General features: G+C 52.9%; 1 protein-coding gene across 3 annotated transcripts; it reads right to left on the reverse strand.

The window, feature by feature from the left end:
* Positions 1 to 2333: 2333 nt before the first annotated feature.
* VIPR2 (vasoactive intestinal peptide receptor 2) lies at positions 2334 to 60510 on the reverse strand. 3 transcript variants are annotated; one of them, XM_072763295.1, is made up of 13 exons: positions 60314 to 60510; positions 57427 to 57526; positions 39555 to 39662; positions 33499 to 33596; positions 17685 to 17782; positions 13464 to 13605; positions 9877 to 9994; positions 9033 to 9093; positions 7679 to 7748; positions 7047 to 7138; positions 3940 to 4069; positions 3826 to 3867; positions 2334 to 3150 (listed from the first exon to the last, which is right to left on the reverse strand). In XM_072763295.1, the coding sequence occupies exons 1-13, from the start codon at positions 60374 to 60376 to the stop codon at positions 2977 to 2979; spliced, it is 1296 nt and encodes a 431-aa protein (XP_072619396.1). In that variant the 5' UTR covers positions 60377 to 60510; the 3' UTR covers positions 2334 to 2976. The 3 variants fall into 3 exon arrangements, with proteins under 3 accessions (XP_072619396.1, XP_025849506.1, XP_072619397.1); XM_025993721.2 differs by having other exon boundaries at positions 9877 to 10027; positions 60314 to 60509; XM_072763296.1 differs by lacking the exon at positions 39555 to 39662 and having other exon boundaries at positions 9877 to 10027.
* Positions 60511 to 70680: the final 10170 nt, after the last annotated feature.

Below are 70680 nucleotides of genomic sequence, written 5' to 3' on the forward strand. Positions count from 1 at the left end.
TTGGTCTGTTCTGTGATTAGACTCCACTGGTTTATCTGTCCTCATTGTTTCTTCAGTTCTGGGCATCGAGCATAAGCAGCAGCTCAGGGCCCGGGGTTCACAGCACCACCTGCCCCTCAGGTCTGCACAGCCCTGGCTGGGTGGACGAGCAAGGACGTCACCTGCCAGCCACTGTGCCGCTCCCCTTCCCTGTGAAACCTTGAGAGGATGGGGGAGGAAGCATCTTTGTTTCCATCCTCCAAGGGACACTTCCTGTAAAGGACGCCCTCAATCCTTTGTGAGGTGCCCTCAGGGTGCCTGGCCCTGTGACGCAAATCACGGCCCCTGCTGAGCCTTGTCCCCGTTTCCCAGGAGTAAAGAATTCAGTTTGTACGGTTTGTACGATCGATCGCAGCAGGATCTGTATTCCAGGGCGTGGGGGACGGGCACCTGACGGCAGTTGGTGGGACAGGCTGAGGCCCGGGTTTCCAGCAGAACCAACCAGGGGTCCTCACATTCCTTGTGCCCCGAAGCCGGCATATCCGGGGAGATAGGGGACATGTCAATGGGGCTGGGGCCAGGGTGGGGGTGCAGCCGGGGCAGGAGGGGGCTGCCATGGCCCGGGGAGGATGGTGGGTACCTGCACCCAGCATTCTGTGGGAACACCGGGCAGATGCATAGGCGAGCATTGGTTGTAGGGGACAGATGGGGTTGACAGCTATCCCCGGGCTGTGGACGACGTGTAGTGTGGATGTGAAGCACGTGTGTTCATGGGTGACATGGGTGAGGGGGTTACAGCCTTGGCCTACCTGGGGAGGCAGCTGAAGGGCTTCTGCACAACACGACCCAATTCCCACGGAGAAGGGGGGTTGGGGGGGCCTGTGTGAACATGGAGGAAAATCCTGGGAATCACCTCCAGGAGGCAGGGCTGGTGGAGGCCGTGTTCAGATCGCTCACGGCCACGCTGGCCTATAGCACCACTGGCCTGTAGCACGGAGCTTCCACAACGCCCCTGATGATTCCTGGGATCTGAAAACCTGAAAGCGAGCCATGTAGCAACTGCCTCTCCTGCCAAGAGTGGGGAGGCACACTGTTCCCTGAGACGCGGGGGCTGTGTCTTCAGGCACCTCCCCTGCCCGGGCCTTCCCTTGCCTTCTGACACACCGCCAGCACCCAGAGGCTGTCGCCCCTTCCCTCCCCTCCCTCTGCACCCCTCTCACGGGCCCCGGGCCTCCTGAGAACCTAACTGGGTTGGCCTGCTGCATCTGTCCCACGGGGAGTGTTCAGGGGAGTGCCCAGGGCCCTGGGAATGGGTTTTACCCACCCAGGGCACACAGGTGCAGGGTGGACTGCACACGTGCACCAGGAAGCAGGTTCTCCGGTCCCGTGGCCATGGTTGGCTGTGTGCAGGGCACCCACCTCGGACAGCCGGGGTGCCCTGTGGCGAGGTGGCTGCTTTCTGGGGCCTGGAAGGAACCACATGCTGTCCCCCTGTGCACCCCCCCCCCAAAACGGGCCTTAAGTGTGCAGGGTGCTCGCTCCTCTGCAGGTGACAGGTGATGGCCTTCAGGCAACATGAGTCAGTGTATCCACAGCTGAAGCCTTAAGGCCTGGAGATTTGCAGGCTGGGTAAGTGCCCCAGCCGACAGATGGGCAAGCAGCTTTCCTGATATGAGGACACGGTGGCCCGAGGACCCTCTGTGCACATTACCTGGCCAAGGGCACACACATGGACTCTCACTGGCCACCGTGCTCCTGTCCCAGGCCAGACTGACCTCAGCTGGCTGGTTGCTCAATGTGGGGGTGGGGCGCGGCCAACAGGGAGCACAGGCTGGGTCCCTGTGATCCTGGGCCTGGTGCTGCAAGTGCCCCACGGATCATGATGTGGGGGCCCTGGAACACACACTGCGGCTCCACTGGCCCCATGTGTCCCAGCGTCCGTCCCACAGAGCTGAAGAGGAAGTGGCGAGGCATGTGCCCCAGCCGGCCCTGCGGCCAGGACTCCATCTGTCCCACCCTTCCTGTGGAAGGCTGCAGGGCCTGAGTTGGTGGCTTCCACGCGGCCCCTGCCCACCCCCTTGTGCTGGTGTCCCGGCCACCCCCTCGGCAGCCAGCCTCTGGAGGCCTTGGGCTTGGGAGCACCAGCACCATGCACAGGGTGGAGGGGCTGGATGGTGTCTGGGCAGAAGGCCCAACTGTCACACATTGCAGGGCCGGGCCCGGGCCATTGGTGGGCTCACCGTCTTTGCCACCCGCTGCTCCCCTGGGGCTGCTCGGCGCCCCCAGACCCACTCCCCAGGTCTGCTGGCTTCAGGGGAGCCGGGATCGAGGATGCTGCCAAAGTGGGACAGAAGTGCCCAACACACTTGCAGTTTGTTAAGATGATTCTCCATTTAAACAGAAATGACTTTAAGATGATTTTCATCACAAGGAGACTAGGTTTCTGCTCCCCCCAGAAACTGCCTGGTGTCTCAGTCACCCCGATGACCTGGCCCTAGAACCTGTCCCTAGGTCACCCCTCTTGGGGGAGGGGCCCTTATGACATATACCCTGCTGGCCAGCCAGACACCCTCTTTGTCTGTCCTGGGAGTAAACAGGGGGAGGGCACCCTGGGGCCAGGGGACACGTGGGGACACCCACAGGGGCGGGTCTTGTTCAGTGTTGTGTCCTGCAGGTGACAGGGCTGCCCCAGTCACCTGCCCAGGGGCTGGGGGCGAGGGCCAGCACTGGGGTCACACAGACAGAAGGCCCAGCCCCAACCCAGCACTGGCAGCAGGACTAGAAACCCCGTTTCCTTCCATGGTGGCAGGATCCAGGTTCTGGGCCCATGTTGCTCCTCTCAAGCCCCCTGTTCTCTGTGGGAATGGGCCCATCAACCTGGGCAAAGCCAGCCAGCCACAGTGTGACCCCGGTTCCATCGAGGCACACATAGAGACCAGCGCTAGCACGTCACGGCTAACATGCCCCCGGGGAGTCCGTCTGTGAGGCGGTGGCATGCTAGATGACCGAGGTCTCTGTGTGCAAGAAGGACAGGGCGCGGGAGCCCCGGGGATGCTGCAGGGCACTTTCGGAGCCGTTCCTGGAGACGGAAGAGCTGTGCAGCCGGGAGTCCTGGCCGCAGGGCCGGCTGGGGCACATGCCTCGCCACTTCCTTTTCAGCTCACTCTGCACCTGGGGTGAGGGCAAGGCCACAAGGAAGCGGGGTCAGGCGAACATGGGAGCTTGGGAGCACGAGCTCCCCCCGAGAGAAGCACCCATGCTGGGTGGGCGCTGACGGGCCTCTGGCCGTCTCCTCCCCTCTGGAGAATCTGTGGGCACAGAGGGTGCTGCTCAGCTTGCTCCAGGAGGAGAGGTAACACAGCAGCAGGACTGGGGGTCTCTCTGGGTCAGGTGGGGAATCGGTTCTAGGTCGCCCACTCGAAGTGGTGAGGGGGGCAGGCTCAGGAAGGGCCTGGACCCAGTGAGCGCACATGCACAGCTGCACAAAAGCAGGTGTCATAAGACTGAGGGGCCCCTGCACATGCGACCTGATGAGCTGTGGAGGGGAGCCCGGGGAGCCTGGGGAGAAGGGTCCCATCCATTCGTCCGCCTTCCCCTCGGGTCTGTGTGGCCCGGTGTCCGGGGTCAAGGGGCAAGACAGTGACCAGCCAGGGTGGTGGGTCCTTCTCAGCCACCCAGCTGGGGAGCTTGCAGGGGCCGGCCTGTGGGAGGGCCAGTGTGGATGGTGCCGGAAGGGACGGCATGGGGCTGCCCCAGCGGGAGACCCGAGCCCCCAGTGGGTGGATGGGGGCACGTGAGGGCATCCCCCATAGGCCAACGGTCCCCAAGCCCTGACCGAGCACTTACTTCGCTGTTGAGAAAGCAGTACAGGATGGCCACCACCAGGCCCTGCAAGACAGGGGGCGGGGGTCAGGGCCGCGCACCCACTGGGGCAAGAAGGACAGCCCTGTTCACACGTACCTGAAAAGATCCAATGCACAATTCAAACAGGATCTGGTATTTGGAGGAGATGCCGATAGGAAACACAGCAAATACCATGTAGTGAACTCCGAACAGTGGGATAAGCAACAGCGTGGACTTGGTTAGCCTCCTGCCACAAAGGGAAAGTGGTAAGCCTATAGGGTTGGGGCTGCACGCTGGCCCAGGGCCACCCCGGGCTGAGCCTGTTTCTCACAAGTTTGAGTAACCCACCCCAACTATGCGCAGAATATGCCACCTACGCAGCCACCCCCTTGCAAGACATCCCGACAAGGCCAACCAACAGCCACCGTGGTTGAAAGTCTTGGGGGTCTTACTGCCCCGAGTGGAGCATCCTGGGTTTTAACTGTCGGGACAGAGGCACGTTTCACTTTCAGGTCAAAGTTGCAGAGCAGCAGAGGTGCAGCCCTCGAACACGGGCTGTGGGCAGGGCCGGTGACCCAGCCTCTGGGCTGTGGGTTCTGTGGAGCTGTGTCACCTGGAGTCACTACCCACCCCGGTCACAATGCAGATCTGCTTGCGGCCTCAGAGGCTTGAAGGTGAACCGCAGAGCCCATGCCCTCCTGCAGCGGCACTCGCCGTGCCATGGCCCATCCCCACCCCACCAGTGGACAGTCTCCCTTCTCTAAGCCAGGGCTCCTTAGGGTGTCTCCAGCCTCTGCTGCAGCAGGACCCCTGGAGGTCACCGTGGATGACCCCTGTGCCGCCCATCCTTGTGCACAGACTCCGTGGGGTTTCCCATGACGCTGCAGCCACTGTCTGGGAACCCCACTTTGGGAACCAATGCTCTGAGCCGGGGACTCTCACTGCTGTGCGTTAGACGCATCATCCAGGGAGCCTGCAAGACTCCCCTGGGCAGCCTGTGTCTACAGTCCCGTTATCAGGTCAGTATGGCAGGAGTGGCTGGGTGGACCTAATATCCTCCTGGGTGACCCCACCCCTGCAACATGCTCTGCGTCGGGAGCACTGGGGCCCCTGGGGGGTTGTCAAGAATGAGGATGTTGGCCCCAGGCCAGTTCAGGCCACTCGGTGATGTGGGTGCACGCTGAGCCCCCAAATGAGCATCCAGTTGCCTCCAGTGACCCAGTGGCCTCATCTTGAGGGACCAAGTGAGGGGGCTATCTCCCCACCTTCTCTGGTTAGTTGATAGTCATGAGTTTCTTTACGTATTTTTGAGGTACCTGCCCCAAACCTAGCACTCAGAGCCTGGGATGTAAGTTCTAGAAATGTGTCCATTTCTCCTGATTTCTGCCCCACCTAAACAGCACATCCTGTGACACTCACAAAAACTGGGAAGTCTGCCTCAGGCCATCTGCACAAAGCCTGGAGGCTTGGCCGTTCTGCAGCAGAGCATGAGCTGCCCCCTAACAGAGCTGAATGCTCACCCTGATGAGGTGGCTGCATTTCACGTCTGGGCTCAGCATTAGCCTGTGGGCAGGGGGTGGGCTGTGCAGGGTGCTGAGCCCTTTGGCTCAGGGTGAGACGGGGGTCTTGGCCTGACTTCCTACATACGCCTGGAGGTGGCTACCCTGCTTGCCTCCAGAGAAGGGTTCCTGCTTGGGGTTGTTACTGTTACAGGTACAGAGAAGACACCAAGGTGCCACCAGAGGCAGCGTCGCAGGCATGCCCGGATTTTTGTCATCCTGGAAAAAGAACAGACCCTATCTTCCCTACTTAATCTTGTTTCTAAAATAAAAGCATGTAGGGGATCCCTGGGTGGCGCAGCGGTTTAGCGCCTGCCTTTGGCCCAGGGCGCGATCCTGGAGACCCGGGATCGAATCCCACATTGGGCTCCTGGTGCATGGAGCCTACTTCTCCCTCTGCCTGTGTCTCTGCCTCTGTCTCTCTCTCTCTGTGACTATCATAAATAAAAATAAAATAAAATAAAATAAAATAAAATAAAATAAAAGCATGTATGTAGAAGATCTACATAACGAACACTCCCAAGGAAAAGGTCTGCACAGAAGCTAAGCGACACCAGCCAAACATCAAAACTTGAGTTCGACAAGCCCCTAAGCAGCTGCCCCTGGGCCGCAGGCATGAGCGGGTCCGGGCGCCAGCAGGAGCGCTGCTCAGATGGGGCAACACCACTCTGTCCATGGTAGACCCACACGCCTTCCTTCCTGCAGGGCTGACCTCCATGCACCCCATGAATAGACGGGGCAGAGGAAGGACGCCATGGGCTTTATGCTCCAGGGGGCACCGGCAGGAGGGTCTGGGCCCCACACCGACAGCTGCCGGTGCCAAACGTCTCCTCCTAACTTAGAGCTGGTTATTATGGATGAGGACAGTGAGGCGCGGAGTGGTCAGGTCGCACCCCAGGCCTCCTGCTGCTGCGTGAACCCAGCACCAGTCCTGTGCACAGATGGCGCCAGGTCCACCCTGGCTGTCCCAGGAGGTAGGGGAAGGACACCCCTGAGTGCGGCCACCACGGCACAGTCAGGTCACCCGCCCAAGTTACCCAGCTCCAGGCAGCCCGGATTCCACACCTGGTCTGTCTGAACCTGCGGCTCCAATAGGCTGGACCAACCACCCCACGCTAAGCTGGTTCTACTTTATAACAAAGTTGTGAGCTTCACTCTCTCTTTATAAATTCTCAGCCATAATTCACAGAATCTTTAAGTTCTTTTACAGGGTCTTCAGGGCCCATAAAGTAGCTGGATGATGGTGGGCATGTTCTCTTTCCCACCGGGCAGGTATGATGATAACTATCCTCCTGTACTCGTTCAGCCCAAACCTGCCCATTATTATCAAGTACAAAGCCGGGCGTTAGATGCCATGTGGTCCGATGGGGGAGAAAGAATAATGTATAAAATACAAATAATGTGTGGCCAAGGAGAAAAGGTCAGATTACAAAGCAGGGAAGTGAGCCAAATGCTTCAGTCACTAAGCTCTCTAGAGGATCTGCCACTGAAATGCAGGGGGTTTGGCTGGAAGGATTCCCCACAGGGAGATATAGCCGCATTCCCGTGAAAGCAGTCCTGCGTTTGGGTGTCTGCTGGGTGCGCAGACCCTCATCCACCCTTACTCTGGACTTCTAGGCCGCGGGGGCCAGTGAGGGCAGCTCCCCGATCCGCACACATACTCACTTGTACTGTGACTGGTCGTTGCCACTGACATCTGGAGATGTCAACTTCTGTAGTAAGATCCGTATGATACTAACGAAGAGGACAAAATTGACCTGCACGAACAGACGGCGTGTTTTTGTGCGACCTCCCCTGCAGGGGCAGGTGCGGCGGGGGGTCTGGAGCTCAGCATCCCTGAGTTGTGTCTCCTCGCCTTGGACAGAGTCCAGGCACCCCTGCAACAGGAGCTCGGGCCCTGCCCACCTGGGTCTGCCCAAGGGTGGGAGCTGGCGGGGTCTCCTGACCACGGCACATGTCCCATGACCTCAGGTGCAGACACAGGTGTCAGTGAAGTTTCAGATGAGAGATGGACGAGTGATAACATGACTCAATGTAACTTTGTATCTGGGGCCTGCAAGCCCCCTGCAGGTGTCTGCGGCAGGGAGCACACCTCTGTCCCCTCCCTCTCGCTCCCGGGCCTTCCTCCCAGAGGGGAGAATGAAGGATGAAAGGGGCGGGCCACTGCCTGCGGTTCTTCTCTGGGAAGACGAAGACGGCACAACGGGGTAACCCTACTGAGTGCAGGGAGGCAGGCTCCCTCTGTCCCCAAGCGCGCAACGCTGTGGAGGGCTGTGCCTCGATCCGGGATTACTCACTATGATGGATGTCAGAATCGGTGCTCGTATGACCCACCAGGGAACACTGTGATCGTTGGTGTCCCAGCAGCTATGGGAAAGAGAGAAGGAATGTCCCGTCGTCACCCAGATCTGTCCATCAGCCGGGGGCAGCGAGGATGTGCACTGCCTGTGGCCTCATCTGGATGCGGAGCCTCTGAACGCAGCTGGCTCCTCGCAGTGCACACGCACCCCCTGGGTGTGTCAATAGACGCCACCCGGAGGCCCATGCGCACTCACACACCCAGATGCCATCCCTCCCCAGCCGGGGACCCTGCTTCACTTCATCCTTCCCGACAGGGACAGGACCTAGTGAGGGACAAGTGAGCATGAGCAGAGCTCCAGGAAGTGGGGGAAGGGCAAGGCCGGCCCCAGCAGCCCCACACCTTGCAAGGAGGAGTGGCTCGTGCTCGCTCTGGCCACCTTCGAAAAATGGGAGTTTATCTCCTGAAAATGACTCTTTTTTCACCCCAGGATAGTTTGTGTCTGTATCTTTAAGGTTTAAAATGCCTTTGGACGACACAAGGCAGGCCCAGCGACGGGCGTCCCGGGTCCAGCATCCGGGCAGCACTGTCCGCATCATTCACTCCACCTCCCCGCTCCAACCCCAGCATGGGCGCAGACCAACCCTGGCCTCTGGGTCCTACTGCTTGTGGCAGCAGGAGGCAGGGTGGCAGGGAGTTGGGTCAGGCCAGCTGGCCCTTGGCCAACCTGGCAGGTACTACAGCGAGTGGGCTTGTGGGCTGAGGCCAGAGGGGTGCCACAGGGTCACAGCGCACAGAAACACCCTGTGTCGCCCTCAGTTACATAAGTCACCGCATCCAGGGTGTCGCTAGGGGTGGGCGAGAGCCCGAACGGGGCAGGGCACTCGTGGTGGGAAAATGTGCCCGAGGGGCGGGGGCCCAGCTCACTGCAGACAGAAAACAGACCCGGTCTGTGCCAGGTTAGAGAACTGCTTCAGCGGCTGTGCTCTCCCGCATTGCTCCCGTCGCCTCTCCCCGCGGGGCACGTGCACCCTGCTTGGCTCCCTCCAGGGACCAGCTCCCCACTGGGGATGCTGTGCCCCTCTCTTTAGCCCCATCCCAGCTCTGCTGCAGGACGTGGTGCTGTTTCTGTCCTGCGCGTGTGGATCCTCTCCTAATATTCCTGCCCCCAACTGTCGTGAGGCTGGGGTCTTCTTGTGGGAGTGATGTCCACGTGCCACCCTGTAACCGTGTGCTTGGTGGCAGCTGCCAGTGCACATCCTCCTTGTGGGCATGGAGCAGGCTTCTCTCCCGTTCACTCGCTGACACCAGCTGCAGGGCTGGGTGCTCGCCCTCACCTCACAGGCACTCACCCTGTGTCTTCCAGGGCAATCCTGGCGGCTGTCCACGCGCCAATGCACACGGTGGGGATGCCTGCAGGGAGACAGCGGGTCACCCCCAGCCCCATGCTTGCTGGCAGGACGCAGCTGCACCCCCTCCCCCGGGCAGCAGGGGTGGGCTGTCTGATGGAGGGTTAGGCGGACACGCCTCATAAACATGCGGGACTCTGCTCAAGCCTCACACGGCAGTGAGGATAAACTGTGTGTGGAAAGCTGGAACCTCACAGGCCTGCACTGCACACATCTCCGCACACTGTATGCGTTGTTCCTGGAGTGTGGGGGCAGGGCAAGGACGGTGGGGTGTCCTACACTGCAGATGGGGGCCCTCTGCTTACACCCCCACCCTGCCCTTCAGGGTTCTGCCAAGGGGCAGGTACTAGGACCTCTCCATGGAAGGCCGCCTGCCCTCCCCTTCTGCCCCTTGCCCCTAACCCCCTGCCCTCCCCTCCTGCCTCTCCTGCCCCTGGGCCCTCCTCTCCTGCCCCTCCTGCCCTCCCTTACTCCCCTCCTCCTGCCCCTCCTGCTCCCCCTCCTACCCCTCCTGCCCTCCCCTCCTGCTCCCCCTCCTGCCCCTCAGCCTTCTCAACACAGGGCGGCCCCAGGACTGGATGCGTGGGGCACAGACTCCTGCTCCTACAGTAGGGGGGCGTCTCCCACAGGAAGCTCGGGTCCTGGGAAAGCACCTCCTCTCGTCACCCGGAGGGCATCCTGCAGGGGTGGCCCAGGGCATCTGTGAGCTGAGGGGTTGGCACTTACAGGGTGAGGGGCGGTGGGGTGGTGGATGGGGCGGCGGGCACAGCTGTGGACCGGTTCTTACCCCATCCGATCAGGAGGTAGGCCACAAGGCGACGGCCGGGGGAGAAGATGGCCACGAGGAGGGTGCGCAGGTGCAGCCCCTCCACCAGCAGCCAGTGGAAGTTCGCCACGATGCAGTACTGGAAAAACACCAGGCTCAGCTTGCAGCCCACCTGCAGGTCACAGAGCACACACGGCCGCTCGGGTAGAACCGCCACGCGTGCCTGCATGCTGAGCATGGAGCTGAGGAAGCGTGACAGCTCAGAGCCCCGGGGACACTGATGTGGCCCCGGCCAGACGCACCAGCCGCCCTTGGCAGGATGTGGCGGGATGTGGCAGGAAGCCCACCACCGGGCGCCCCGCCCCGTTCATCCCCACGTCCCTCGTGGGTCCTGCCCCCGCCCCCCAGGAGACAAAGATCAGTGTAGGACGGGAGCAGTGGCAGCCCGTGAGTGGCCAGGCGTCCCAGGAGAGTCCCCACAGGAGAGCCCACCTGGCACATGACACACACATATCTAACCTTCTCAGACCTTCTTCAGACGTACCAGGTACGTCAGCCTCTGGAACAAAAGTGAAATTGAGGCTTCTAACCCGTAAGTTGTGTCCACGTGTTGAAAAGATCCTCGCTTCTCCTCCCCCACAGCTTTGCCGCCCTCCCTTGAAGGAGACCCACGTGCGAGTGGATAGAGGCACCTTGGTACCCGGGGACGCGTTTTCACGTTTACGCGTGGGTATGTCCGTACAGGCGTGGAAACACAGACACGCGTGCCTATCTCTAGCCACATACTAGGTGGGCACACTTCTCTGTTGTGGGTTTGATGACACACAGCTGAATGTGCCCTGTGGCTGTGCTCGTGCTTACGGGGACTCACAGCAGCCCAAGCCCACCACCCGCTTGCCACCCCCCCACCGCCGCCGCCCCACCAGGTGCCAGGTTCCTGCTTCTCAGGTGGGCAAGGCTAAGCTCATCCTTCGAGTGCTGCACCGTCACTGTGACTGAGGCCAAGTGCCAGGTGCCCGCGGGCCAGCGGTGGAGCAGGAGCCACTCCAGCGAGCGTCAGGGCCTGGGCACCACTCAATTATGGGAACGGCCCGCAGTGTGGCTGTGACCCATTGGCTGCTCATTGTCGGGGAGGGAGGGCTCTGTGCCACCTGATGGGGACACTCTGAGGGGCTGTGGTCCGTGCCTCTGAGGCCGGTGTGGTGTCGACTGCCCTGACCCCTCTGAAAACCACACAGCAAGGTTCACTGCGGTTCTAACATATACACGCCCTTCGATCCAACGTCATCATGTGTGAGCTCCACCCAACAGAAACAAGAACAGAGAGAGGGTCCATGTGCAGGATATTGGTGGGGCCCAGTGCTGCCAGGACGGTCAGTAAGCTGTGTCATGTCCACGCGCCAGACGACTGCCACCCTTCATCCCGACACAACAGCTGGCTCGGGGCTTGCACCCTGGCTGAGTGAGGATGCATGGCACACGGAACGCCTGGTTATGGTGACTGCATCTTCTTGGTACAGCCATGGAAACACCAACCGTGTGCATGTCCACAGCCACTCACAGCCTCTGGGATGTGAGCACAGGATGTCTGGGCCAGGGTGGGCCCTCTGCCAACCTCCCCGTCGGGGCCACAGCCTGCGGGACTATCCCCAGGGCCGCTACCTCCACCGTCTGGGAACTTCCCACCCCGATGCAGCTGCAGTCAGGTCACCAGCCCCGCCTTGGCTGGTGCCCTGCTGACAGTGGCCTCCAGGCAGCCGCCTGGCCTCTCATTTTTCTGGACCAGAACATGCTTTTCCAGGAGTCAGAAAGAAGCAGTGCAGAGGACAAGGATGCCAGTGTGTAGACGGCTGGCAGAGCCAGGGAGCTGGAGGTCTGCTGCCCCGTCTGCTTTATGACCTGGCACGAGACTGTGGCTCCGGGACCCGCTCCCTGAAAGGAACAGGAGGGGCTCTGCCCCCACCTCTGGGCTATCCTCTGTGGGAACTGGTAAGACGCCCAGGCCCTCAGCATCAGGGGTCTCCCTGGTCCCTGGAACACACTTGGTGTCTGCGGGGCTAAGGGGCCCTTGTGCACGTGCAGGCCTGGCACCCGCGCCTTCTCCACACAGACTTGGGCACGGCCTCATGTGTGACCTGAGTCCACAGCTGAGCCCTGGAGAGCATGGGGCCCCCACCACATCATGCAAGCCCCAGGCCAGCAGTCCTCCCGGGCCTGGATCCAGACACGGACGATTGAAGCCAGGCGGGCTATGCTCCCACATGTCCACGAGGGCCTCTGTGCATGCATACATCCTTGTGGCTGTGTGGGCACATGTCTGCACACATGCACATGTGGACCCCAGTGATTACATGTGCACACGTGCCGATGGGCTCTCTCTCACTCTGCCTCTTCCCAACCATCTGCCGCTCTGACTGACACCACAGGGCAGTGCGCCCAGGACCCTCCAGGATATGTAGATGCTCAGCCTCCAGCCTCAGTCTCTGCCTCTTGTCTCCCCAGCCCCTGGGGCAGCCGGCTGTAGCCAGGTCAGAGCTTGGCTGTTTAGACCCTCCAGCTCCGACTGCAGAGCTCACAGTGGCCACTGTGTATTTCCCGAACTCAGGCTCTCAGGGGTGTCTTGGGAAGCTTGCAGGCAGGTTCTGAGAACCCCCAGTGACCCTGCATGCCATGTGTGCTGGTCCCAGCAGGTCACTGCCCGTGTCCCAGTCCCTGGATCGCCAGGAGGAGACACACTGAGCCCAGAGCTCACTTCCCGATCGGTGGGAAGTGGGGGTCAGTGGGAGGTGGCAAGAAGCCTTCTCTCAAAAGGGGAAAGACTCTGTCGAGTTCTTGGCTCCTCCAAATGTCTTGAGAAGCAGGCCCTTGAACCTACTGACCAGCGTCCTGGCTCCTTATGAAAAGAGAAGCACCTCAAAGGTTGCGGTCTGATCAAGAGCCCAAATGACTGGAGCCCAAACGCTTGCCCAAGGTCCTGAGGACACTGCAGCTGTTTGCTGAGGCTCAGGAGGACTCAATTGAGTGACCTGCCTATTGGACAGGCGCGACAAGTGCTGTCCTACGTGGACTAAGCATAGGAGGCCCATGAATGCTAAAGACACAGCCAGAGTGACAAACATCTACAGAAATAATCAGCTGGGTTTTCCTCCCATCATAGAGCTGGGCTGCAGGGGCTCACTCATGGCACAGGTGATTCACACCCAGCCATCTCTGGAAGCATCTATTGCTCATAAGCTGGGAGATCTGGGGTGAAAACAGCATTGTGCATCTCCATCAATGTCAGGATTTTTCAGCCCAGACCAGGCACTGATCACTCAGGGCAATGCCCTCAGGTTGTGCTGGCCCTCCCTGGGACTCAATGCTCATGGCCCACGACCTCCAGTCCCTGGAGGCACCGGTGTTCCCACCCCCATCTCACCTGAGTCCCAGCCTCTGACCCCTCTGCTTCTCCGGCCTGGCTCCTTGCCTTTAACCCTATGCACTGGCCAGGGTGTGAGGTGGGCACACAGACTGAGGGCCAGGGCAGTAAGGACGGGGGTCGTGGGGCTGCAGGTCACACATGCCACCCTGCCCTCAGAGAGAAGACCTGCTCACAGGGACAGCCTTACCCAGGAGGATGGCTGGTCAGGGCAATGCAGTGTGCCCGAGCTGGAGTACAGAACGTCGTCCTTGACCAACACTGAGATGGCTCGGAGGATGAAGGAGAGGAACAGATTCAGGTGGATATAGTTCCGGGTGCAATGCAGCTTCCTGTGGTGGAGAGAGAAGGGATGAGGGGTGGGGATGGGAATGCGGGGTGGGGTGCGGGGGGACGGGGGGAGGAATAAGTAGACTCAGGTTTTGTGAACACTGCAGTAATTGGCTCCAGCCCTTCTCCTGTGTTTAGGGAACCTACTATCCCCACTGCACATAGGGGTTTGCGGTTTGCACAGTGACTAGTTTGCAGGTGACCACCCCCCACCGCCGTGTTCCTACGTCCTTGGGTGGGAGTCTGGGACTGGGATTTCAGACATTGTCCAAAGTGTCTACAGTTACATTATTTGTGATTTCAATAATAAAGTACCAGGTTTGCCAGGAACAGGAGTAAATGATAAAATGCAATAAAAATAAAAACCCAGGGAATAGAAAGAGATTCAGATATTGACATTTTAAGACACCGACTCTTATTCAGATTAATATATTCAAAAAATTGGTGAAGAGGCAGAGAATTTTACTGAAGAATGGAATTGACTACAAAAATCGAATGGAAAGTTGAAAACTCAAAAAGAACCCTAAAATTAGCCATCAAAGTGGCCACCTCTGACATTAGATCCGGTAAAAAAGGGTATCACAAAACAGAAAATACATGGGTAGGCTGAGCATAGATGAGGGGAGAGAAGCCGACTCATGGAACGTATAGAAAAGAGCAGGAAATACATGGGGATGGAGTGATGCTTAGCGGTGAGCACGGCATGGGAGAGCAGAGATGCAAGAGGGATAATCGGGTCCTTAGAGACTGAGCTGAAAATGTCTAGAAGCAAATAGACTCTAATCAGAGACTGAAGGAGCACCACAACCCCCCAAGAAGGACAAACGGAAAGGAAACCACGCTAAGTGCCCAATGCTGAAAACCAAACGGATTCTAGCTTCCAAGCTTGTGGGGGGAAAAAAGCCCCTGTCCTTCAATGAAACGGTGGTGACACGGGCCGCTGACTCCCAAAGAGAAAAATGCCCTTCATTTTTAGTGTGATGAAACATGAAACTGCCAACAGAGACTTCCATATTTTTCAAAACATCCTCAAATGAGGAGAAATTAAGAGAATTTCAGGCGACTGAAAACCACAAGACTTCATTGCCAGCAGGCCCGGGCTGGGGGAGATCCTGCAAGGGGTCTTCAGGCAGCAGGAGGGCCCCGACGGAGACCCGGGGATGGGGAAGGCTCGGGAACGTCAGCACATGGCACTTCTGGGTACCCTCTGCCGCAAATGACAGCTATCACTCCTGGTGGCCTTAAAAGAGGTGTAGGACTAAAATACAAAACAGCAACATCGGGAGCATGAGGGGGACCGGGAGGGGGTAAAGGGGCCATCGGAGGTTAAGCCTACAATACAAGGACGTGCCACAATTTTGGGCTGACACCTATGAGCAGAACAGAATGCAGGAGTGACCACATGAAAGGGGGAAATGGGAATAACGAGGAACCATGAGAGCTGTGCGACAGCCCGCCCCATGCCCCAGGCGCAGGCCTCGGAGGCGGCTCTGGCCCCATGCTGGCATTCCCGCTGCAGTTCAGGGGGGTGGGGGTGAAGGGGGGATGGGGGGCCGGGGTGGGGGGGTGGCTGCACCCACCCACGCCTCCAGCCACCTCTTCTCTCCTCCCGGCTTTGTCCTTAGTCTCCTGCCCATGTCTTGCTCCGAGTGGGGTTGGGGTCTGTCACCGTCCCCCGGACCTGGGCGCGACTCCTTTCAGGGAGCAAGCCATCACAGCAGGAGTGTTTACTGTTTCTCAGCCGTGCCCACATCACTTGTTGCTCATCATGAAGCCTCCCTTCCAAGTACGCCGGATGATGGGTGGCTGTTCAGAGGAACCATGCAGAACGTGCGCCTCCATGGAGGCTAGACTAGAACCCAGCTCCCACAGGCTGGGAATCTGAGTTCCGCGCGTCCCACACAAAACTAGGCCATGTGGTTGTTACTCACGTCCACGCTGGGGTCTGGACCTGGCCTAAGGGACAAGCTGCTCTGCGTCTGTGTGAAGTAAGAACGTGGTCACCGACTGCTCTCTTAGCCACGGGACCTTATGGGCATTAAGTGTCCGTGACTGGAAAGGATTGCTTCCTGGGTGGAGTACCCCGGATCACGGATGGGGCTTGGTCTTGGACACAGCAGCACGCTGACACATGGAGGTGGGAAGGCAGGTGCCTCCGTGGCCATGATGCAGGCAGACCCAAGGCCTGCACACCAGCCCTGTGCACTTTTTTCACTTCTTTCCAGTGACCATTACACACGGAACAGAGCAGAACGACACCCAAGCAAACGTGTCATTTCGTAGCCAAGTGCCACCGGTAGGTGACGAACGATGTCCATGTATGGAAGATCGGTTGGTACTCATGAAATCACTCGAGCTGCTCTTACAAACCAAAACCCACATTGGCCATGGTTCCAAAATGCCATTGGTCTTGCTCATTAAATACTCTGTGCATCCAATTCTGGGAAAAACTGCCGATGCCAAGAATATGGATGGTTCGTATGGGAGAACTGTAGTAATAAGTTGAATGTTTTCTAGTTGAAGATACCCTGTGTCTTGGGGCCCCTGGGTGGCTCAGTGGGTGAGCATCTGCCCTTTGTTCAAGTCATGACCCCGGGGTCCTGGGATCAGGTTCCCTGAAGAAAGCCTACCTCTCTTCAGGGAACCCTACCCTCTGCCTATGTCTCTGCCTCTCTCTGTGTGTGTCTCTCACGAATAAATAAAATCTTAAAAAAAAAAAAAAGATACCATGTTCCAGCTTACCTCCCTAAATTTTTTTTATCCTCAACAGTTTGAAGATTTAAAAATACATAGAAAAATACAGAAGATACTAGAATGTGTATCACTGTTGCACTAGAGTTTCTGTTCTTTTGAGACCTAGAACCTGATGGACTGTCCCCACATCCCCATGTCCCTCAAAGAGCAGTTCTGCTTTATGGGGACTGCCCCTCTCTTCCTGAGGTTTCCCTCCTGATGGAGCAGAGCTGCCTGGAAACACTCAGTGGGTCTTCAGCCCCTTCAGTCTTTACTTGCTTATGTCCCAGTATGGATCTCCTGACAGGTTATCTGTTAGTTTCTAAAACATTTCCTTTTGTTACATCATTGATTTTACCTGGTTACTGGCCACTATTTGAAATATATCTGTGTCAAGAGAAATAAGATCCATGGAGATCTAATCCCTGTTAAAGTAAGAGGAACACCATCCAGTTTACTGAGTGCTGGAGATTTAGTCCTGATTGTACTGACTGGCTCTTCCCAGACAGAAGCTTCTTTTCTGAAACTGGAGCCTCTCCCTCTGCCTCTGCCCAACCAGCTATGCACGGTGCATGTCATCAGTCACCAAAAACATGGCCCTCTGGTTCAGGTGGGTGGGAACTTGAACCTCAGATCAGGAGGAAAACTGGCAAAATCCAGAGCACATGCAACATGCCATGGAACATCCTTACAGCCACACTGTGCGGACCACGAAGGGAAGTGACTGTCCAGATCCCACCATGACTGGGTACAGGAACCCCCGCCGTCTGACTCCTGCCTTCGGAGTCTTCAACACTTTATAGTGTCTCTCAACACCATTGGAGCTGAGGCCCAGAACGTAGGCTTTCTGAAGGGAAGAGCCTCTGTTTGTACAAGGGATTTGCATAAGGGCTTAAGGGTTTAGTAAATAAAGGTCAAGTTGAAGGCTTACCCAAAGTCAGTATTATCTCTTTATTTATCTATCATCTATCAATTTATTTATTTATTTATTTTTAAAATATTTTATTTATTTATTCATGAGATACACAGAGAAAGGGAGACAGAGGCAGAGACACAGGCAGAGGGAGAAGCAGGCTCCATGCAGGGAGCCCGACGTGGGACTCCAGGATCATGCCCTGGGTGGAGGGCGGCACTAAACCGCTGAGCCACCTGGGCTGCCTGGTATTATCTCTTTATGTAAGAAATGCAGAGTCTTTAAATAAAAATATGAATATCAGCATCATATTTCACACTGGCTGCCCCAAGGGAGGTCTGCTGGCCTCACACGGAGAGGGAGGTTGACTGGCCCATGGGGCTCAAAGGCAGTATCCGGTCACAGACACCAGAATCACTCATTCCTGACACTTACCTGAAGACGCAAAGAATTACGCTTCCCGTTGTAAGGGAGACCAGGGAGGCACTGTAGCCCAGAGTGTAAATGGCCTTCACCAGGATGTAGAAGGTGATCTAGAAAGGAAACAAAACAGCCGTGAGCCTCGGCGGCCGCCGCTATCACCCAGCTCCCAGCCCGCCCAAGTGCCTCCCTCACCCAGGCACACAGCCAGCGTCGGCCCACCTCTGTCCTGAGCCCTCGTCTCATTAAATGCCCACCTTTCTCCTTAGAATTCGTTGTGAATGACTTTGTCTACAGCAGGGAGAGGGATGACCCGTGGGATCCCCAAATCTGCTGTCTGATCAGGATCCTGCTGTGGAAACCGGGGTGCCTCGGGGGGCTTCCCATGATGGAGCCCCAGGAAACAAGACCACTGGTAGGGCAAGCGAGTGTGTCCCAGCCTCCTAGGGCCTGAGAGGAGCAGCCACCCAGGAGACATGCTGCACACGCCGCATTCCTCTCAGCCTGTTCACACCAGCTTAGTGCAAACCCTAGAGAGCGGGTGGTGCCCACGGGGAGGCACCAGGCTGACCCCCCACTCCAGGGTCACTGAGCAAATGTGGGTCCAGGCTGTGGTAGGAGGAGCGGCCTGATGAGCCCTTGCTCCTGTGGCCTTGTGGGGTGCAGCAGCCGCAGCGGGTCAGCGGGTCCCTGTGGGCAGATCCATACCCACCGTCCACCCCAGAGTTGTTCTTTTCCATCAAGGTCATGCCCTTTCGAGGAGAGGGCTCCTTCACCTATTATCCTCAGTATTGCAGGCTTACTGTGGTGATGACATATTTCAGAAGCAAACTACAAAATGTGGGGAAAAAATGAGTTAATATTTAACGAGAAAATGAAGTTCATTGGCTAACCTCTCAAGTAGTTCCGGCATCAAGGTGAGCAAGAAGCTCCAACGGGCAAGCTCATGTACTAATCTGATTTTAGAAGGTTTTCCTTGTGAGCCCCGCGAGGCACACCAGGATCCCCATTTTAGACGTTAAAGAGGCCGCACCTGCGCTGTCATTCTTTTTAGCTCAAGAGGAGAGGAGTTGGCATCTGGCATTCTGAAAATGTCCTTGAAAACTCTGATTTTGAGTCTGTCCATTTTCTGTGCTCTGCTCCGAGTGAGGGATTACAAATAGGACCGGAGCATCCTGAGCGGCGTTTCAGCATCTCGTCTTGTGATCAGAGCTCATGTTAAATAACTGGAAAATGCAGTATTTCAAAACTATCAAAAGGATAGCAGACAATCTGCATGTGACGTGCACGTATCACACAACACCTAATACGTGCACACATGGAATAGATCCCATACGTGTAATAACCACAGCATCTATGGAATGCCTCCAGCAGTCGCCAGCCGAGGACAGCCGAGCCAGCCCCAGGAGACCCCAGACACCCTCACAGGGCACCTGATGGGCAGCCGAGTGGTTCCAGGGTTCCTGCACGTGGACGCTCATGACTCGTATCACTGCGCAGCCACGTTATTTGTTGTCAAGCTCTGGCCTCACTGTGTGTCTCGTCCCTCTGCCTGATTGTACCACCGCGTCCATCAGTCCCGTTGTGCTCCCTCGTGTTTATTTGTGTCCACCTTCAGCCTTTCTCCAGTCACAGTTCTTTTTCTGGTTTAATTTTTTCTGCCGGCGGCACGTTCCCTGGACAGATTTAATGAGGGCCTGTGACTGTGGATCCTGTCGGTCTTTCTGGAATGTCTGTTTCCCTTGGGTTTCTGAGTGGACGGTCCTCTTCTCCGCCTTCCCTCCTGCTCTGTGTGAGCCCAGCCCAAGGTCCCCGGTCTCTGGCATTAGTGGCCTCACCACATGGTCTGGCCCTGGGTTCCTCTAGTTAAGTGGGACAGTCAGGCTCTCCAAACTGGGGACCGGAGCCTCCCTCGGGCTGTGACCCCTGCGTCCTCTCCTCTCAGGACTGCTGTCAGAGTGACCGCCTGCCCGCCAGAGCCGTGCGGTCTCCCACTGTCAGCCCCCTGCGGCATCGGTGCTGCGTGTTCAATGGCCACTCTCCCCACTGAGAACCCCGTAACCTGCCGTACCCACGTTGGATTTCCCTGTGTAATGAATCTCCCTGAGTTTCATTTTTAGGCCTATTTTTCCCCAGTTAAGTTTTGGTTAGAGCATCTTGTTTCGGGTTTACATTTTTAATTTCTACTTTTTTTTTTTTAATATTTCAAATGCACTTATTTGCATCCTACACCTGCCTCCATTACCAGAAGTTTTGAGGATGTAACCTGTCATCTGCTGACTTTCACTCAGAGTGGCTTTTCCTTTGTGTGGTTTGTGCATTTGGATACAAGCCTGTCCTTGGAGTTGAGCTACAGGAGTCTGTAAGGTCTTGGCAAGGACGCTTCCTTCCTGGGACGCCTGTGCTCGCTCCTGCCAGCTTCCCTGCTGCTTCCAGCTCAGGACGCTCCCTGTGGCCGTCCCCACTCAGGGATGCTGCGCCACGCAGAGACATGAGTGCGAAACCCCACTTGCAGGAGGGAACGCCTGAGGTGACACATTTGTAGATTTTCCTCTGGGAAAGCGAGGGTGGATGAGAGGACATCCCCTGTCCCCTCCAGGGTCAGGCTTCTGGTGCAGCCCTCACGTCCAGCCCTTGCTGCCACCCATGCCGGCGGGCTGCTCACCCCATCTCTTCACGACGATCCAGCCATGATCTGGCTGCCCCTGCTGCCTGGAACCTGGTTCTCAGCTCTTTTATCGAGATTCTTTACTTTCTTAGAATCCCAGCCGTGGGTGTTAAAGCAACACTGTTACACCATATTTAGTATTTTTGAATACTGGGGATTTTTTTACCTTCAATTTCTTATAGATTTTTATTTCTGGCTGAACACATTTGGTATTACTGGTTAGTTTAATTTATTCTGCTCCACACATTTACTGACAACACTGAGCACAGTGCCTTGGGAGCTGGGGACCTGCACCCACGGGAGGGAACTCAATGTTTTCACCCCCAGACTGTCCCAGGAGAAAATGCACAAGCTGGAAATTGAAATCAGTAAGAATTAAAACATTTTTTCTACATTCACTAAAAAAAAATGAGAGAGAGAGAGAGAGAGAGAAGAATATCCACATTTCGATTTATATTACTCTGCTTAAAGCTGGTTTAGATTTTATGTATCTTACGTTTTCAGTCATTTAAGAAAGCTTAATTTGGTTCCTTGCAAATTGCCTCCATTAAGGCCGTTGCAAAGCAGAGCAGAGTCCAGCGAGAGCTGGACCTTCTGTGAGAGGCAGCCCTGGGAAAACATCACCAGGACAGAACGCATGACGTCCGCATGACGGCAACTGGGAACGCCAGGACCAACCACAGCCACATAGTTCCATACAGGGTGGAGCAGAGGGGAAACTTTCTCACAGCCAGCTTTTAAGAGAAGGAGGCAAATTGCAAGAAAACAATCTGGGGTCTGTGCAGGAGGAAGGAGGAGGGACACCTTCTGGGGATTTTCTGTGCACATCTCATCTCCCACACAGCACCACCTATGTGGACAGAGCTGAAAAATAAGAATTTCTGTTTAGGAGGTGAGCCCTGTGGAGCTGTGTTTTTCCCTGAGGCGAGTGTAAATCTATTTTCATTCCAAGTGGCTAAAGCCAGCTCGTGGCTCCGAGTACTGCAGAGGGTCTACCCAGGGGCCCCTGCCCCAGACTGCCTGCCCCTCTGAGGTCTCCAGCCTCACACCCCTTCCAGAGGGCCCATCCCCATTTGGGGCCTTCAAAGGAAATGCTCGGTTCTGCGTGTCCCCGGGATCCCTGGCCCCGAGGACTGTACTCCACTGTGCATGATCTCCAGCTGCTCTCAGATTGATCTCCAGACCCCTACTCACACCCACCTGGACCCAAGGACTGGGCTCCCCCTTGGGAGCCACAAAGGGAGTTCAGCCGATAAGGAGGAAACCATGAATGTTAGAAAGATTGTTCCCAAGAGGACAGAGGGAAAGCTTTGCCCTTTTACTCCAAATCCAGATGAGACAGATGAACACAGTCCTGGGAGCTGGTAAACTGAATTCACTGTATATAAAAAAATAGCAGCAAAAGCACAGTTGTATTGCCCACCACATCACAGGGATCAGATATTTGTGGGATGAATGAATGAATGATGGCAATTGGCAGAGAAGAGAGCACAGGTAAGTAGAACAGACACGCATAATCAGACGGATATAAAATCCTGTCCCTCATGGGACATGGTATGTATGATTATAAATTGAAAAGAGCAATGAAAGTAATGACTATCCAATATTTTTCTTGCATACACTTCTAAAGAATAAAATTAGAGCTAGAAAAGCAGTCATGCATCTGAAAAATGTAACATGGGAGCGTTTCATAACAAGTGTGTCAAGATTATCATCAGAGGCATAATCACAGCTTCAAATGCCTTTGTTCATAAATACGAAGATAAAGCATCAACTACAGAAGCCAGAAAAATAACAGAACGAGCCAAATAAAGCAAGAAGGGAATAGTGCTGGCAGCACCAGGTGGAATCAGGAGGCAGGCTCCCCAGGAGACAACGGGGCCACAAGTCTGAGGTTTTTTTTTGACATCAGTATGAAATGCCCAGAACAGTGAGTACTCTGCAAATGCTTGAGGACATGAGCACCTTGGGAGGCGATCAGATTAACGACAAGCTTCAGGGCGGTTTTCTTTCGTGCAGGCCAATAGAAGAGATACTTTGCCAAGTATCAGAAGGAGAAAAATAATGAGAAACAAATATCTAAATTGTATTTCACACCCACACTCACATGGTTTAATCAAAGCACTAAAGTCTGTGCTAACAAAGTCAACATTTTAAGGAAATGGATAATATTCGGGGAGTGTAAAAATGATCACAACAGCTTTGAGGAAAACCTAAAAGTATCAATAACCAGGGAGGAAGATTTTAATGAGCTGGTGAGATGTGATCCATAAAAGTGGCACTGGATCCAGCCGCTCAGACAGGTGAGTTCTTTCCATCTTATCTGAGGCAACTTGTTCCTGGACATAATCATCCCAGAGTAGAATAAGCAAAGAGAAAGCACGACATTCATGAAACCACAGTGAGTCTGGTAGCAAAGCTGGACAATAAACTAAAACAAACAAAAATCATAGAGGAAACAGCTCAAGTAACCATGATCCCCTTTGCTCCCGCAGCCATGGCCACCGCGCTCCCGGTCCAGCCACCCACCTGGCCCTGGGGGGTATCCACCTCCACTGGGGATGGACACGAGCTCCCACCGCGGCCTCTCGCCCCTTCCTGGTCCCCAGCATCACTCTCCCTGTCCCTTTCATCCTTCCCCATGTTTTGGTGGGTTTCCATCTTGGCTCAGGCTCTGCATACTCTCTACCGGGTCTCAGCCACCGCACACGCTGCTGACTCAGGAATCAGAACCCCCAATAGCTCCAGGTGTTCCGTCCCCTGGCCTTCTAGAACTTTCTACATGTGCATGTCTAGGCATCTCGCGCTCAGCCCGCTTGAAACCCAGTGCATAAGACACCCCTTTATCAGCGGCCCTTGGCCTTACGTCGGCCTCCTACAGCCCCTCTCCAACTCCTGACCATCATGTACTGAATGTCACCACACAGGAGTTCAGGGTCACCTTCGTGTGCCGTCGGCCACACACCATCAAGCAGTCAGTTAGTGAGCCCCACTGTGCAGGGGAGGGTCTGTCCTCCTCTGAGCTTGCTTCTTCCCCACCCAGGAGGCACGTGCCCTCTATGCTCTGTCCATTCCACAGTGGCTCCTGCGCCAGTGGCTGCTGGGCCTGCACACAGCTGAGGATACCAGGTGCCCAGCAGCCACGATATTAGGATCCACACTGGGGCTCTCCCAGTGTGACCCCTAGACCGCAGAACCGCAGTAACAGTGTCAAGTGCAAACTCTCAGACCCCACCTGTGCCTGCCTGGCCTAGAACCAGGAGCCTGCCGTGATTCTGACACAAATCGTTCCAGAACCTCTCTGGTCTACAATGCAGACAGGGTCAAAGTGGCTGGTGAAAATCCTTCCTAGGTCCCTCTGCTGTAATGAGGCACCTGCTGGCTGCTCCCCACCCCTGACCCTCCTGTAACAAGGCGGTTGCATCGCTCGCGCCCTCACTGCTGTCCACATGCTGTGTCTCTGCATCTCCGACTTTACTCCCCTGCCCACCACTCAGCGTTTTCGTCAGGGGGTCCTCCTTTGGGGAGTCGCCCCCACAGGCTCTGTCCCGTTGTCAGCTGGTCACACCCAGTCACACCATGTTGGCTGCAGCTCCAGGAGCACACACGTGCCTCAACCCCTTCTGCTCCCCTGAGGGCTTCTGGGAACCGGGATCATGAAGCTCCACGGTTCTCAACTGTCTCCTCACTATGTTGTCTGATCTTCAAACTGAGGTGGATAAGGAGGCCAGTGTGATGACCTAGCCCAGCAGCCCCAGGGGGAGCAGAAGCAGGACAGCACCACCAGGGCAGGAGGACCTAGGTTGGACCCCAGCACTGGGTCAGGCCTCTATCCTCTGTCTGTAAAGCAGGAAAGACAATGGCAACGCCACTCCCTTTGTTGTAAGGACCTGTACTTAGTGCCTAAGCAGGAAGCTGGATAGCAGAAGGACCTGGGGTCTCATGGAGCATCGGGGCTGAAGCCGCGATGAATGGGGACCTCGTTAAAACTGGCAGGGAGACAGGAGTGAAGTGACTGAGCCTGGGGACGCGGTCCCTCTGATGCAGCTGCACCCTGCTTGCATGGTGCACACGGACTTCTCCCAGGACAAGGTACTGATCTCCCAGGTCCTGGTTCTTGCACCTCTTCCAGAGGTTCCTAAGGTTACAGAGGGCTCAGGTATGGACGGCACCTCTGCTCCTGAGTGTGACTCACACGGCGTCTCTGTGGGAAAACAGCCTCTAAGTTATTAAAACCCTGCCATCCCCAAACCAGGGGGATACCCGAAAACCCAGGCAGCCATAGATGTAGCCACTGGGGGTCCACCAAACGGGTTAACTGCCTTGGTGGTTTTCTCCAGGGAGCAGATGCTCTGGATTTCCTATTCTTAGCTGCAAGCGCAGCCCGAGAACAGAACAGCATGCCCTGATGCAGAGTGAGAGCCAGGGGCCGGGACCCGAGCTGGCCAGGCCTTGGGGCCTCAGAAGGGATGTGAATGCCAGGCAGCTGGCAACAGGAGACATCTCCACTTACAGAGATCATAAATGAAGAGCACGTTTGAGGTCCGAGGCTTCAGCAACTTGTGATTTCATTTTCTATCACAAATAAACACTCCCTTTTATATTTAACTTGGTATTTTAACATTGTTGTCTTCCTGCTTGGTCCCTGCCTGGCACAGCCTGCACAGATGAGGGACCCGCCTGGGGTTAGAGCCTGGCCAGTGGAGGCCTTTGTTCCCAGCCTGTGAAGTCGTGACATTTTCTTACATGGAAAGGGCTGTGAACACCAAATGGGACCTGAGTGCTCACAGGCTGGGGCACCCTGCAGGCCGCATGACCAGGCAGCCACGTCCCACAGCCCTGAGCACAAACACCAGACAACCCTGGTCCCCTGTGGATGCAGGATCACATGTTGGAGGCTGATTAGCTTGGAGAAGACCTTCCTCAGCATCATCACAAAATCAGAAAGACAAAACTGTCCAGGGGTAGGTGCTTCCTGTGTCCAACCCTGGAGCAGCCAGCATGGCCCTGAGGCCCTGGAGGCAGTGTTGGGCCCCTGCCCTCTGGTGGCTGCTGAGGTGGGTGAGCAGACGCTTTGCTCAGTCAGCTTCCAGCTGGTGGTCCTGCCTGGGAGGCGGACGTCCCAGAAAGAGACCGGGCTGCCCTTGCTGTCAGCCCATCGTGGGGCCTGCTTCCTGAGCCGCGTAGCAGGTGTGTCGCACAAGGGCACATGCATATCCTGTCCTAACTTTCCACGAACATACATCTGTGCCGCGGCTCCAATGGTAGGCAGGGCCCCTCTCGGGGAACATGGAAGGCCCAGCCGGCGTTTTCCAAACAGTGAGTCATAACCAGGGTGACCACACAGCCTGATTTGCCCAGGCCAGGCCTGGTTTGCATCTGGTGTCCGGAGTGATTATTAATGACTCCCCCTTTCTCTCTCAAGAGGCCAGGTTGGCCGACATACGATGTACTCACCCCATTATAACCCATTAGTCAGTTATGCAATCACTTTAGTGGGCAGCAACCAAGCGTTAACGAGGAGCAGCACAGAAAGTGTGGTTTTGTGAAATGTGTGTGCTGGGCTGCAGCGTGAGGTAGATTTCCAGCCGCGCTTTAACAAAGGCATCGGGGGGCCAGAGCCTGCGGACTCAGCTCGGCACCATCCCAGAAGCTTTCCGGGGGGAAGCCAGGTCCGCCTGTCACCTCTCCTTCAGCAACGTCGTGAGGCAGACACCCAGCTGCATTCTCTTCTGAACCTACTGATGCCCTCGTCACACGCGTCACTGTCTGGAAAACCCCGGTCTCTCCCGGTCCCTCCTAGTCATGATTCATGGCCCAGCACCTAGTGCTCTTTGTGCCACTGAGGCTCAGGTAGCTTGTGTGTCAGAGTGGGTCCCACCTGGACGAGAAGGCACAGCTCCGGTCCTTGGTGCACGTAACAACCAGGTGGTGGAGGAGCAAGGGCCAACCCACATTTCTAGCTCCTGCTTCAGACCCAACAGCCAAGGTGAAAGCAGGGGCAAGAAGAGGTAGGCAGTGGGAGCTGGGGCAGGAGCGCTCAGCAGGGCAGGGGGACAGGGTGGCGAGGCTGGCCAGGTGTGCAGCAGCCCCTGGGCCCGAGACCCAATACCAGGTGCCTGAGACACAATACCAGGTGCTTGTCCTGACTCAGGACTCACGCGTCACCGTCCCTGTGGTGGCAGACAAGGGTTCAGGGCCTGAGGCGTGCTCCGCTTGGAGGACAAGCTGCAGTGTGGCAGCCCAGGGGCCTTTGCCTCAGTGCCTTTGGGGCCACGGTGGGAGTTCGGGCACCCACGGAGCAGCAGCCCTCTGTTGGACTACAAGGAGGTGCCTATTCTCACTGTAAAGGCTCTGCAGCAACTCTGCCAACATTCCTAAGGGGAAAGGCTATGGGGAGAGCATCCTATGGGCTCAAGCTCGAGGGCAGTGCCCCTATTTCAGCCATGCCATGGATGCTCCTTTGCTGGTGTGCAGGCCTCAGAGGGAAAAGGACTATCTTTTAAAATCCAAATATGACATTTCCCAGGTAAACAGCTGTAGATATTTTGGAACATTTTATCCCACCTGAATGTCACTGTGAGAAACATCAAACCCACAGATGGCCCTTTACAGAGTCACAGGCCTATGTTCTTCAGAAACATGGTGTCATGTAGGGAAAGACTGAAGAATGTTCCAGACGGGAAACCACTGAAGAGCCTGGCAGGGCAGGTGCAGCAGGGCTTTGTCCCAGGACCTGGATGGGATTGGGGTCCTGATGGGGAGGCAGACATGTGCTGAGCCTCAGGAGGGCACCCTCACATTGTAAGGGGTAGGAAGACGTGTGTGCAGCCTGCGACAGGTGGCCAGGTGCCCACACAGCACCTGTGACCTGGGCAGCCATGCACACACGGGACATGCTGCCCAGAGCATCCGGCTGGAGGCAGGAAGGGCATCGCTGAACCCCGTGTGTAGCTGGGTGTCCTCACTGTCCCCACAAAGTCTAGGATTAAGAGGCAAACAGTACTGAGAAGAGGTTTGACAAACTTGGCATAAGTGTAAATGGAGTTTTTTTGGACTAAAATTAGATTTTATTTGAACAAAAATAATATATGTTTACTTCTGGAAAAAGTAGTAAGTATAACAAGGATATGTTTAAAAGGGCAAACCTAGTGACCACAAGGACCTTCTGGGCGCAAGGAGTTTGTCCTTGGTCAGCGCTTCTCCTGGCCCTCGGAGCCATGGCCCCACAGTCTTCACAGCGCCCACAGCTGACAGGGCTGCCACTCCACCCTCCCCTGCTGTTCCCAATGGAGCCCTCGTCCCCGTGAATCGGACATTCCCGGTGTCCACCCTCCTTCTGCTATTGCAGTTGGTCCCCACGTCAGTGCATCAAGTGGAGGAACCAGTGGGGCCCTTCGGTGAACATCAGTGGCCCCACCTACCAGAGGACCCGTGCTTCCTCTGCTGACCGGAGGGCCCGGTCAGGGCAGCTGGCACCTCGCACTTGCAGGCACTAATTACCTGAGCCCCAAAAGCCTGAGCCCCCAGGCAAGGCGGCTCATTGACAAGCCCAAGGGAAGGGAGGGGCCAGGGAGGCCAGCCTGTCACAGGAGGCCCCTGGCTCGAGGACACACAGGTCCCTACCACCACTGGGTAAGAGACTCAGGCCTTGCCCATGCGTGCAGGATGCTGGATGCAAAGTGGAGCCCTCCCACCCCTGTGAGGCTCTGTGGGCCTCCTTCCCCAGTGACCGTTTTCTCATTATATTTCCTTCTTAGCTTCTCATCCAGATTCTCCTCTGGCCTTGGAAAGACTCAGTCCTTCATCAGGCAGGAACTACGGATCACTGCCACGGGCTCAGTCAACACTAGCAGGAGATGGCTGATGGCCTTGCACGTCTGGTGAATCCTCTGAATGTCATCTATGCTCCCGGGCAGCGTTGAGCCTGGATCTGGGTCGGCGGGCTGGGGAAGAGCCCTGCACCCCGGGCAGCAGTATGTCGTGCACGCTGGTGGCAGCATTCTGGACCAGGCTTCATCCGAGGCTCTCCCTCTGCATCCCAGCTGCATCTCCGCGCCCAGTCTTGGTGCCCACCTCATGGCATAGGCCCTCAGTGTCACCCACTGCTGATGGGCAGGCACCCACATGACCCTAAGAACCACGGGGGACGCTCCCTCCTGCAGTCTGATGGGAAACAAGGCACATGCAGGCCTCACAGCTGCTTCAGAGGCTGGAGTAACCTGGTAACTGGCCCCGAGGCAAGGACCTCGGGTGAGCTCGCAAACCCAAGTCTGCTGCCTGGAGGTACACACTGGCTCAGGGCTTGAATCCTGGCTCTGAGGGTCCCCAGGGGAGCCCGCCCCGAGCCGTGGGGCAGCATCATGCTCCCACGGTCCCCGTGAGGTATGAGCGAAGCGCCAAGGTGCGCCTGACCCCAGAGAGCCCCAGACAGGGGGTGGCCATAAGCTGGGCCGTCAGGGTGGGGGCCGGGGGGGCGCTCCCCACGAGGCAGAGAGAGTTACTGGTGCATCTGAAAGCTGATTGGAGACTGTGAAAATATGTTTAGGGAGATGGCATAATATGGAAGAAATGTGTCCACTTGATGCATGGGGAGGCTGAGACGCCAGACGGCTCTGTTGGCTAAATTTAGCTGAAGCGCTTTTTATTCAAGAACCACGTTAGCAAATATATAACACAGAGGACACGTGGGGGGCACCGCCTTGCATGTCCACCGCACAGGACGCCAGTGTGTCTGCAGCACTGCTGTCCTCTGGTGGTTCAGGGTGTGCAGCCAAAAGCACCACCGCGAATGCTGACGAAGCACAGAAGGGGGCAGGTGCTGTCTGGGGTCCTTGTACATCGTCTGGAGGCTCCTGATACTCAGGAGAAAGAGACCTCCCACCCAGCCCCACTGAGACCTGTGAGGACTGCAATGTTTCTAGGCGCTTCCATGTTTCACCAGCTTTCAGCCTGCCTGGGAGGCCGGAGTGGTGTAGACATTGGGCAGCAGAGACCTGAGGCAAGGAGACTGGCCCCAGTGGGCACTCAAGATAGAGCCACAAGACAGCCTTTGCTGCGGGAAAACAGCCAAGAGACTGGGGTCAGGGGAGCCAATGTGCTGAGGTCAAGGGAGCCTCAGGGTGCAGCGGGCCTGGGGGACAGTGGTTTCGACGGGAGAAGAACATGGACGGGGAAGGTCTGGCATGGCAACCAGGGGCCTGTGACAGTCCGAGCCATGCCTGGCCAGCTTCAGGGGCCCGCTGTGGCTTGTGGGAGCAGGAAGGGGAGGTCCAGGGCACCGCCAGACCTGCTGCCTCGGCCCACAATGAGAAGCCGCTCCCCTTCCTGTCACATCTGAGGGGCCTCTGGGGTCTTCGGGCAGCGTCTTCCTCCGTGGTCTCCCCATTCCTGGGGTGGCTTTACCTTCCATCCCCTCACCACATGGAGCCAAGCCTGTGGCTTCTGTGGAGGCTAATTTTTTTCCCTTGAATTTAATTAATCCTGAAGCCAACAAAGTTTGCACACGCAGCACCCAGAGCAGAGTCGGGCTGTGCGAGAGCAGGAAATCCAATTAATACCAGGGAGCCGGGAGGACACGGAGCTGCTGATAAGATGAGGAGCGACATCGGAGGCCAAGGTCGCTGGGCTGCCCGCCAGCCCCCGGCCCCCAGCCACGGAGCAGACCCAGCTGGGGCAGCGACCCGCTGGGCCCTCGGGACTGCCGACACCGCGTGGTTCTCGTCCTCGACACGATCCCTTCAACAACCAAGTATTCGGAGTATGTGAACGGCGGAAACGGCTGTCAGGAAGACAAGTTATGCACTTTGGTTTCGTGCCATCATTCTCTTCGCTTCCACACGTTAAATATTTTGATTTTCTAATCCATTAGGAGGGAATATGCATTCACGATATTTGTAAAATCTCTGAAATGTTTAATTAAGAAGAAAAATAGCTCTTCAAACTGGATGGAGAAGTATTAGAGAAGCAGAGACACTGTGCTCCCTGCCAGCGGGGTTTACTGAGTCACACACTTCCCGGAGGGCCTGGAAGACTTCCCCATCAGTTTTCCTGGAAATGCCACCTCCGGTGTGACCCAGGGGACGCCTGGAAACAGGGGCGGCCTCGACTGGTCCAGCAAGCCAGCGTCGCCTCCAAGATCAGCACCCGCCCTCCCACGGCGACTCCTCTACAGCCACAGTGGACCTGTAATAACCGAGGATGCACTTGGACACCGCTGTTCCCAGGACACCTGTATTTGTGGGATGGATGAAAGAGGACAGGGACCTGCAACTGGCTGTGGATGACACTGCTGTGGGGTGCACGCTGCTTCTACCCCACGCAGGCGTCTGGGGCATCCACGGACGGGGTGGGCGGGTGGACGTGGGGGGTCAGAGCCCCTTGCCCCCAACCACGGAGGCCCGAGACTGTCCCAGTCCCCAGGGCCTGTCTTCTGTGCCTGGAACGGTCTGACGGCCTCCAGCAGGGCTGTCCGGGAGGCGGGTGATGGGGAGCCGCTCCTGCAGCCCTGCACCATGAGGAGGGGCATCTCCATTCCTGGTCCCCGGAGCACTTCTTGCTGCAGAAACAGTTCTGAAGGAAGCTGGGGGTAAACTCGGCCCCAGCTCGAGACTTATCCTTGGAAAGCCAACAGAAGCATCTCCTGGTTCGTCATCACATACCCAACGGCAAGAGGGGGCAAGTCTCAAACCTGAAATCCTCAGGTATCCTCCTATGAAAACGCCTTCTGAGTTCAGACTTGACCTCAGCAGGTCACTGACACTGGGCTTCGCCCTGGGGGACCTGCACTTGCGGCCTTGGTCACATAACTGCCCTCCCTGTGTCTTCCAGCAGTGGTAGCTAAATGGCCGCCAGAACCCCCAGACCCCAGGGCCTTCCTGCCCCACAGATAACTCACGAGGGACTGACATCTCACCGAGGCTTCTCGCTGAGTCAGTAAACACCAAAGCAACGTGAAATATGTCCAGGGCTGAGCTCGGTCCTGGCAGGTAGGCCTCACCTGGCCAGTGTGCAGAGCCCATGTGGCCACACCCCACGCCAGCAGGACAAATGGCTCCCGCCGCCGACAGCACACAGCCCAGGAGGAGGTCAGGAGGAGGAGGAACCGCCAGGATGTTCTGTGGCGCCAGGTTCTGAGTACGTGACGTTTCAGTGATGTCCCAGGAGCTGTCCTGTAACTTGGCTGCGGTGCTCACAGACGGCTCATGTGTCCTGAGGGATGTGCAGGATGTAATGCAGGTGGGCAGCAGGTGCACATGGGCCCCACAGAGGCTCCCTCTGCCAGAGGGGCTGCTAGCGCCCCCCCCCCCCCCAAGGCATTGCCTGCAGCCTGTGGCTGCTCGCAGAGAACACGTTGACTACATCTGACATGGAAAATCTCAGTGACTGCACAACAGAAACAGAGCTGGGGCCTCCAAACTGGTCACACCCAAGCCTCGGTGTCTCCATCTGTAAGGTGGGCTGTCACCAAGATGCAGCCAGACAAGGGGCGGGAGCTGTGCATGACCATCGGTGTGTGAGACAGTGAGGTCTGCATGTCACACATAAAGGGTCGTATGTACGGAGATGCAGAATCAGCTTGATGGAGGGACTCATTTCACAATTTACATACATACACGCATCCAACATCATCCTGCACGCGGGCATGCCATGGAGACAGGTTCATTCCAGACCGTGCAGCACAGCAATTTCCCAACAAAGGGGGTCCAGCGACTTGTTTGCTTTCCTGGGGCTTATAAGACCTACGTTCCTACCACACTCTAGTCTCTTAATGTACCAGAGTGTCATGTCTGTGAAAATGATGAATGTAGCTTAAAGATCCTTTATTGTTAAAAAATGCTGATCATCACCTGAGCTCTCCGTGCATCCTAACTGCCAATCACAGGCGACTGTAACAAATATAATGATCACAAGAACGTTAGAAATACGGCCTGAATTAGCAAAACATGATGCAGGGAGATGAAGAACAATTACTGTTAGACGACTGGCCACCGTGGACCCTCTGTCAGTGTCACCACAGCCTTTGGTTTGTAAGAACACAGTACGCTCCAAGTGTGACACAGTGAGGGACGCCTGGGGTGGTCCCACGTCATACCTCAGGCACACTCGGCAGGAAGGCCCACATGAGACTGTGCTGAGGAGCGACCTGGCTCACGCGTGCCCTGCACCACCTTGGCCGCACCAGCATCACTTCGGGGGACACTGGCTGAGACGGAAGGACTTCCATTTCTAGAACTTGGTAATGTGGTGGCAAAGGAACCAGCTTTATACCCCAAATTTTAGTGAGGAGAGCAAACACATGAAAGACGAGTGGATCCCCTGGAAACGGGCGTGACGGTGAGGCCAGGTGCCGGGAAGCCCCTCTGGCTCTCTCAGAGCACCTCAGCACATCCTCACCCAGTGGGTGCTTGCAGGGGAGGCGTGGGCACAGCTCGATTTCAGGCTCACAGGGCGTTTGTTCACCTGGGGCTAACACAGCCTCAGGGAGGGGGTGGGGGGCAGCCCGAGGGAGAGCGGTCACCTGGTTTTCTGGTGGCGAACAAAGCAAATCCACTGTCACATGGTGCTGCGGGGGGAGCCCAGGGTGGAGCAGGTCCTACTGGCCGTGGCATTCATGGGGTCACGCACCCGGGGAAAGGGCTCCTGGTGAGCACATGTCCATGGCCCCTGTACCCCACTTGACACAGCACGGCCCACACCACAGGCTGGGCCTGCATGCCCTGGGCACTGCCGGCAGGAGCACACTCAGGGCTTTAGTCTGCACACTCGTTCTGCCAGGACTCCGGCTCCTGCCACTGGCTCAGGGCTCGCAGATCCAGACTGAGGCTGCTGGGCAGCCCACACCGTGACGCAGCCTTAACCGGGCCAAGGAAACTGGTCGGCAGAGTGAGTGCTCGTTGGGGCTCTTCAGGCAGGCACAGCCCCTCAGACGAGCCAACGTTCAGGCCCTCCTGCCTCCAACCCCATGACGGTTGTGAGATGATGCCACGGGCCAGGCGCAGACCCCACACGGGGCTTTGCCCACGCTGGCTGTTGAGAAGTAGCAGCGCTCAGGGGAGGAAGGACGTGTACACGACTCTTGTCGGGCAGCAGGTGGGCGCTGCTGCGTGCACACTTACAGAAAAGGGGCCAGAACGAGCGGGAACCACGCGGGGCCCTTACCTTGCTCTCGTCCTCAGCATCATGATAGCCACACGCGTCTATGAAATCTGGAAACATCTCCGACCACCCATCCCTTGTGCAGTTTTTGCTTATGTTTCCTGGAAGATAAAGTCTCGGCATTAGGTTTGTGGGCTCCCAACTGCTGGCCTCCGTGGTGACTGTGTAGGCCACGCTCACGGGGGACAGCCCTCTCTGCTGCCTCCCTCCGGTGGGTGGAGAGCGGAGCCTTGTCTCCCTCCATTCACACACTTCACAGTGCGTGTGCGTTCACTGCCCCACCCCGGCAGGGCTCCTACCCACGGAAGCTGGGTCTTGTGGGGCCTGGGTGGATGGTGGGAGAGCTTCTGGGCCATGAAGCAAAGGTGCAGCTGTAATGGCTGGCATGGCTGCCGCTGTGAAGAAGCACAGTGAAAACTAACAGACTCATATTCTGTCCCGGGAGAGTTATCACCAAATCCCAGCCACGGCAGTACTGGCTACCCCACTCCATCCTACTCCGTCCGTGCCAGCTCTGGGCACGACCAGAGTGCACAGGCAGGCAGCATGTTACATCAGTGGAGGGTCAGTGATAGCAGAGGAAGAGACCGTGGGCATAAGAGTTAAATTGGATCACTGACTGTGATACTATATGTTGGCACATTGAACTTCAATTAGAAAATAAAATAAAATACATTTATATAGAAAAAGAAAAAATGCAATTAAATAGAAATTGCAAATCAGTTGAATTTTGCACATATATGGATTAAAAAATGAAAAAAATAAAGATAATTTCTAGGCAAGAAAAAAAGATTTAAATTGCATGAAATAAAGACAGTGTTGATCTTATAGCACCAGTTCTTTCTGCATGTAATTAATGTAAACGTGTCTGTTAAGCTCAGGAATGGAACGTTCCCTCTACCTAAAGGGTCAGGGCTCTTGGGCGACTCAGTTGATTGAGGGTCTGACTCTTGGTTTTGGCTCAGGTCATGATCTCAGGGTTGTGGGATTGAGCTCCATGTCGGTCCCCATGCTCAGTGCAGAGTCCGCTTCAGACTCTCTCCTTCTGCACCTCCCCCAACCCACTCCCTCAAATAAATAAATAAACAAACAAGTAAATAAATAGTCTTTAAAACAAAGGTGGTGTCCTCAGGAGGTGGCCACAGTCGGCACTGGGTAGTGACGAGTGACCTAAGGGGGCTCTGATGACCTGGGACAGGGCTGGGCCTTGCAGGGTGGGCTTCAGGAAGCTCAGGCCTGGGGAGGCGCTTCCTGCCGTCAGCGCCTAGAGGCTTAACCACGCAGCACCCACCAAGCTTTCTCCGGATCCCACGGCCCTCAGGGCTTCCAGAATAACAAATATTTTCACTCACGGATCTCATCTCTTTGTTTTGGGCCAACACTGCAGGGCCGACCTGGGCATTACTGCTCCCGTTTTACAGGTGAGACTGAAGTTCAGTGACACGCCCAAGGTTCTATAGTGACTGAGTGGTGGAAATAGGGTTCCTTACTCAAAAATGCTTTCTGTTTTCTACACCAGGGCAGCCTACACAATCGATGGACCAGACAAGGTCAGGAGCAGGATGCGTTCACGCTGAGGTGATAATACACATAAGTGATTCTCGGCCTGCTGTGTGGAGGCAGGCGGGACGGCCCAGACCCTGACTCGCCCACCGGCAAGAAAGCGGGGTTCAGAGGTCTCCACAAAGCCCCCAGCAGCATCACCTGGGCTGCCACCATGGCCCAACGCCGCCATCCCTGTATTTTCCTGAGTCCAGGCCCCAAATCTCCTCCTGCTCCGGCTCCAGGAGAGCCGCAGGGGGCCTTGCGGGGGGGCTGGAGGGCGAGACATGTAGATAGTGGAGGCAGGACAGAGTCCTAAGGGGGGCAGGGCCCCCGAGACCAGGTCCCCCTGCCCTATTATATAGATGGGGAGATTGAGGCGCCCAGAAGGTAACGATCAGGAACCCGAATAGCAGAGGGGGTGAGGTCGCTGCAGGTTGCTCACTGAGCTCCTGCCATGAGCCAGACTTTGCACCGAGGCTCCCATGGACCCAACGGCGACATGGGGGGCACCTTTTAAAGGTCCCACGTCACAGGTGGGAGACCTATGCCCACAAGCAAGGGCCACGTTTCCATCCCAGGCTGCGGGGTCACCACGCAGCACGCTTGCTGTCCGACCTGTACACGCCCAGCTCCTGGGGACAAGCCAGGAGGGACGCTGACCGGCCATCTCTCATTCGTTACAGCAAACAGTAAACTAAGGGAGATGCTTAAGCAAACTTTATTCCATGAGGTCGATCCCCCTCCACAGGTTCTCCATCTTGCCTGGCTTCACCGCCTCGAAGACACCTGGAGTCAGAGGAGGCAGCCATGTGCAGAAAGGGTGGGGAGGTGGGGTGGTGGGGAGGTGAGAGGGGACCTAGGAAGGTGAGGAGTGCTGGGGAGATGAGGGGGGTGTGGGGAGGTGAGGGAGCTAGGGAGGTGGGGGGTGCTGGGGAGGTGAGGGGTGCTGGGGAGGTGAGGGGGGTGTGGAGAGGTGAGGGGGGCTGGGGAGGTGAGGGGGTCCTGGGAAGGTGAAGGGGAACTGGGGAGGTGAGGGGGGTATAGGGAGGTGAAGGGGGTACTGGGGAGTTGAAGGGGTGCTAGGAAGTGAGGGGGGACCTAGGGAGGTGAGGGGTGCTGGGGATGTGAGGGGGGACCTGGGGAAGTGAGGGGGCTGGGGTGGTGAGGGGGTGCTGGGGAGGTGATAGAGGTGTGGGGAGGTGAGCGGGATCTTGGGAGGTGAGGGGGGCGGGGGAGGTGAAGGGTGCTAGGAAGGTGGGGGGCTGGGGAGGTGATAGAGGTATTGTGAGGTAAGGGGGTATCTGGGGAGGTGAGGGAGGCTGGGAGGGGATGGGAGGCTGGGGAGGTGAGGAGGATATGGGGAGGTGAGGGGGACCTGGGTTGGTGAGGGGGGACTGGGAGGTGAGTGGGGCATGAGAGAAGCTTGGAGGTGAAGGCAGGATGAGGGAAGAAAAGTGGGGGTGTGCACATCTTTGGGCCCAGGAGCCATACCCCCTGCTCCATCCTCTGTGAGTGCACCTCCTCCCACCCTGACTGTGGGGCCACCTCCTCTCTGTGGGGTCGCTCACCTCACCCCTGGTGGGCCCCTTTCTTCATGAGCTCTGTCTGCGTGGCCCTCGGCCAGGCTCTGAACGGTGCCTGTGCCCTGCTCCCCAAGGGTGCTCCCAGGGAAGTGTCCATGTGTGCGTGGCCAGGAGGAGGTCATGGCCATTCGCAGCAGGAAGGCTGGAGTCTGTCGGGCATGGAGGCCCCTGCTCCCCAGACAACCCCCCCACACACTCCCATGAGCACAGGTCCGGTGTGTGAGTCCCGGGGTGCAGTGTTGGTCAGGAGAGTGGCACAGCCCTGGGGACGTCCAACCCCAATGCCCGGCTCGTTTCAGGACGTGCTCGTGTGCTCCCAGGACAAGCAGGGCCCTGTTGCTAGCGACAGGGCAGGCCCAGCTATCCCCCAAACTCTACTTCTCTGGGGCGTGGGAGGCACCATGGCACCCCGAGACTCCAGCTCTTCCCATCACGGCTCCTCCTCCCTGGGCCCGGCCTCATCCCCATGTGGTGGTTTTCTGCTCTCCCACCAAGAGACTTGATCTTGGTGCAGGGTCCCCATGGCTTTATTGTTACTCGCACCCATGACTGAGTGCAGCTCAGAGGGGCTTTCCCCCACGGAGACAACAGAGAGCAAGGTGCAGCTGCCGTGACAACACGCATGGCGACCAGGAGAGCCCCCCCGCCCCACCCTCCCACCTCCTGGATGTGTGAGGACTCAGAAAACAACTTGTTATAAAAACATGGATCGGGATCCCTGGGTGGCGCAGCGGTTTGGCGCCTGCCTTTGGCCCAGGGCGCGATCCTGGAGACCCGGGATCGAATCCCACATCAGGCTCCCGGTGCATGGAGCCTGCTTCTCCCTCCGCCTGTGTCTCTGCCTCTCTGCCTCTCTCTCTCTCTCTCTCTCTCTCTCTGTGACTATCATAAAAAAAATTAAAAAAAAAACAAACATGGATCTATTTCCTGAATGTTGGGTCTGTGGGGTGAAGTGACCGCATGTCCTTCTGTGACCTGGGCCCCCTACAAGTCCCTGTGAGGAGCACCTGGCATCTCTGTAGTTTTCTGTAACTTGGGAAGTACGACCCAGGTTCCAGCCCGATTGGTTCTTGATGGTGTTTCACAACCAGCCTTTTACCTCCATCAGATTTCCTCCGTGGGGCCTCCCCTAATGCCCCGTGAGCCCTGCCCCAGCCCTACACAGCCCCCAGCTCTGCAAGACGTCCGTGGTTCTCTAAGTAATTGCAAACACACCCCAAGCATTCCACGCAGACGGTGATTTAGATTTGTCAAGAGTCTGTGTAAGCACCTCCCGTGGACATTTTGCGACCTGTTAAACAAGGGGAGGCAAAAACACTTGAGATCATCAGCTGTGATACACAGACCGGGGAACTCCAGCAAATCTCCCAGTGGTAGTGATGTTCCCCACAGCAGCAGGCAGTGCCACGCTCCCTGCCTGGACAGAGCAGCAAGCACTAACCCAATACAGCCCAGGAATTCTAGTTCCCCAAAGGAGAGGATGCTCAATGGTTCGGAGCAGGGCCAGTGTCTACACCAACCTGGGCACACGTGGCCCAGCTGGCTCCTGCCTGGCCAGGGCTGGGTGCTCACAACAGACACCTGGGGACCAGAGCTGCCGTGTTTGTCAGTGTGAAGACCCCTGGCTGCCCCCGGAAGCCTTTGGAGCCAAACCTCCGAGGAGGGGAAGCCTGGGTCTGCGCTCGTTCATTCGGGATTTCTGGGAGATTGCAGCCCAGAACCTTCAGCAGAAATGTTATTGATTAGACAGGATATTTTTTTAGAGTTCAGATTCTTTAAGATGGTTTAGTTTTTCTAACCTAGTGATGCGTATGCAGGCGTGACCTGGGCCAGCCCACAGTGCTTCACTGACTCACAGAGAAACAGTCTCATCTTGCAGCAAAACCTTTTTCTTTAGAATCTCATTTTCCTCCATCCCAGTCTGTGCCACAACACTCCGCTTAAAGTATTTCAACAATTCTAGTTCTCAGGGTTTTTACCCTGTAATGTTTGTTCAAGATGAAAACAAGTCCTCTACAGACTCCAAAGTATCATGCCTTTCTGATTTCCAGATGTCTCTTCTCTTTTCTATTTTTCCAGATATATTTCTTCATGTTATGAAAATCTGGGGGAACCCTGGGTGGCTTAGTGGTTTAGCACCTGCCTTGGCCCAGGGCATGATCCTGGAGTCCCAGGATCGAGTCCCACGTCGGGCTCCCTGCATGGAGCCTGCTTTTCCCTCTGCCTGTGTCTCTGCCTCTGTCTCCCTTTCTCTGTGTATCTCATTAATAAATAAATAAAATCTTTAAGAAAAAAAAAAGAAAATCTGGATGGTTTACAACACAACACGCCACCACTACCCTCTTGGGAACAAGCCAGGAGGTGTTGTTGCAGGGTTGTTCAGACAGCGAGCGCAGGACGGGGGCACCCTCACCTCCCAGGCCCTCTGACCCTGGAGACCGAGACTCTGGGTTGTCTGGCCACAGGGGCCCAGTTCAGAAAGTGGGGGCTGGGAGTTGAGGACACTCAGCCCAGTGAGTGTGATGTTTCCTGTGGATGAGAAGCACCTCTGGGTGCAGAGGGGCTTGCCACTGTCCCTGAGCCTCTGGGAGATGGTCTCTGGGCCTACGGGCAGCCACACACAGCAGGGAGCATGGAACCACGTCACGTTCCAGGTGCCTGAACCTCACGGCTGCCCACACACCGGTGCTCAGGCCACATGTCATGGTTGGGATTGGGTGTCTGTGCTGACCTGAGGTCTGCTCTCCCCTGTGTTTGGTTTCAGGTGGCTGACCTGGCAAGAAGCTTCTCACCCTCCCGCTCTGACAGCCAGTGCAGCCCGCGATGGCAGCTGCTCATGCACCCGCTAGAGCAGGCAACCAGTGAGCCTGCTTCTCGCGGTTTGAGGGAGTGGCTGCCCTGCAGCCTCTGCAGGTGCAGATGTGACAGTACCTGGTTTGCTGTAAAAGTTGCTGAACACTTTAGGACAGGGTACTGTGACGGTCTCGCCTACGTCTGCAGGGCGCCAGCAGGTAATGTTGTCCCAGACACCGGTGCAGGCTGCAGGGAGAGACACATGTGAGAAGCCAAGGCCGCACAAGGGGAGCACAGGCGCCGCTGCCCATGGGGACGCCCAGGCCCAAGAGGCACATCTGTCTAAGCCTCTGCAAGCCGACTGCCCGGTATTTAGATAATCACCTTGTGAATCACTTGTCTGTGAAACAAGTTTGCACCAACAATGTTACTGAGCATATTCTTAGCTTGTGTACTCACTTTAATCAGATTTGGAGAAATAACCAGATGTGTGGTAGAAAGTAATTGAATATTTCAGTGTGTGCCACGCATGCAGGATTTTAATAGAAACTGGCAGTTACTTTTCTCCTGCTGATGTGCATCCCCCAGGGTAACAATATGGGTACCACTGGGGGTCTGTGTGAGTCCTGAAGGCTTAGGCTCCCTGGGATGAATGCACACTTGTGCCTTCAGGGCATCCAACTTTGAGGATAATTTGCAAATTTAAATATTTGATAAGTTTACCTGATTTTAACAGTCAAGGAAGCATCTAAGTGTTCACCACTTAGGTTACCCTCATGCAGTTATCAGATAACCTAATTTACAAACTGCCCTCTGGATCTCTCACGGGGTCTCAGCAAGACCCCACCCTGTGCAAAGCCTACAAACCTGTGTCCGTTGACCCGGACAGGCAGCAGAGAGCTCTCAACAGCACACAATCCCTGAGCAAATCCATACTTGAACTCACAGCTTTTTACAAGTCCAAGCAAGGTATTGCTACTATATTTTGTGACCTCTAAAGTTTTATCTTTTACTTAAAGTTCATGTTGGCGGACCAATGTGCTAGCCTTGATGGAGACAGCAAACCAACCACAGTTTTCTCTGACGGGCCAGCCAGTCTGACACAGAAACATTCACGGAGCATTCGCTTGGTTTGAATAGGAGGATTCTACTTCAAGAATGCAGATGCCTCTGATGAAGTGGCTAGAAGTCCAGTTTTCCAGATGAAAATACTTTCTAAAGGTCTTAAAATAAAAATATATTTATTCTAAAAATTCATTAACATGGCAGTGATTAAATGAGCACATAAATTCACACCATATTAACGTTCTTACATATTTAAATTTTTAAAAGATTTTATTTATTTGAGAGAGAGAGAGAGAGAGGGAGAGGAGGAGAGGGAGGAGCAGGCTCCCTGCTGAGCAGGGAGCCCGACATGGACTCGATCCCAGGACCCTGAGACCATGACCTGAGCAGAAGACAGACGCTTCACTGATGGAGCCCCAGGGCCCCCTCACGTTCTTACATATTTAAAGAAAATACTGCTTTTCAAGAAACATTCAGAACAAGTCTTCAAGTACAAGTGAGTGGCTGGCTCCCCAGGAGTGTGCCAAGGCTGGAGAGCAGGGCAGGCGGTGGCCCTGCAATGACAGCTCACATGACACCATCCACTGATGGCACAGGAGGCAGAGGCCTGGACGGGACAGGGCCCGGTTCCCAACAGAGAGCCAACAAGGGACAGTGGGGGTATCCAGATCTCCCAAGAAGCACAAGCAGTGCCGAGACTGCCCCACTGGGAAGGCAGCTCGTTCCGAACATAGGCCATCAGTCATTGGGGAGGGTCAACAGTCATCACCCCAAAAATGACAAATTTCTGTTTCAATAGTGAGAACCTTAATGGAGACATATAAAATCCATGGGTTCATTGCAGTCCATCTTCATATTACAGCAGGACTTGACTTAAGTTCCTAGAGTCCACTGGATCACCCCTTCTGTTGCTGGCAAGCCCTCGCCCTGTTTATATGTGTACTGGGCCCTCACGCACCGGCTGTACAGGCCTTGGGCAATAGTGGCAGAGGCGCCTTCCCACCTATGCCCCAGCGGGGAGCCACACGACTGGTCCAGGCTGAGAGCACCGAGGGCCAGAGGCCGGTGTGGAGGCGGCCCCGTCTGCAGTGAGTCTGAGGGGAGGAGACAGCCAAGTAGGAGTCCACGAGCTTCTCGATTCTACTTCCCTAATCCCATGAAAATAACATCAAGAAGTCTGAAAGGGCAGCACTCGGAGAGGTCAACAAACATGGGGGAGAGAACGCATACACCCGGCCTAAGAAATGAGGGAGGCGGAGGGAGGCACCGCGCCTGCAGAAGAGTGAGGAGCATGAGGAGGTAAAGCGTGCCCCCGGGGGGGGGGGGGGCTCTGGACGCAGGACACCAAGCACTGGACTCAAGAACATCACATCATGTTTGAATTCTGAACACTGAGACCTCTGTCCTTCCTGCCCCTGCCAGGTTTGTCTGGGGGCTGAGCATATGCCCCATGACCAGAACAGACCCTTGGGAGGCCCCAGGCCAATCTGGCCAACCAAGGCAGGAGGTATATGATTGTCTTGAGGGCATTTTGTTGTTTTGGTACAAAGTGTGATGCTTAATCACTGACAGATACATAGAAAAGAAAGGAATAGAAAAATCAGGCAGGAAAAGCATAGAGTCACACAAGGAAGGAAATATCAATTGTTATGAGGTCAACTGTGATCCAACAATTATGACAGGACTCAGCTGGAGGGCAGATTGGAGGAGGGACAGGAGAGGACAGGCAGGAGTCCTTCCCAATAAAAGAAAAGTGTGAGCCAAGGCGATCCATTTGGAGAAAAGGCTAGTTTGAGAACCAGTGAGCAGTGTAGATGGTGTCAGAACAGTGGCCCCGTGAGGCAATCAGCCTGCATGTGGAATTCATTTTTCTTACACTTTGGCAGCAACCTTGGGAATTAAGATGGTGATAAGGATGTCAGTTGGTCTGGAAGGGAAAGCGTTTGTTCGTATCAATAGACTCTGAAAAGTCATCTGACAAAGTTTAGCAGCCATTCCTCATTTTCAAGAACTCTTAATGAGACTCCTTTAGTGTAACAAAGACCATTTGTTTAAAATAGCAGGTATGGTTAGAAATAGAAATGATTAAACTCAGTGAGCAACCACAGGCAGGGACCCACCCGGATCCTGGCCGACGCTGTGGTTACTTAACGGAAGTCGGAACTCTGCTAAAACAGTAAGAACAAGAGGATGAACCAAGTGGTACACGCTCATGTACAGCTGAGGGCAAAGTCTCAGAACCGCACTTTCCAATTTGGCAGCCCAAGCTTCTGTGACCTTTTCAATTTCAATCTAAATTAGTTAAAATCAAATACAATAACAATTCAGTTCCTCAGTTGCAGGAGCTGGACAAATGCTCCAGAGCCACGCGTGGTCTGTGGCGACAACAGCACAGCACAGATGGGAACAGCTCGTGGCCGCAGGGGGTTCTCCGGGACGGCACCCTCCTGCGGCTCCCGCCAACACAGGCCCCCCCACTGACCGACACGCCAGGCTCGCAAGTCATCCAGAGGCTTATCTTTTTTTTTTTTTTTTTTTTTTTATTTATGATAGTCACAGAGAGAGAGAGAGGCAGAGACACAGGCAGAGGGAGAAGCAGGCTCCATGCACCGGGAGCCCGATGTGGGATTTGATCCCGGGTCCCCAGGATCGCGCCCTGGGCCAAAGGCAGGCGCCAAACCGCTGCGCCACCCAGGGATCCGCATCCAGAGGCTTAACGCAGACAGAGAAGATCACGGAAGCCGTGACCATCCCAGGGCCGCTGCTGAGGGTCCCCTCGTCCAGCAGATGAGACTTTCTCCACATGGTGTTTACCAGCTAAAACGCCCATGTAAATTATCTAACATGTTTTTATGAATAAATATGTGAGAAGTTTTTGTTAAAAAGTGTATTTTTCACTTATCACAGAAATATTCTCTGTCTTTCAAAACCCACCAAGAAGATGGAGGAGAAGCCTTCTTCCTGAAGCGATGGTTAGCAGCCCGGTGAACTGAAAGCCAGAAAAAATGCCTCTGACGTCTATTAATTCAAAACATAAAGTGTGTGTTTATTTCTGGAACTTGAGACATAAAGCCAACGCCTTTCCCTCGAGTCTGGACCTGCTGATGGGGCCCCGTGTGTTTCTTCTGCGTGAACGCATCTTGTCTGCGATTTCTTCTCTGAGGGTCTGCAGGGCCGCCGACTCCGGCCACGTGAGCTCCCGGAGCAGCCCCTGCCCCCCCTGGCAGCTCCAGGTCCCCGCTGCCCGCCGACCGCTCTCCCTGTTTTTCCCAGGACAAGCGCATGACCTGGGCAGCTGGGCCAGTGACGGGTCCAGGATGCACCGGTGGGGTGCAGAGTCTCCCGGGGGCTTCAGGAGGAGCCAGGTGGGCGGGGGCCCGGCCAGGAGCCATCAGAAGCTGCCAGGAGCCCCCCAGGAACTGACCAGGAGCCCCCCAGGAGCCTCCAGGAGCCCGGCCAGTTTCAGGGGCAAAGCGAGGACAGGCCCCAACGGAAACAATCATCTAGACCAAGTGGCTCAGAAACACTGACCTGCGAGTGCAGCCCCGAAACACTGTTGGCGGCGCAGACAGGACACTGATGAATACGGGTCAGGAGACGCGGCTCCTGGAATGTGCCGGAGATACAGGCACATGGGACACACCTGAACCCAGGATCCTCTTGTCAGAGCGCAGGGTCCCACCCAGGGGGGGGGGAATCTGCCATAACGAAAAGGAAACGGATGTCCTCATAACCAGTTTTCTCTCCAACATATTTCCAGGCAAGTCAGGACTCTCACAGATGACGGTGCTCGTGTTGTTTTCAGGTTTGGATTTTGTTCTCATTTCTGCAGTGACATCAACATCGAGGAATTTTCAGGAGAAGGACACCATGCACCTCACATTCGTGTTACTGTCTTTGTAGGGAGGGGCCTGTGGGCGCGCTGCATGAGGCTCCCAGTGGGCAAGGGCCGGGGCCACAAGGGCCAGGGCCGCGTGTGCTCTGGGCCTCGCGGGGCTGGGGTGACTCGCTGCCATCACTCCTGCCCTCCAGATCAGGACACTACATGCAGAGAGCACGGGGCACAGGGCCAAGGGCACGGCTGGGAGGTCAGTTATGCCCGAAGCCTCAGGGGATGGGCTGACAGTGGGGTGACTGTGCTGGTGCTTCAGACCAGGCTGTGACCAGGGCCACGCCTGTGGGGGCCGCCCTCTGTGCATGAGGGCCCCGGGGTGCCACAGGCCATGGCCAGGCCAGAGCCATCTACCTTTCCACGGCAAGAGAAATCCAGTCCCCACGAATATCAGCCCAGAGACAGACACCTTAAGGGGCCCGGTGGGCATGGCTCTCAGAGGTGGACTTGGGGTTCCCACAGTGTTTCCCCAGCACACGGGGAAGCGGGGATGGGACAGGGATGGGGACAGGGGCTGAGGTCATATGGGGAAGCAGTGACAGGGACGGGGACAGGGGCTGAGGACCCGTGGGAAAGCGGTGATGGGTGATGGGGCAGGGGCTGAGGTCCTGTAGGAAGCAGTGATGGGGGGACGGGGGCTGAGGCCCGGCAGCAGGAACAGGTGGCTGGGACCGGGACCGAGCAACTGTTGGCGCTGCAGGGCAGTCCCTGGCCGCATGCTTCCCCCCACAGCAGCTCCCGGTTCAGAAGCTTAATCGCTGTGGAAAGTCTGAAGCAGCAAAGTGTCTCCCAGACTCAGCCGCTGCAGGGAAGGGGCGAGCGGGAGGGCCCGCCCGGAGCTGCGTCTGCGCAGGGCTGCAGAGGGAGCCCGCCCGCCTGCGGCTTCCCCTACCGGCCCCGCGCCCCTCAATCCAGCCCGAATCCCAGGGAAGTCACCCACAGCCCCACAAGACGAGCTTCCGTTGCTGGATTTCCAGGGGCTGTGAGTGCCACATCGGAGAGAAGACGCCAGGGACAGAGTTCGAGGCAGCGAGACAGGGACGGGACAGGAGAGCTGTGCGAGCCGGGGGGCTGCGGGGTACGCCGCGCGGGGACGCTCTCCGGTGGCGGAGGACAAAGCGTGAGGTCTCGGTGCAGGATCACTCGGCAGCCTCCCTGCCTCCCCGCGGCCATGCTGCACACCCCAGGTCCAAGGGCCTCGCTGTACACCTGAGTTTCATTTACTTCTTATTTTTTTGACTTTGCTCAAAAAAGACCAGAAACCAACATGTGTAGCTCTGCCTGCAAGCACAGGCGGAGCCTTTCTAAGCCTCAGTTTCTCCCTCTGAGCAGTGGGCCCCGGTCAGTGCACTGAGCAGAAAACCAGACGGCGGGCAGGGCAGTGCTTCCCACTCTCCCAGGGGTGTCGACGCGCCTGCCCCTCCGGACTCCAGCCCCTGCTCCTCTCCCTACGCCCCCCTCCACCGCTCCCCTCTCTCCCCCCACTCACCACTCCCCCAACCCCTGGCCCACATGGCCTCTGAGGCGATGCGCTGTTGTGGCTGCGGTGTAGACAGCAGGCCACCAGCCTAGGGAGCAGCTGCAGCCTGGGTTGGTGGCAGTCGCTGCGAGTGCCAGGCTGGCAGGCTCGGCCTGGGGCCTCTGGTCTCTCCGCCTGTGGTGGGGGCGGCACCCGGGCCAGGGTGGGGCAGTGGTGACTCAAGCCAGATTCCTCCTTGGATATCTCCAAATGGGGTGAAGCACTTTGACAATGAACGTCTGTGTTGTCGCTCGCTGTGGTGTTGCCTTCATCTGTCTGTTGGTGTGAGCACCAGTCATCTGCCAGGAGAAGAAGTAGCAGCAAGTGCAGCGATTTACGGGGTCAGTAGGGTCATTCGGGAAGAGACTCACGGCTCACCTGGGAAACACTGTGCAGCGGAGGGAGGTCCCGCTTCCTGAGGCCATGAGACAGGCCCTGGCCAACCCCGCAGCTCCTCCATCCACAGGCTCAGACATTCCCCGACTTGGGGGACACTGAGAGCATCTCACCGGAGTATCTGTAGGATTCTAGGCCTCTTGTGCCTTAAGGAACCAAAGCGCACACACCCACCAGAAGCGCATTTCCATGTGGCACCAGCTCCCATGAGGGGGGATAGAGATGCAGCCCCCAGGTCACCTTTGGTGCCCCTGCCAGCATGCGGAGAATCCATGGTCCCTAAGGCCATGACATGGGGTCTTGCCCCATCCGCGCAGGATCCCATGCTCAACCACTGAGCACCCCAGGTGCCCCAAGCTCTTAGTTCTTTAGATTGATCCTATGCCCGGAGGGGACTGGAAATGGGAAACAGACTGATCAGGGGGTGGCCACCCAGGCGCCAGGTCCGGCCCCGCATTTCTGACCATCTGGGATCGGGATGAGTCTGCTTCTTCCGCACCTGGTGGGGTCAGCTCCGCCTGGGCTGGACAGCGGCGGGGGGGGGGTGGTGCTGGGCGCCAGGGTGGGCAGGGGCTTTCCTCAGTGGCTCCGGGGGTGAGGAGGCTGGGCCCTGAGCTCCTCAGAGATACTGCTGCTCTTCCTGCAGGTTCTCTTGGACGAACCTCCACTGCATGTCCTCGTGCAGTTGGAGGGGGCCTCTGTCTCCCAGCTGCATTCCTGGTCCTCATGCAGTCCCTGCTCTGTAGCTTCCTGGACAGAGGACAAGCTCGAATACAGAGGAAAGCGGTCTTGGCCCTGACAGGAACTGACCTCAGGGGTCCCTCTGAAGCCTTTACTCCCTTCTGCTTTTGCGTGGATCACTCAGTTTTATTCCTTGAGGACACCCCCTGCCCCCTGCCTTGCACTCCGTGTCCTTGCAGAAGAAGAACGAGCCAGGTAAACACAGAGATAGGAGCAGCACAGGGCAGGTACTCTCAGCAGGCTGGCCGCCACCAGCAGGTCTGGGTGGCCGAAGCTGTACTCTGCCCTCCCACTAAAATAACCAGAGGGCACCTGACAGGCATAGCTCTGCAACCTCCCAGGAGTTTTCCACAGACCCTCTGAGATCTGAAATTCTAATTTAATTTAATGGTCTTTAAAGCCATGAATCATCTTCATTTTGGCCATTGTGGTCAAGACCATTGGTTTGTTTCCCATTTCCAGCCCCCTCCATGCATAGGATCAATCTAAAGAACTAAGAGCTTGGTGCACCTGGGGGGCTCAGTGGTTGAGCATCTGCCTTTGGCCCCGGGGGTGATCCCGGGGTCCTAGGGTCCAGTCCTGCATCAGGCTCCCTGCATGGAGCCTGCTTCTCCCTCTGCCTGTGTCTCTGCCTCTCTCTCTGTGTCTCTCATGAATAAGTGAATAAAATCTTTAAAAACAAAACAAAACAAAAACTAAGAGCTCGACGAAATGACTCACCAATTGAGTTGGAAGAAACCGTTTTTAAAAGAGCCTTGTCTGTGACCCCAGTCGCGTGTTCTGACCTGAATCCTCAGACAAGCTGACTCACCCATCCCTGCCTGCAGGCCCCACAGCTGGCCCCCGGGCTACTGCAGACAGGCTCCTGGGGATGCTGGTGCATCCTCCTCTGCCTGGTGCTCACAAACAGGGACCAGCATTCCTGAGGGCCCCAGAGCCAGCGAGACTAGATGCCAGGCTCCACAGGCACCTAGGCTTCGAAGGACAGATGCGCCCCCAATGGGCAGTTTGGGCCCCTGTCGTTTCTCCCAGGGGTGGTCAGGGCATCTTGAAGCAACCCTCTTACTTTGAAGCTTCAGGTCACTTGGGCAATAGTGATAGGATTTATCCTATGTCCTATGGTCAAAACGTACCATCTGTTCCTGGCCCTACGTCTGCCACTGGAGCTTTCAGTGAGCAACTGCAGTTACAACCGGCAGCAACGTAACGATATCCTCACCTCTACGTTGCCGTGAGTTTCTGCTCAGAGATGTTCCCAGAGTGCTACCATTCCTGGACACTCGGGCTGTGGTTTCCCGGGGCTGGAGCTGTGTACACAGCATGGGGTTGAGATACAGACATTGTACCCCCAGCAGCCGCAGGAGCTGCACAGAGAACATGCTGTGCCCAGGCTGTGTCAGTGTCTACTGTCAACAAGACACCCCAGTGACGCCAACCGAGCTCTGCAGCTCGGTTGCAGATGCTGCGTGGTGATGCCGAGGGTGCGGACTCCCAGCCCTCGGACAGTGAACACGATACTGGATCTGAACACACTTCACTCCTAAATTTTCCTGCCAGTCCCCCCTTCGGTTTTGGGTTTGCTCTTTGGGTATCTTTGTACATACTTGTCCAGTTACAGACATCCTACTGCTCCAAGTCCTACAGAACCGTTCATCTAAGCATGAATAGTGACGATCAAATCCTACTAGATGAGGGATTCCTTCTTCTATTGCTCTAAGGATGCGTACTGACATCATTTGTTCCTAAAATATTTTCTGTTGAGATAAGGCAAGCTCTATCCATGTACTCACAGAGCCAGGGACAGTACCAAACGCTATTTTAAAAACACCACCACCAGGAATGATGAAAACTAATGGTTATTGGCAGAAGCAGAGCAGAAAGGAGCCTACTGAGGGGAGACACCCAAAGCCATGACTTGTCAGAACGAGACCATGAGTGTGAGTGGAAGGCAATACCAGAGGGTTGTTGCTGGAAGGGTCCAGACCAGCTGATAGAACCAGCCTGGGGCATGGTAACAACCTTCTCCGTGTCCCGCGGAGGCAGAAATGTAACATGCTTGGTCCAACCATGGGCCACACGTCCTTCCTGACGCAGTGCAGCTTATAGCTGAGGTAAGCCAGGCCCTCTCAGCATCGGCAGGAATAGGGACTCACTGCTTCCGCCAGTGTCTATTAAGCACCTACACCTCCCAAGGCTGCACAACCCCAGGGAAGCCCTGCCAGGGGGGCCCTGATCCAGAGCTCTTCCTGTAGCACCAATGCCAGAAGATTCCGCCAACATGACCTCCACTGGGCACCGGCCCTTCTGTGTTCCTGCAGTTCAGGCCCTGGGTCCCTGTGAGACACCAAGGCTAGGGTTGAGCCCCAGGACCATGCTGCTTCCTTAGTCACCACCAAGGCACCTGGATAGCAGGGAACCGGGTTCTCTAAAGACATGTACGGTGCTATAAGGGTATTTTGTGGACAGTGCCGGGGAACCCCAATATTCTGCCTCATGAGGCTGCTGAAGGAGGCACCCTCTCAGTAGCTGGGGCAAGCCACAGCTTGTCTGGAAATACCACTTGCTGGGACATTGCCACTGGAGGCAAGAAAGTTTTAGCCCCCATAGGGATGGCAGTGTAGGCAGGTTCCGTTGGTAAGGGTCATATTCTGGGACCTGAACTCACAATTAAACCAAGACGCAGAATCCAGAATTAACCAAGGCTGTTAACTCAACAAAAGGATTTTTCAAAGAAGAGATCCAGTTTGAACCTATATATTTAAAAACTTGTGCCGAACACAATAAATCCCAAGCATCCAGCGGTCTTCTCAGTTGAGCCTGAGCAGATCGGCTGCCAACCCCTCAAAGGAGGTGCAGCATCCACGCCACTCCGCAGACATCCGTGCACACGCTGGCCTCAGGAAGCCTGTGTAGGCCCCAAAATGCAACCGTTTAGGAACACTGATGAGTGTGTTAACTGATGAGTGTGCAATATGCTCATGCCTCTCACTCACTGAGACGTTTGCTGCTGTGACCTTTCATTAACAGCCTCTATCTCTTTTTTCTCTGAAGATTTTATTTCCATATTTTGGTAGGCGGGGAGAATGCACGAGCTGGGGGAGGATCAGAGGGGGAGAGCGGGAGATGGGACACCGCACCTGCTGTGCAAGGTGCATGCATTCGGTGTCACAACAGAAGCAATGCCAAGGCACAAGGGGAGCTGGAAGGAAGGCTGCAGGGCTTGGCCTTGTGGCAGGGTGGCTGCCGGAGGGAACAAGTCCAGCCAGGCCTGAGCACGGCACACACCAGGCCAAAAGGAGACCAAGACGACGGCTGTGAGCAGGACTCAGTAAATGAGCACAGTACTCAACACCCACTAGCTTACAATCAAAGAACATCCATTTTTCTTGGTCGATTTCCCACCCATCCTGCTTCTGCCTTTATCTCTGAGGAGAGATAAGTCCTCAGTCACTGTCACTGTCGGTTTCTGGTTCCAAGTAAATTGATGTTATTGTACGTTCACATTCTCTGGTCCCCCCTCCGCCCCCCGCCAGAGTCTCTCGACTCAAAGCCCTGTTATCTCTGCCAACCCACAGCATTGCCACGGGGACACGATCTGGGGTTCCCTGGGGACGATCACACCCCAACCAACTCCTCTTTGCGCCTTCCCTCCTGGCATGCACTTAATTATAGCATGCTGCAAAAGTTCATAAAAGAAGCAGCTGATGCATCAGCAAACAACAACCAGACAGCCTGTCTCTCCCTCATCCATGCCACAAGGCAACCACTCAAAACCAGAGGCTCTGGCCATGGGGCATTTCGAGGCCATCCCTGGAACTGGTGCTCGACCCAGAAAACTCTAGAAAGCTTTGCAACTGAACAGCTCATATCTTCAACTCCTTGTCAAGAAGGGCCATGACCTGCCCACATGATTGAAAAGCCACCAGAATCTGTGAGGGGTGAGAAGCTAATGTGGTCCCGACCCGTGCACTGTGAGTCTGCCTTGAGTTCCCTCCTGTGATTAACAGTCTCAGGCTACAGCTTTCTTCTTCTAAACACAATCAGCATCCACTGAGGAATCTAGGTGTGCAGATGCCCTATCTGCTCGAAACTGATGTTGTGTTTGTGATTCCTGTTTGGAGTCTAAACGTTAAAATTAATTCAGAGTAGAATTTTTTCAGAGAGATTCATTTCCTGAAAAAAGTAAATTTAAAGTCAATACTTTCAGAAAACTGAATAAATAATTACTGGTTATTTAAATATCCAATATTAGGCTACTAGCTGATTTTAAGGAGTTCAGAATTAGGAGAAATCTAGTTAAAAAATTTTTTTAAAAAGACCCAGTCCTAAGGGAAAAAAAACACATCAGGCTGTTGAACTTATCAGCCCACAGAGATATTTGGACTAGAAAAAGGATCTGCTTACATCAGAGGGAAATTGAAAGGGGAAGAAACAGGCTCTGGCATCACCCTGACGTCAGAGGGGAGCTGCTGACTCCATGGCTATGCCGTGAACTTCCAGAACAGCTCCCTTCAGACCCACGTGAATAGAAGATGGTGGGTACTCTGTTTACGCATCTACTGCGTGTCTGCTGGGGACCTGGAATAGAAAGCCAGGAACCAGCACTCACTCTTCAAGAGCTCATGCTCCACAGGGAGAAGGGCAATCAGACAGTGGACGATGCACGTGACAGCAGGGCTCCACAGGTGCCACCGTGGCAGAAACAGGCATCTCTAACAGCTGGGCATCCAGGAGGAGTTTGCAGACAAGGAGACTTCTTCCCCACTTGATGGTCTGAGGGAACTGATTCATGGAACTGTCTAGTTCCCTTTGTGATGAAAAGGGGCAAGAAAAAGCCTGGATGTAAACGACTTATATTCTATGTGACACGATCACCGCAGAAATAAGAAAGCTGCTAAAACGATGCTATCTGGTGATGATTTCATGATCAGTGCCTTGAAGGCCACCCCCAAATGCTGGTGAAATATTTTATTCACATGAACAAATGCAGTCCCTAGAACATGGCTTGTAAACTACCTGAAAGCTCTAGAGCCTGGACAGACTACGGAAATACATAAGACCACTACACAGGTCTTAACAGAATATTCAAGCCAACACAGAATCATCTCCAAATACACTGCTGAAGTGAAAAACAAGAAAGGAAGACAAAGTATAGACCAGAACATATGGGCCTGGGTACCAAGCTTCCATCCATAGAAAGAGGCATGGAGAGGGGATACGGGTACATACTGTGCATGCACTGTTCGTGGGATTGGTGAGCGGCTGTCTCCAGGGTGGGGAACCAGGGGTCCGCAGTGGGAAATAATCTGTCATTAGATATGGTTTTGAAGCTTTTTTTTCCCCCCATGTGCATATGTCACTTAATTTTTAATGTGAAAATTTTCATTAATTTGTTTAGCAAAAGCTTATTCAATATGTTTTTAAATGCCAAGTACTGTAGGACTTGGGGTTGTGGTGGAAACAAATTCCATCTCCCCCTTGAAGACAGTGTGGCAGGATGACCGCCACCACACAGGACAGTGAGCCACGGTGGTAACAGTCATGCTGTTGCGTATCCACAGGAATCCAACCCTCCGGAGAAGCCACTCTCCTGTGCTGGAGACGATGTTCTCTGGCCATGCCTTGGAAAGAGGCCGTGACAGCTTTGTTCCAGACTGTCTTTTCGAAGACGTCTGTGAGAGAGGCTTCCCGCTGGACTGACCACAAGAAATGACACAGCATCCTTCTCTGGAGCCAAGGCCGGGCAGGAGTGCCAGCCAGTAGCATTCTTGTGACACAAGGTGCCTGTGGGCCTTGCCCCATGTGGCCGTTCTGCATCGCTCCTATGTGACTTGGGAAAAGGCAACTAGGAGAGAGCATGACACCCAAGCGGCCTATGTGCCAAGAACATTCAAGTCTGTCTCTGACCCAGGGCCCCCAAGTCCTTTGCAGGCATCTCTGAGACTGTGGCCAGCTCACTCGTCAGCCTGCAAAGATGGGAAATCCAAACCCCTCACAGCTTGACAAGTGGATCAAAGTCAAAGAATAGAATGTTTTCTAGTTTGGCACCGCCCAGGGCCCGGGTCTTAAGCTAACATCCACCACCATACCCCCTTCCGAAGGGATAGCTCAGAGTGGGGAGCTCTCAAGAAAACACAGAAGCCACTTCTGCTCTGCCAAGGCACAGGCCGCGTCCCCTCCAGATCTCAGCGTAAATAATGCAAAGCCATGTAAAAGTTCCTCTCCACTCTGCACAGGCAGGAAAACTGGGCAAAGCCTGTGTGGCTGACTCATTCCCACCCCGCAGCAGGTCGGCACAGGCCACCACTAGGGAACAGTGCCGGATTTTAGCTATATTTTTAGGCATCGGAGGCCTCAGAGTGCCTCATACATCTATTAGTAGGATTAAGTTAGTCTACTGACGAATCAATATTAAATGACAAAGTTCTAAATACCTCCTAAGCTTTTCTTTCTTATATAGTGAATTCTTTAAAAGGATTTAGAATTGAAATTGTCTTTCATCTGGATTTACATGTTTGCATTTGTTTAGATTCAGCACATAATAAAAAGAACTCCTTGTCAGGTTTATATGAATTATCTCGCTATAATTAAAAGCCAATTTTTCCTTGTTTCTGTTTCACCAACTTCTTAATCCTACAGAATTTAAAAGTAGACACTACAGACCGTCTCACTTTTAATTTCATGAAGCAAATGTACACTCTCATCTTGTCAGAATGCCTTCACTTGCTGCTTCTGGTTTACCTCCTCTACAAAATCTTTATTCTGGTAACTTACTACTATTTATATCTCTGGCATTTGAGCCATGCATATATTTCAAAGAGTAAAAAGAAAAAAAAAAAAAAGAATTTAGAACACAAGTTGTGCCTCTTTACAAAAAGCTGAAGGGTGGCCAGACCTGAGCAACAGTCACATTACCGCTTTTCTCCCGAAGGGTAGCTGGGCTCTTTCTGCCTGAAACAAGTGATACGCAGATATCTTTGCTGTAGAACTAATATTCATAATAAGAGCCTTCAATATAAGACAATGTCCAGGTCTGAGACTCGTCATTGCAAGAAACCTGAGTGACATCTTTCTCCACACTCTCAACAAGGGGGATCTTTCACAGCCTTCATCTGAAACTACCACGTTCTTTCTGCTCAAGCTGATGTCAAGGTGAACTAGGGATTTTCAATGACTCTGTCCTTAGGTATTGCCATCCTGGGGTCTATACGGGTCACAAACAGATCACCTCTGAGAATCTCTGAACTGAGGCAGGAGGAATCTGTAAAGGGGACTGTCCTGAAGATTTCAAATGTCCTGGCCCATCTCTGCACCACGAGGAGCTGTGTGACAGTGGGGCAGCCGGGAGTGGTGCAGCCATCACATGGAGAGCCATTTGGCAGCTCTCAGGCCCTACAAGAGGCTTATCTCTCTCCTGCAAAACTTTTAAGAGATAGTTGTAAACTTTTAAGAAATTGGAATATTTGATGTAAAGTTTGCATTTCTGATATTCTGGAAATAGGAAACTGGGCATTTTGTCTTCTACATTTTCTCACAGTGACAAACAAGGGTTGTAAGGAGCAGCTACCACTCACAGCCCCCAACACCACCAACCCCCCCAGCCACAAGGCTGTCAGCTTTCTCATAGGCCCAACCCATTACATGCATGAAGGCCAGGGGCTCGGGGTCACACCTGTGCCTTCAGAATTGGAATGGAGTAAAACTAAAAGAACATTGTTCTGAACTAACGAATGCCACACTCCATCTAAGTAAGATAACTAGTAATAAAGACTCTTTCATGTACAAAACCCCTCCTGATTGTGGTGATCATAATATCCTATTTCATGATGGCAGAAAACTTCCCTGAACTAGTCCCATTTCTCATCCCAGCACTTGTCAAGTGAGTCATGGGCACAAACTTACAGTCACTCCATCTGCCCAGCTCCAACCGCTATGTAGCCAAGCGCGGGTCAACCGTCAGGGGGATTCTTCTGGGGGAAAGTCATGAGCCAAATGCTATGTTTGAAGTGTTAAGTGTCCCTTGTCGTCCACTGAAATAGTGTCAGTTTTCTATTTGTTAACAAAATGCTCTTGATGAACGTAGGAAATCAAGAGTGACAAGAAAGAAGCAGTAAATATTCTGGGAGCTTTTCCCTAGAATATCAGTTGTGAGAGAGCAAGGGGAGGGGACCTGTGGCCCAGGTGCAGGCAGGGACAGGTGCGCTGTGTGTAAAGAATCTGTCAATGGCAATAAAACCGAGTATAGCTTGGTCTGCTTTTCATTATGACCAGCAGTGGCAATGGCAGTCTTCCTCCCTCCCCCTTCTGGAAACGTCTGTGTGTGTCCATGGCTCGTGGCAGAGGGCCTGGAAAGTATGTCCTGAAGAAGGCTGCAGGAGTTGGAAGTTGTAGGCTCCACAGAGCCTACGAATGCCTTTTGAACACTGGGAGATGAGCTCACATGAAGAAGTTCTGCTCACTGCTACTCCAGGAGAACAATTAATGCCAATGAGTGGCCACCATGTGTGGGCAGCCTCGGAACATGTCAGCGACTTGACTGTGCAATGATGGCATGAGGGGCTGGAGCTCCCACTCCCGTGAACCCCCATGGGTCACCCACTGAGGATGGACAGCTAGCATGTGGGCCCACCCATCTCCATGCAGAGGCCCCAGGGTTGGTGCTGCTGTGACCTAGGTTCACCAGCCACTCACCTGACGATTCTAAAGTCTATTTCCTCTCAGCATCTATTTTTCCTAAATCTCTTAATTTTAACTGAAGGGAACAGACCTGACAGTTGTTTTGTCTTGAGGGCCTGGCTAGCAGGGCCTGTGTCTCATCTATCCTCATAGCTGGCTAATGGCCAGTGCGTGGCTTTGCACAGGACAGACGCACAGCCCACCTTTGCTGTGGAGCTGAGCTTTTTCACTTGCCTCTCTCTGGTCAGAACTCCACCAGACCATTTGTAAGATGTGGCCTCAGGACCATGTATGCATTACAAAAATCACAGATATTTAAGACTGGAGGAATCCTAGGGTCAGAGACCTCATTTTTCAGCTGAGGAAATTCAGGCTCCAGAGGGGACCAGAGAGGGCCCAGGATGCCTGTGTTAGCAATGGTCTGAAGCCGAGCTGTCCAGCATGGGAGCCACTGGCTGCTAGGAGCACCTGAGATGTGGTAGGTCCAAACCGTTTTGTGTTATGAGTGTAAATCAAATGCTGGGTTCTAGGATTTAGTGTGCAAAAAAATGCAAAACTTCTCAGAAACATTTTATATTGATTACAAATTGAAATGATAATGATTTGGATATATTTGGATAAAGTACACTAAAATTAATCTCACTTTTTTCCCCCTTTTTTAATGTGGCAACAAGAATATTAAAAATTACCTATGTGGTCCACATACCATTTCTTCTGGGCAGCGCTGGTCTAGAACTAAACCCACATCCATAACTTCTGGTTTCAAGTCCCTCTGTAGGACACTAAACTTACTTAGCACAGTCTTACTTTGATTTTAATTTTTGTCTTCAGAATGAAAAGAGAAAAAGCAAGCTGAAGGACAAAAGGTTTTTGTTACTGTTATAGTTTGGGTGTTATCACAGAACCTTTCTGAATTAATAGACTTCTGAATGTGCATAGCTGGAGTGCAAGTGGTCCCAGCATGTTTTTTTTTTTTTTTTTTTCTGATGTGGAGAAAATAAAATGAGCAAATTCACTGTATTCACAATAGGTCTGTCTTCAAGAAATCAAAAGTCTAATTTTCCTGTTTGATTTCTGATGTTTCCACCATTCTTAACTGGATTAAAATCATCTGGGAGGTGACTAAATTTTTTTTTTAAGATTTTATTTATTTATTAATGAGAGAGAGAGAGAGAGAGAGAAAGAGGGAGAGAGAGAGAGAGAGAGAGAGAGAGAGGCAGAGACACAGGCAGAGGGAGAAGTAGGCTCCATGCAGGGAGCCCGATGTGGGACTCGATCCCTGGACTCCAGGATCACACCCTGGGCCAAAGGCAGGCGCTAAACCGCTGAGCCACCCAGGGATCCCGACTAAACTAAAATTTTTAAATGCAAGAAACCAGATAAATACCCCTTCCACGGATAACAGAGTTGTTTCAGCAACGCATAACAGTGTCCGTGAAATTATTTTAGTAACTGTTGCTATTATGTCAAACCATGAATACTGTTACTGTTAAGGATGAGCTTCTCTTTTAAAAGGTATATTATGGGAAGGATTCCCTGGCCCCCAATATTCATATGAGTTTTACCAGTAGTTCATTAAAAAAGTGAAAACCGACTTTTTTTTGAAGATGCAGGTGATTTTTAAAACAATTTTAAACATCAATTTTTAGAGTGAGACATGAGCTATTTGCCTATCAGCTTATCCAGCGGAGACTGTTGTACTCACCAAGCCCCTATCTTACCTTTGTATTCTCCTGTTTGAGTCTTTAGAAGCTCTGCACATTTTGTCTCTTCCTCTTGTATTTCCAGATGAAATCGACATTCTGGGTGAACACTATTCACCTGGTCAAGGTTTAAAAAAATGGAAGGAACTAAAAATTCCACCATAAGAGGAAAATCAAACAACAGTTCTACAAAACCAAACAAAGCACCTCATCATTCTAAAGTACTCCCCAAATAACACTCATTAAAGAAGCAATCACCTTCATATTTCTGGCATGGTTATTTAAAAAAAGTTTACTTTGTAAGGAATTATAATACAAATATAAACCTAATAGAATTTTTTTCTGAGCAGGAAAACAACTTACTAACATAATACATTGTATGTTGTTAGTACTAATTTGGCAGCAACAGAGTTTTTTAATCCAATAACTTTTCAGTGTTTGAGTCCTCCGCTTCATAGCCCTTGATTTAATTACAGCACATACATGTCTACTCATAAGACTCTTCTTAACGACCAGGCACTATCCCCAGATGCCAGCACGCCTCCTCTCAGCACAGCCTCTGCCCTCACTGAACAGAACTATACTACGATAACTTTATTTCTGGAGCTGCAGGTCACATTTCAAACTTTAGAATTTGGTGCGAAGGAGATTTTCAGAAAGATTAGAGGGGTAAGCAGGAAGATGAAGAGCGAGGAGGGTATTATCAGGATTGCTGCCTCTAAATAAGGAGGTGATTTCCCATTGTGATTTGTCATAGGAACTAAAGCTGTGGCACAGAGTGATTAATATTGCCTATTACTCTGTGCAAAAGACAAAGCTGCACATTTAGTCTTAGAAGAAAATAGTCCCTGACCTCTGTTCTCTTTTTTTATTTCTCCACACCCCAGTACTCATACTACAGGCTGGAACTGCACACTCCCTCCTGTGTCTGAACAAAATTTTACTTTTATTGTAAGACAGTCATATTCCAGGTATGTTATGGCCATCTATATCTAATTATCCTACTATCAAAATGGTCAGTTAGGAATAAATTCTAACCAGGAATAAAGTTTCTTTTTTAACATTTTATTTATTTATTCATGAGAGACACAGAAAAAGAGACAGAGACACAGGCAGAGAGAGAAGCAAGCTTCCCGCAGGGAGCCTGATGCAAAACTCTATCCCAGGACCCTGGGATCACGACCTTAGCCAAAGGCAGATGCTCAATCACTGAGCCACCCAGGTGCCCCAGGAATTAAGTTTCTGAACAGAATTAAAAGAAGTAAGTGCTGATACTTTTGCCACATTTACCGTCGATTTTTAAAAGACACAAAGTTCCTTGCTCCCAGCTCATGAGGACAACCAGCAACTAAGAAACTCCTGGTTTCAAACAGATCATATTTTTCATATATGAACAAGTCAACGGTCTTTAAATTTCAGAATTGAGAAAATTATGTTGACTTAAAAAAACGTTTGTCACTAAAAAGACACTAAGGCTCCTGACATTGCTGTAACATGACAAGCAATGACGTACTTTGGGAGATCTTAGAAAACAAAGCTGCATTGGCCAGGAAATTCCTGGTACTTCTGACAAACTAGCTTTCAAAGAGGGACAGTTACTAACAAGGGTTATTTTATTTTATTTTATTTTATTTTTTTAACAAGGGTCTTTTTAAAGCGCCATCCCCCCCCCCCCGCACCCCAGGACACCTGGTGGACCTTCCTACCAGACAAGGGAGCTGGGCAGGTGCTTACCCCCCAAGTAACGGATACCCTCAGCAGTGACCAGCTGCCCAGAGCTCGGTCCTTGCTACAGGACCTCAGGGGGCTAGGACGCCAGGGGGCCAATGATCTGGTGCCACACGCATAAAACGACCCAGGAGGAAAGCAAGAAACTAGCTGACAGTTTTGTTTTAAAAGGTCTTCCAGGGGGGAGCCCTGGGTGGCTCAGCGGTTTAGTGCCTGCCTTTGGCCCAGGGCGGGATCCTGGAGTCCCGGGATCGAGTCCCAGGTCGGGCTCCTGGCATGGAGCCTGCTTCTCCCTCCTCCTGTGTCTCTGCCTCTCTCTCTCTCTCTCTCATAAATAAATAAATAAATAAATCTTAAAAAAAATAAATAAAAGGTCTTCCAGGAAAAGGAAGGTCTTCAAAGAAAAGGAAGAATTCTAGAGCAGCAGAGGATCTAGTAGCGCAGCGCTTGAACAAACCCTGCTCGGTCTCATTTGCTCCAGCGCTCTCCAACAATGACGAAAGAATCAGAGCAGAATATTTCAGAAAGGAAACTTTCTTTCACCACACCGGCTCCCTCCCAAACACACTGAAACACTTACAAACCAGTAACAAGCACAGGGGGTGGAAGGAGAGCTATTCAACCACAAGGTAACTGAAATTTCCCTCGGGAACGCGAATCTGCGCAGGTGGCCGCAACCCTGTCCCCCGTCTCCCCAGCACTACCAGCCTCACGCCCCGGGAAGGAGCGACCCAGATCAGCTCCTCCTTGACCAGCTTCTCAGAGGGAACCTGATGGAGCTTCTAGCAAATCCAGGGCGGCCGATGGGACCCGCAACGGCATCTTCCCTGCCCGAGTCCCAGCTCTGACCGGAGAGGGAGGGTCCCGGAGCTCCCCAGACGACCCCGTTCCCGAGCCCAGGCCCCGAATCCCGAATCCCGGACCTCGGACCCTGGACCCTGGACATCGGACCCCACACCTCGGACCCCGGACCTCGGACCCTGGACCCTGGACATCGGACCCCACACCTCGGACCCCGGACCCCGGCGGAGGGGGAGGGTCCCCAGGCCGGCCCCGTGCCCGACTCCTGGACACCGGCGAGGGGCGCACCAGGCGAACCGCGCCCCTCTCCGGGATGGGAGGACAGGGAAGGCGAGGCTCGGGTGCGGGGAGGGCAGGGGTCGCAGGACGCACTCACGGGAGCGAGCAGCCAGCCGCAGCAGGTCAGCAGCGCGGGCGGCAGCAGCGCGGGCGCCCTCATCCCGGCTCCCGCGACATGGGCCGAGCCCCGGGCGCGCACCGCGGCTCGGGCCCCGCGCCCCCAGCTCCTGCAGTCCGAGCGCCGCGCACCCCGCAGCTGCCACGGGGCCGCCGGAGCGCGTGGGCCGCCCTGGGTCCCCGCCCCGCCCCGCGGCATCCCGCGCCCCCAGCTCCGCCCCCGCGCCCGGGCCCCGCCCCGCGCCCCCTCCGCCCCGCGGCCCCCAGGTCCCCCCTGCTCGCCTCCGCCGCGCTGCCCCCTCCTGTCCTCGCAGCCCCGCGCCCTCTCCCCCCCTCGCCGCCGGCCCCCCTTCCCCTCCGCCTGCGGGAGGAGCGGCTCGGGGAGGATCACAGGTGGACGAAGGGCTGGCCCTGGACAGGTCAGGGGACAGCCGCTGGGGGACACCCCTCGGGGACAGGGAAACGGGGTTCTGGGCGCGACCCGCAGTGGCTTTGCGCCCCTTCTGCTCTCCTAGTTAAGTAACGAGCTAAAGACGCCCAAGAAAATATCAGGAAACCCGGTGTGTGGGGGGTGCTGCCTCCGGAGCCGCTGGGGCCCAGTGGGGGTTGGGGTGCTGCCTGCGAAGCCGCTGGGGCCCAGTGGGGGGAGGGGCTGCTGCCTGCGAAGCCGCTGGGGTCGGTGCGGCAACTGCAAATTAAGAAGTAAATTAGAGCGCACTCGGGGGCGGGCCCCTCCCGGTGGTGGCAGGTCCCCCTTAGTCACACCTGGAAGCCCTTCTCTCCTCAAGCTGTCTCCCGAGGGCCTGAGATGGAAACGGGCGTTTCCAGAAGCTTCCTATGGACTTTTAACAGCCCAAAGCCTTTTAACAGCCCAAAGCGTTGTTTTAGCGTTCAACCTACTTGCTATCCATTCAATGGAAAAGCACCTAGAAATGAACAATGAGATACCACCTCACCCCAGTGAGAATGGGGAACATTAACAAATGTTGGAGAGGATGCGGAGAAAGGGGAACCCTCTTACACTGTTGGTGGGAGTGTGAACTGGTGCAGCCACTATGGAAAACTGTGTGGAGGTTCCTTAAAGAGTTAAAAATAGACCTGCCCTACGACCCAGCAATTGCACTGTTGGGGATTTACCCCAAAGATTCAGATGCAATGAAACGCCAGGACACCTGCACCCCGATGTTTCTAGCAGCAATGGCCACAATAGCCAAACTGTGGAAGGAGCCTCGGTGTCCATCGAAAGATGAATGGATAAAGAAGATGTGGTTTATGTATACAATGGAATATTCCTCAGCCATTAGAAACGACAAATACCCACCATTTGCTTCAACGTGGATGGAACTTGAGGGTATTATGCTGAGTGAAGTAAGTCAATCGGAGAAGGACAAACATTATATGGTCTCATTCATTTGGGGAATATAAATAATAGTGAAAGGGAATAGAGGGGAAGGGAGAAGAAATGGGTAGGAAATATCAGAAAGGGAGACAGAACATGAGAGACTCCTAACTCTGGGAAACGGTGGAAGGGGAGGTGGGCGGGGGGTGGGGGTGATTGGGTGATGGGCACTGAGGGGGCACTTGATGGGATGAGCACTGGGTGTTATTCTCTATGTTGGCAAATTGAACACCAATAAAAAAATAAGTTTATTATTAAAAAAAGAAATGAAAAATTAAACAGGTAATTTTTGTTGTGATTTTAACTTTGCGTGAAAATAATGTAAACTTACACAAAAGTTATCATAAGAAGAGTACAGAGAACACCACTTCCCCCTTTACTTAGGTTCAGCTATTGAAGTTTTACCTTATTGGCCTCTTATGGTCTGTGCCCTCTCCCACCCCCTCACCTGCCCCCCATGCATCCATTAACATCTCTCAGCTGTCTGTCTGTCATCTGTCTGGTAGGGAGCAGTATCAGAGGCCATTTCCGGGAGCTCTATGTGTGCACATTGGGGTCCAGAAGCTTAGTGACCCTGCGTCCCAATCTGACAAGGATTTCTTTTACTCACTATTCAACCTGGGACAAATCGATGGACTTCTCTGGGCTGTACTCCGTTTGTAAATGAGAACGATGATACCTGCCACCCACCTCAGAGGGTGCCTGTAAGAATCAAGACCTTGAATGCACACATACGTGTTTTGTTGTGGAGGGCCCGACCCTAAACATTACTACACTGGGTTCAGGGCCAGACATAAGGTGTCTTCCCGAGTAGGAGTTCACATGATGTGAAGTAAGCGTTAACAGTCGTGAGATGCAGGCTTCGGGGAGAAAGGAGCTGGTTTCCTCTGGGAGGCACTTGGAGGACTAGACGTCTCAATGGGACAGGTTAAGAAGAATGATTGCGAGAGATCAAGGTGGACAGTGGAAACATCTTACAAGCCCCAAGGAGCAACGAATGTGCTGAGAGGATTAGAGGAATCAAGGAGGATGGCAGATTTGGGAGGCTTGAGAACCCGAAAGATCATCTTGACCCAATGGAGAATAAAACCAGTGTTTTATGAGAGTCAGAATTAGATACCCTGCAGATGGAATGCACAGGAAAACGTTCTTGAATCTTGACTGTTCTTACCTTGTCCTGAATCCCTACTGATGTTGGGATGGGGGGTACTGTCTGTTTTGGATAAAAGCCCGGTCTCCCAGGAATGTTCTCCCTCTTCTTCCAAGGTGCCTGTGCGTTCTCTGGGCTGGGCGACGGTTTCCTCTGTGGGCACCTGATATGTTGGACCAGTAGCCTTGTCTCTGGGCCTCTGGCACTGACCTTGGTGAGGTGTGGCAATCCCTATCGTGCTGTGTGGACACCTTGCAGAAGCCTTGGTCCCTGCCCCAGGCTCTGGTCACAAGGGTCCCACCTCTGCCTCCCGCTCCCACAGGCCTCCTCCAACCACACCTGCCTCAGCACCCACACCTGCCTGTATTCTGAGGCACTGGGAGGGCTGGGAACTGTGGGACACTTGCCCGCTGCCCTCCCCGCCTCCTGCCTGGACACCCTTTCTGCCAGCACCCCCTTGTCCACACGGCACACGCTTCCTGGCACTGTTTTTGCTGGGACCTTCCTTGGGTTTTCCTGGCTCAGCTCTGAGTGGAGAGAACCAAATCTCCCACGGTGGAAGCTGAGCAGATGAGAAGCTCGGAAACCTACCGATTCAGTGAAGGGAAGCCTTAGAGCTTTGTGGTTAGAGAAGAGGGAAATCGCTCAAAACTAAATACTCCTCCCAGGCTGCGGAGTAGAGTTCCTCATGTGTGTGGCTTACTTCTCAAGGTGATTATAAAGATAAAAATCAAATATGAGCCATGCAGAGCCTTCGCGAACATTTAAAAAAGTATGTGATGTGAAGTGTTGCCTTAGGGATGCACCCCCTCAGCCCCACAGTGGCTCGGGCTTCCTAAGTAGATGATGCGACGCAGGCTCTGGCCCCAGCGTGGGTCAGTGGCATCTGGGCTGCTTGTCTGGCCCTGCCATTCCCAGCCCTTCCTGTTTTCAACCATAACCAACCTACCCAATGAGGTGGATTCATTTGATAGACTCCTCTCATGCCTGTGGTTTTGTGAGACTCTGGCAGTCCTGGGTCTTTTCTGGGGAGGATCTCTTTTCCAGACAGCAGGGCCGTGGGTCAGCAAAACTCTCAGCTGCTTAATTTAAAAGGTCTCACCACCACCTTCCTCTGCTCCTGTCCCAGCCCCTTCCTGCACCCGGCCCCCAACCTGCAATCGGGAGCTGTGCACAGCATGGTGGGGTGGCAGCCTTCTCTTCCCACCTCCACACCCCTTCACCACTGCAGCTTGGGCATCCTCCAGGTCAGAGGGGGGCCACAAAGAGTCAAAGAGCCCTACTTACTGGCAGAGCATGGGTTGCTTTGGTGACATCCCCTGCTCCTCTAGTCCTGGAGACTCTTCTGCTGTAGTTGGATGCCTCTCAGGAGCCATAGGTTTCCCTTCTACTGGGATTATCTTTCCTCTCCAGACTGTCCTCCTGAAAGATAGATTTTGAAGATGGTCCATGGGAGTCAACAGCTGGCTGATGGGACTAAAAACGCACCTTTTGTTTTGCCAAATGGAGGTAGCCAGCCGGATGCAGCCTCACCCTCAGACTTCCCAGGCATCAGAGTCACTCCTGCTTCCTTTAGAGGACACAGGACAATCTCCCCAAAGGGATCTTGAAGTGCTTCCCTTGGCTGGGGCAGCAGGGAGCATGCCCTAGCTCCCTGGTGGAGAAGAGCAGCTCATCTTGGAGGAGACCCTTCAGGGGTCACTCCCTTGGCAAACCCTCTGTCGATGGTCTAGCACCTCACTTTGAAATGTGGGGTACTTGATCGTACCTTTTTGGCCTTTGGGTTTAAACACTGACATCACTGGCTGAGTCACCTTTGAGATTCTCTTCTATAGCTGTCAGCTGAGCCCGCCTAGAGGCCTTCAGAAGCATCTGGACAGGGGCCTGTTGCTTGGGAACCTCCAGAGTAAAGAAAGCCCAGTGAGGGTGTGTAAGATGCATCTGGAAAGGCGTGATTTTGTAAATAGAGCATATTCTCTCAAGCAGTTAGATGCTCATAGTGAAACTGAGTGGGAAGGACAGAGTTCCCATATCTCCTTCACCCTTGCACCCAGTGTTCCTTTTTTTTCTTTAAAATTATTTTTATTAAATCATAAATGTACAACAGCATCTTAATGCTATGCATGCACCTTCATTTTCTAAAGGAAAAATGTTATGTTGTCTTATGTCATGATCCTGGCTAATACCTTTTCAAAACTTTGAGAAAAGTCTTTACAAAGTTTTCATATATCACCTGAAACTTACGAATTTAACATTATCAAAGAAGAAATGCTTCTATACTTTTACAAAGATCCCTGGAAAGAAGCAACCACTAAAGAGCTAAGAAATTATCTCACGGGCATTTTTTTTTTTTTTTAAATAATTCTTCCACTGCAGTAAGGTAACTTCATGAATCCAGTCCATTCACGAAATGGCTCTCTGAGTCTGCTCTAATGTCACCTGCCATGTCACTGCTTATTTATGCAGGACTGAGATAAGAATTTCCTAGGGTCGCCTGGGTGGCTCAGTCAGTTAAGCATCTGACTTGGTTTTGGCTCAGGTCATGATGTCCTGGTCGTGGAATCAAGCCCCACATTGGGCTGTGTACTCAGCGTGGAGTCTTTCAGATTCTCTCTCCCTCTTCCTCCCATTCACCAGCTCAATCCCTCTCAAATAAATAAATAAAATCTTAAAAAAAAAAAAAAGTCTCCTTAACATTCAGTAACCTGAATCTGTTCTGTTACCTCTGGGCTCTCATCCTCTCCTGTGTATACATGAAGCCTGTGCAGATAAGGAAAAACTCAATATCGGCTTCTCCCTGCAGAACCCTCCCTTCCTCCACTGCCTCTAGGACCCTAGTTTCCTCTACCATATGGTCTCCCCATGTTCCTGGGCCACCAAGGCTTTCACTCTTCATTGGATCTCGTTAGAAGGTTTCTGGTTATAATTTCCAAAATCATTATAACTCCCAATTCCATAATTTCTTCCTCCAAGGTGGTCATAATACACCCAACATTGGCTCTAACTCACAACCCCCAAGATCAAGAGTCGCGTGACTGAGCCAGCAAGGCACCCCAGTTTTCTCTTTATTTCTCATACTATTGTGGCACATCATTGAAACTGGTTCGCCAGTGTTATTACTAACATCTGTAGTTTGCTGTCTCCACAGTTTTGCCTTTTGCAGAATGTCACATAGTGGGAATTATACAGTATGTAGTCCTTTTAGGTTGGCTACTGTCACATACCAACATGCATTTAAGATTCCTCCATGGTTTTTTGAGGCTTGGTAGCTTATTTCTTTTTAGCACAGGAAAACATTCAATTGTCTCATTGTCCCAGTTTAACCATAACCATGCACCTATAGAAGGACATCTTGGTTGTCTCCAAGTTTTAGCAATCTGAGTGAAGCTGCTATAAATATTCATGAATAGATGTTTGGTGTGGACTAAGTTTTCAACTCATTTAGGTAAATACCTAGCGGTATAATTGTTGGACCCAGGACTGCCAGAGTCTCACAAAACCACAGGCATGAGAGGAGTCTATCAAATGAACACTTCCAAAGTGGCTGCACTATTTTGCATTCCCACCAGCAATGAATGGCAGTTCCACTTGCTCCACAAACTGGCCAGTGTTTAGCATTGTCAATGTTCCGGATTTTGGCCATTCTAAGAAGTGTGTAATGGTATCTTATTGTTTTACTTTGTATTTACTGATGACATATAGTGAAGAGCATCTTTTCATATGCTTATTTGTCATCTGTATATCTTCTTTGATAAAGTGTCTATTTCAGATCTTTTGCCAATTTAAAAATGTGTTTATTTTCTTACTGTTGAGTTTTTAAAGTTTTTTTGTACATCTTTTATTCTAGTCCTTTATCAGGTTTGCAAATAATTTCTCTCAGTCTGTGGTTTGTCTTCTCAGTTTCTTAATGTGTCTTTCATGGAGTGGAAAACTTTAATTTTGATAAAGTCTTACCAGTATTTCTTGGATTATGCTTTTGGTGTTGTATCTAAAAAGTCATCATCAAACCCAAGGTCATCTAGATTTTCTCCTATGTTATCTTCTAGGAGTTTTATGGTTTTGCATTTACATTTAGGCCTATGATTCATTTTGAGCTAACTTTTGTGAAAAGGGTGCAGCGGTTTAGCGCCGCCTGCAGCCCAGGGCGTGATCCTGGAGTCTCGGGATCGAGTCCCACGTCAGGCTCCCTGCATGGAGCCCCGCTTCTCCCTCTGCCTGTGTCTCTGCCTGTCTGTCTCTCTCTGAATAAATAAATAAATAAATAAATAAATAAATAAATAAATAAATAACTTTTGTGAAAAGTATAAGATATGTGTCAAGATTCATTTTTTTTTGCATGTGGATGTACAGTTGTTCCAGTATTATTTGATGTGAAAACTGTCCTTTATGAGTTGCTTTTGCTCCTTTGTCAAAGATCATTTAACTATATTGGTCTTGGTCTATTCCTGGGTTCTGTATTCTATTCCACTGATCTCTTCGTCTAGTCTTTTAACTGTCTTGTCTTTTAACATATTCTTTTAACACTGTCTTGATAACTGTAGCTTTATAGTAAGTCTTGAAGTCTAGTAGTACTATTTGTTTGACTTGGTCTCCTTCAGTGCTGTCTTGGCTATTCTGTGTTGCCTCCATATAAATGTTAGAATCAGTTTGTCCATATCCACAAAATAACTTGCTGGGATTTTGATTGGGATTGCACTGAATCTATAGATTAATTGGGGAAGAACTGACCTCTTGACAGGATAGAGTCTTTTTTATACATAAACATGAACTATCTCCCTATTTATTTAGTTCTCCTTTGATTTCATTCATCAGAATTTTGTAGTTTTTCTCATATACATCTTGTACATATTTGTTTGGCTTATACCTAAATATTTCAGGGTCTTTGGGTGCTAATATAAACAGTAAGTCCGTATTCCTATTGTTCATTACTAGTATATAAGAAAGCAATTGACCTTTGTATATTATACATTATTATATTATATCTTGCAACTTTGCTATAGTCCCTAATTGGTTGTAGAAGGGTTTTTTTGCATTGTTGATTCTTTGTGATTTTCAACATAGACAATGATGTCATTTGTGAACAAAGACAGTTTTATTTCTTCATTCCCAATCTGTGTACCTTTTATTTCTTTTTTGTGTCTTATTTCATTAGCTAGAACTTCCAGTATGACGTTGAGTAGGAACAGTGAAAGGGAACATCCATGCTTCCTGATTTAGCAGGAAGTATCTAGTTTCTCACCATTAAGTATTATATTAACTGTAGGTTTTCTTTCCTCCTCAGATTTTCTTTTTAAATTGAAGAAGGTCCCCTCATTTCCTACTTTGTTGAGAGTTTTGTTTTATCATGAATAGGTATTAGGTTTTATCAAATGCTTTTTCCACATCTACTCTATGTAATCATTATTTTTCTTCCTCAGCTTTTTTTTTAAAGATTTATTTATTTATTTATTTATTTATTTATTTATTTATTTATTTATGATAGACAGAGAGAGAGAGAGAGAGAGAGAGGCAGAGACACAGGAGGAGGGAGAAGCAGGCTCCATGTGGGGAGTCCGACGTGGGACTCCATCCTGGGACTCCAGGATAGCGCCTTGGGCCAAAGGCAGGCGCTAAACCGCTGAGCCACCCAGGGATCCCCTCTTCCTCAGCTTTTTGATGTGATAGATTATGTTAATTAATTGTCAAGTGTTGAACCAGTTTTGCATACCTGGAATAAATCCCACAAGTTTGTACTGTGTAATTATTTTTATAAATTATTGTTGAATTTAGTTTGGTACTATGTTGTTGAGTATTTTTATATCTATGATCATGAGAGATATTGATCTATGGTTTTCTTCACTCACAATGTGCTTGTCTGGTTTTGGTATAAGGATAATGCTGGCCTCATAGAGTGAGTTAGGAGTAGTCCCTCTCCTTCTATCTTCTGGGAGCGATTATAGAGAATTTCTATAATTTTTCCCTTAAGTGTTAGGTGAAATTCAGCAGTGAACCCATCTGGGCACAGTATTTTCTGTTTGGGAAAGTTATCAAGTATTGATTTAAGGCATTTCATAAAGATAGGCTTATTCAGATTTTCTATTTCTCTTTGTGTGAGTTTTGGTAAATTGTGCCCTTCAAGGAATTAGTTCATCTTACATAAGGTATTGAATTCATGGACATGGAATCATTCTTAATATTCCTTTATTAACCGTTTAATGTCCATGGGCTTAGTACTGATGACCCCTCTTTTATCTCTGATATTAATAATTTGAGTTTTTCTTTTTTATTCTTAGTTAATCTTGCCTAGAAGTTTATCAATTTTATTGATCTTTGCAAAGAACCAGCTTTGTGTTCAATTGATTTTCTCTAATATTTTCCTGTTTTCCATTTCATTTATTTTTGCTCTAATTTTTACTTACTTATGGTTACTTTGGACTTAATTTGCTTTTTGTCTTCTAATTTCCTAAAGTGAAAGCTTAGATGACTGACTTTTTATCTTTTGTCTTCTCTAATGTATGCATTCAGTGCTATAAATTTCCCTCTAAGCCAGGTTTTTCCTATACCCTAGATTTTGATTAGTTGGATTCAAGTCCATTTTCCAGTAGCACTATACCATGGAAAAGGACACATCCCTGTATAGATGTCGTGACAAGACAGCCAAAGAGCAGTGAAGTCAGCAGCTCTGGGTTTGCATCCCAGCTGGGGACTGGCCTTAGAGTACCCATCTGTGAAATAAGGAAGTTGGCTAAGACAATCTCTCAAGCCCTCCTCTGGTTCTAACACTTTGAGATTCTAATATGTCTTTTGGGGAATTTGTTAATGTATGAAAATGTCTTGTTGAGTACATTTTTCTTCACAAAGTGAAAAAAAAAACCCACACTATACCACTTATAGGTAGAATAAGTACCTTATAACAGAATATTCCTGATATTCTGTCCTTTATAGTTTGTCATTCAATTTATGTATCCATAGCTATAACAAAATGCACTATTCTATTAGTATTTTGAGCAAGTTGCTATCTGTTAGATCAATTAGGAATTTAAGAAAACCCCAACATTTTATTTTACCTTCAGTTATTCCTTCTCTAACAATCTTCTTTATGGAGATCCAAGTTTCTAACCTACATCAGTTTCCTTTTTTCTGAAGAATTATTTTGATATTTCTAGCAAGGCAGACCTAAATGCAATAAATTCTCTTCCTTATATTTGTCTAAGAAAGGCTTTATTTCTCCTTCAGTTATAAAGGTTAATTTTGATGGATACAGAATTCTATCTTGGTAGGTTTTTTCCATTAGCACTCTAAAACATTTCACTCCTTTTCTTTTGCTTGCATGGTTTCTGAAGAGAAATTGAGTTCAATTCTTCTTTTTTTCTCTTCTATATGTAAGATCCCCAACCCCTCCCTATTCCCCTGGCTTATTTCAAGATTTTCTCTGTCCTTAATTTTTTATGATTTGAACATGATATGTCTAAATGTAGATTTTTTGGTACTTATTCTGCTTAGTATTCTCTGAACTTCCTGAATCTTTGGTCCCCACCATTAATTTTGGAAAAGTCTTAGTCATTTTTGTTTTAAATATTTCTTCTGTTTATTTCTCTTTTTCCTTTTCTTCTTTTTCCCACTATATGTATGTTGTAGCTTCTGGAATTTTGTCACAGTTCTTGGATATTTAGTTCCATCTTTTTCATTATTTTTTTTCTCATTGCACTACAGTTGTGGAAGTTTCTATGGACATTTCCTCAGTTCACTGATTCTTCCCTCATTCATGCCCAGTCTACTGATAAACCCATTAATGCATTCATTTCTGTATAGTCTTTAA

Source organism: Vulpes vulpes, chromosome 7, assembly GCF_048418805.1.
Source record: "Vulpes vulpes isolate BD-2025 chromosome 7, VulVul3, whole genome shotgun sequence".
NCBI classification, from domain to species: domain Eukaryota; kingdom Metazoa; phylum Chordata; class Mammalia; order Carnivora; family Canidae; genus Vulpes; species Vulpes vulpes.

What these genes read in the sequence shown, in the direction of transcription:
- VIPR2 (XM_025993721.2), bottom strand. Translation starts at nt 60,376, where the DNA reads ATGAGGGCGCCCGCGCTGCTGCCGCCCGCGCTGCTGACCTGCTGCGGC. An exon ending in TCAAACAGGAGAATACAAAG is followed by an intron (nt 39,663 to 57,426) that starts GTAAGATAGGGG and finishes CTCTCCCTGCAG; the next exon opens with CCTGCACCGGTGTCTGGGAC. An exon ending in ACTGCTTTCTCAACAGCGAA is followed by an intron (nt 3,151 to 3,825) that starts GTAAGTGCTCGG and finishes CCCTCACCCCAG; the next exon opens with GTGCAGAGTGAGCTGAAAAG.